Here is a 70261-nt window from a genome sequence, read left to right on the forward strand (position 1 = left end):
TATTCCTTTGAATTTTTAGAATTAGGATCAAATTGAGATTGTTCGTAAATTTTAAGGGTTAGTTTTTTTTAAAAAAATTATAACTAAATTGACATAATATGTAAAATTTGAGGGTTAAATTTATTATTATACCAAATTTTTAACTATCATGTCAACCCCTGGTTGTGATTTTAACAAGAGTGATCAAAATGACCGAACTATGAAATGTGGGTGCTTAAATTGTAAATTTTTTATTTTAGTGCTTAAAATAAAAAATTTTGATAGTTGGGTGACTATCTGCAGTTTACCCTAAAATTAAAACAAGAAATAAAAATTAACGCCTAGATCTGTTTTGTATTTGGCTCCATTGATTTAACGGTGAAAAAAAACCGGGACAAAAAAGAAGAAGAAGAGCGGCCATTGAAATTTTCTTCGTCAAGCTGCTTTTCTCCTCTGGTTAAAACCCCAGGTACAGGGAGAAGAGCGTGAAATTTACTTATTTTTCTTTTCATATTATTATTAAAAAAAATTCGCCAACACTTAAAAGTGAAAGAATTCGAGTTTTCCGAGGAGAAGGAATCGATGGATTTAGATCAATGGATATCAAAGGTTAAAGAAGGGCAGCATCTCTTGGAAGACGAGCTCCAGCTTCTTTGTGAATACGTATGTCTTCTTCTTATCCTTTCCTCTTTCTGTACTTTCCTTTTTTGGGGCCTTTCAGCTACTAGGGTTTTACAATTGAGTAAAGTATGGTTTCTATTGTTTCTTTGGTGATTGGGTAATTAAGAGATTCGAAAATCGGTGTTTGTTTTGTTAAACTGAAGTTGAGCATTTGCAATGGATGAAGAACTACAAAGAAAAAGAAAAAGGAAGTGAAGTTTGTGTCCGTACTTGAATATCATGGCATCTGTGTGTGTGTGTGTGTGTGTGTTTTTTTTTTAAATTATAGTATCTGTAAGTAATGTTTCTAATGAATATTCACTGCGCATTTCTTAATAAAAAGAAAGCTTCCCGAAACTGCGATTGCTTGTATTTCCTGGGTTTTTGTTTGATTGAAGAATCATACACATAATGTTTACAGTTATATTAACTACTTGTTTAGTTTCTTTGTTCTGCATTTTAGTAGAGTGCTTTGGTCGCTGTTATATATTATCAACTCGCAGTTTTATTCTCTATGAAGGTTTACTCTCTGTGTGATTTCATTATTATGTAAAACATTACAGGTAAAAGAAATCCTCATCGAGGAGTCAAATGTGCAACCTGTCAACAGTCCAGTTACTGTTTGCGGTGATATCCATGGTCAGTTTCATGATCTAATGAAACTTTTTCGGACTGGAGGTCATGTACCAGAGACAAATTACATTTTTATGGTATAGTTTATGTCTATTGCCTTTATTTTTTTTACTTTTTTTTTTTTGTGAAATTCCATGTGATGGTGTCAATGATAGATTAGTGATTTCAATTAATGAATGCCAAACTTTCCCATTCCCTTGGACAGGGAGATTTTGTTGATCGAGGTTATAATAGTCTTGAAGTTTTCACTATTCTTTTGCTTCTTAAGGCAAGGTATGCCCTCTTGGTACATACTTAAGCATCTCTATAACATTGCTTGGGGTTTATCTACTGATTTTCAACCTTGTACTTGGGTACATTATTTTTCTGCTTGTGACTTGTTCCTGGTCTACTGTATGATTCCTAGCTGAAATTGCAGACCTCCTATGTACAATGTGTCCCCAGGTTAAGGTGTATTGGTCATCCGCAATCATCATACACAGTTTCAAATTGTAGTTTTGTTTAGGAAGAAAAACCAACGCTAGTATATTATTTGTTTTAAAATTAGCCAAATTGCAACTTTTTCTTGCTTCAGGTAAAAATACCCTGTTGAAGCTATCATGTTGTTTTGGCAGCAAGATAGCAGGATATATTGTATTTGTTGTCATTCTTCCATTTTGAAGGTTTAATACTGATACCTTAAATTGGTTCTGATATTGCTTTTCCAAGTATTTGATACTGTATTTTTTTTTTGGCTGTTTATTGTTTGAAATAAGAGGTAACTTTGCTTCTCTTTATGTGCTCTGAATCACAGATACCCAGCGAATATCACTCTCTTGCGTGGGAATCATGAAAGCAGACAGCTTACTCAGGTGTGCTTTTAAATAACCAAACGGAATATGCTTGTAAAGGGCTTATAGAATTTTACGCTTTAGTGAAAATCTAAGGTTAAGCTTTACGAGTAGCACACTATCTGTGAGGATCCGAGTTACTGGAAGTTATATATGCAACCATACTAGTTTGATTTTTAGTGTTGTTGAATAGTGCTGCAAAGCTGGAATTTTTTAGAAAAGCATCTGAAATACTGAGGACTGCCATTTTTTCGGTGTGTATACATCTTTACCAGGTTTATGGTTTCTATGATGAATGCCAAAGGAAGTATGGAAATGCTAATGCATGGCGGTATTGTACAGATGTTTTTGACTATCTTACACTTTCAGCAATTATAGATGGGACTGTAAGCATTCTCTCTAAACTTCCAAAAACTAAGCACCTTATTAGCTCACATTTTTTATAGTTCTATGATTTTCTATTTTGTAGGTACTTTGTGTACATGGTGGCCTTTCTCCTGATGTAAGAACTATTGATCAGGTATGTTTCATATTTTGAAGTTTAGTGTAGTTTTTCTTGTAGCAAGCATGAATAATCATGTGATAATCTGGTCTGAGACAGCTTGAGTAATCTAATAAAAGACAGGCGTGTATGTTGTCCTTTTCCTATATTCGAGTGGGGGACAACATTATGGTCAATTGAAGATAAAATTGTTTTAAGAAATAATGGGGAAGGTTTTTGTTCCTTTTGTCTGTTAAAGAGGGTGCATTACGGTATTGAAAAAAAAGAAAAGAAAAAGAAAGAGGGTGCATTACAGCATTGGACTTTACCGACTTTGTAATCATCTAGTCTGAGTAGTATCTTTCAATTCAGTTTAGTTAATATTAATAACCATCCTCTCCAAATGTTATTAAATAAAGTGTATGTGCTTGGTCACTCAGTTGCTTTTTTTTTTTTTTGGTTTGTTCTGCTTAAGGGATAATTGACACTTTAGTCACTACTATCTGGTGGTGTTTTATTTCACGAGTACGGTACCTGTTTTTCTGAGTGCAGTGATTGTTAGTTTGCTTCGTTATTTCATTAGATGGTGTTGATGCACTTTTCTTTCCCCTCCTTTTATGCCAGATTAGGGTAATTGACCGGAACTGTGAAATCCCTCATGAAGGTCCATTCTGTGATCTCATGTGGAGTGATCCGGAAGATATTGAAACATGGGCGGTCAGTCCACGTGGAGCCGGTTGGCTATTTGGGTCCAGGGTCACATCCGAGGTAACCAATCTTATCTCAGTTTACAGTCATGTTGTGATGCTGCAATAATAATTTTAACTTTTTCCATCCATTGCAGTTCAACCACATAAACAATCTTGATCTTGTCTGTCGAGCTCACCAACTCGTGCAAGAAGGTCTTAAGTATATGTTTCAAGATAAAGGCCTAGTAACTGTGAGACACTCTACTTTCCATTATCATTGTTTTTGCTTAATGGTACCAAGAGTTTAATAGAATTTCTTGAATACTGGTTTCTTACAGGTGTGGTCCGCACCGAATTATTGTTACCGTTGTGGGAACGTAGCTTCTATATTGAGCTTCAACGAGAATATGGTGAGAATTCTTTAACCTTCTTATTTTTCCTCTTTGCTTTACAAGTGTGTTCAAATGACCTTGTCATACTGGTATTTATAATCTTCAGGAGAGAGAAGTGAAGTTCTTCACTGAAACAGAAGAAAATAACCAGATGAGAGGGCCGAGGTCTGGAGTCCCATATTTCTTGTAGAGCTACATACTGCAGTGCTTGTAAAATTATCCCTAACATCAGGTTGCCAAAGGGAGGTGTAACAAGAAAGCCTCAATACGATGTTTGCATGTCCAGGTAAATTTCTGTCTAATCCTTGTCTGTCATGGCTGCAACATGGCTTTGTCTTTAAATCTTTGTCTTTGTCCCCGTACAATCGATATTAATGTATGCTAATCGATGTTTAGTTAATAACTTAAGTGTCTGTTTTTGAATTCATGAGGTTTATTTGTTTCATTATGAATACTGCATTTGATCTAGTTCTAAAATATCATCATTTGTTTTCCTTGTGTTCTTTTTGACTAAAATGATATTGGATTTTACTCAAATCCTGATATTCCTTAGGTTGATAGCAATGGTTCCAATTGTAAAAGATTATAAAAGTATTTCACTATGATCCAATGTGTAATTAAATACATAAACTTTAATTTAGTGCAATTATACACAGATTAGATTGTGATTCAATTGTACACATTTAAATTTAAATAAAAACATCGATTTATTTTTATATTGGATAAATATAAAAATAATTATATATGCAATATGTACATCTAAAATAATAATATATTAATAATTATGAAAATTAAATCAAATTAAAATTTTATGTATAAAATTGTATAAAAATAAAATTTATGTATAACATTATATATTGGATCAATGTTCATATATAATTTTAAGATTTATCCTTATAAATACTGATAAAAGATATTTATTTATTTATCTCGTGAATGGATTCTCATAATCTCTTATGTTTTTGGTCTAATTATGAATTGTCCAATTATTAAGTAACACTATTAAAAATTGAGAAGATAGTCTTTTTGTTTTAATTTATTAAAGTTTGATCTTCGTTATTCATAAAAATTAAGAATTTAAATTAAGAATTTAGTCCAATTATTAGGTAACACTATTAAATCCTCAACGGTTTAATGTGGGGTGAATTAATAAAAAACGACAATTTAGTAATTTATATGAACAAATTACAATAACAAAAAATTTAAGTTCACGTGACCAATAATTGAACTAATTCATAACTTAAAAAAGAATACTAGATGAAATTTTAATAAATTAAAGTAAATTTCTCTTTAAGTAATTTTGGTAAAGTAAAAAAAGATGAAACCATAATTCATACCTATCAAAGTGTTCCATGTTTTCATTATTAATTGTTTGAAACAATCGATGATAGACCTAAAAGTATAAATGTTAACTTTTGCTCTACTCACCCATTTTTGTAATTAACTATTCCAATCAATGCATATTACTTTTTTAAAACTTAAATTATATTAATTTTTTAAATTTCTTTGTTGAGTTTTAAATTATAGATAAAACACACTAATATCATAAATTGAAAAAGGGAATGAGTGGAACCAAAATCCTTTTTTTTTTCTCTTTGTTTAAAAATCTTTTAAAATGTTGAACGAACTTAACAATGAACACGTAATTTTTTTCGAAATTCATATTTTATTCAAAAATTTCAAAATATTGAACTTTTGAGCCTATGGTCCAACAAGGAGCACCTCTTATAGTATTTTTATATTGTCCAAAAACATGGAAATTCGCTTCCTTTATTATTCTCAAAGCAAATATTTAAACTTTGAAGTTTAAATTTAAATTACTCAAATTCACTTAATGGCATATCATATAACACCTATTACTTGTGTTTTCTACCATTCAAGCTAGATACGTAGATCTCCATGTTTTTCCCCTTGGGCTTATCCGCTTAGCTCATTTAAGCAGTGTGAAGTGGTTAACAACGACCACCATGACAGCAACAAAGAAGCTTTCATTTCTTTTTCTTATGTTGTCACTCATTTGTTTCATCTCCATCTTTCTCCTCACTATTTCTAGAAAAGTCTCCATTTTTTTTTCCTGCAACTCATCCCAATTCCTCCGGTTTAGACCCAGCGACAGTTAGCACCAATGCCATCACTCGATCCCACCCACCTACAACTGACGATTCTTTGCATCGAGTTGTGAGTTTACGACCCAGATACGAGTTTCGCTAGCTACAAGGAAATGTTTGAATGATGGAATTACACTTCATAAACAAAATTTTAGAAATCCAATTAAATTAAATCTCTATCATTTCGAGCTCATTATCTTTATCCGAAAATTTTAAATATATAGTATTTAAAAAATTTATAAAAAAATCAAATCACATAAATGGTAATAACCATTTACCATTACGTTTGAAATTTAATTTAAATATTTAAGTAATAAAAAAGATTTTAAAACATAATCATTTGCAATTCAATAAAAAATTTAAAATAATAATAATTTATTTATTATTATTCTATTTAATTAATGAATAATTAAAAACTATAAAAATGGTTGCCTCACTTATAGTAATTATAATGTGTAAACCTTGTTATATTATATATATATTATGATAATAACAAAACCAAAATTAATAAAAATGTATAGTTCAAATTTTATTTTCTTTTTGAAAATTTTAAATTTAATCATTGTGTTTTTATTTATAGGAATTTAATTTTTCCATTTTTAAAATTTTAAAGTTTAGTTCAATTTGTCAACATTGTAAAAATTATTTTGTTAACTTCTGAATTTTGAAATCTGAAAATTAAAGAGACTAAATTATTAAAAATAAAAATATAAAGACTAAATTCCAAATTGATGAAAAGTAAAGAGACCTATGGCAATTTTAACCTTTTTCTTTTTTTTTGCTTCCAATTCTAAACGTGGACCCCTCCGACCTTTAGGGAATTAGAACATAAAACAAAAACCCTCGTCTAAAAAAAAGCCTAAACCCATAAAAAGCCCTGCCCTGCCTCTGCTTGCAACTCGCTGCTGCGACTCGCCCCTTCATTTCATTCCTCTCTTTCACACTAACCGTCGCGGCTGTTCGAATTTTTGCGTCCAAAAAGGTTTTTGTTTTCCTTCAACCAAAAATGGCGGGGCTTGTACCTCCAGTTACCACCACGATTCCAGCCGATGCATCCAAGACGAAGAAAGCCGACGAGAAAACCGATTACATGAATCTTCCTTGCCCCATTCCTTTCGAAGAGATCCACCGCGAAGCTCTCAGTTAGTTTTTTCATCAATCTTCTCACTTTCTAATTTTCAGATTTATTATGTCTCTTGATTGGTAGCTATGTCTTTTAGTTTAGAATGAGAGCTTTTATTTATTGATGTTTATTGGCTTATGTAGAGTGAAGGTGTTGCAGATTTAGTTTCTGATTTGGTTTAGCTCCTTTGTAGATCCTTTGTATGCTCTGATTAGTGGAGATTGGCCTTTATATAGCCTTAGTATGCAGATTTAGCTTCTAGTTGAGTGCTCCAAGCACATTCTTTAAGATTAATTTATGTAGTCATATCTTCGACCAATGTATTGAAAATGATGAATAAAATTACTAATTATTGCATTTTTTTACAACATTTGAACATTATTGAGTAATTTTTTATTTTTTATTGTGCGAAGTAGGTCGTAGCTTGGGTATAGGGATAGGGTTGCTGATGTTGGGATTTGAAGTTAGAGTTGGCATGCTTACGTGAAATAACTGAGCTAAGCCAGTATAAAGAGTATATTAACTAACCTTAAAGAGTGCCTGAGGGCACTCATTAACAAAACCTTATGATTCGTCATATAAGCAAATTTTATGAAAGCAGTTGCTTGTTAGAATTGGTGATAGCAGAATTTAAAACCTTTTGAGTTCTAGGGTATTATGATGCGCCTATAGTAGACGTAGTGTTATTATATAGAAAAAGGAATGGCCTAAAACAGTGGTTAGAATCTACTATTTTCAATGAAAAGATTAATGTTTATTCTTGAATATATCTGGCAGTGTCTCTGAAGCCAGAAACTTTTGAAGGATTGCGATTTGATTTTACCAAAGGACTAAATCAGAAATTCTCACTCAGTCACAGGTTGCTTTAGCTTCTTTGACTCTTTGAGGTTATTACTATTTTCTTATGTATTTTCTATATTAATTAATAATAATGGTGTCTGTTCCTTCTCTATAATTTCAGTGTATCTATGGGCCCAACTGAAATTCCTTCTCAATCTGCTGAAACCATTAAAATCCCTACCTCTCACTATGAATTTGGTGCCAATTATATTGATCCAAATGTAGGTGGTTCTGTCATTATGTTGCTCTTCCAATCTCACCCTTTTGTCCTCCTAAATTATTTTATCTTACCAAGTCAATCTAATAGCAAGATCAATTATGGGGTTTCCTCAGTTGATGCTTATTGGGAGGGTCTTGACTGATGGTAGACTCAATGCAAGAGTGAAATGGGATTTGACTGACAATTTTACTGTGAAGGCTAATGCTCAGGTAATTAGCATTTTCATTAATTCTTTAAGCTTTGGTTTTCTCATTTTCAGGCATAATATATGAATTTTCATTTGTAAGCTAGTGAATAACTTTATCTTTTTTTCTGTTGAAGCTCACAAATGAGCCTCATATGTCACATGGCATGTTCAACTTTGATTACAAGGTCAGTCACTCTTAAACTAGGTTATATCTTGACTAGTTAGCTCTTGGTTGTGCCTGCATTATTGTTTGTATCGTGCCGACTGTGATGAAATGTGAGCTTGCCTTGTCTTTTGACATTTCTCTTTTCCTTGTACAGGGTAAAGACTACAGGTCTCAGTTTCAGATTGGAAACGGTGCATTATTTGGAGCTAGTTATTTCCAGGTAACCTTTCATATCTATTGTTTGTTCAGATGCTCTACCTTATTACTATTGCTATGATATATCTTGTTTTAGATGATAAATGCAATATGATACATATATCGATAGTGATGAATGCAACCTAGACTTCCTAGGGCCTTCTGCATTTTTCATTTTCTTTGCTGTTTTAGAGAGGCATCGCACGACATTCACCATCAACCTTAGTATGTATCCACCATTTTATAATTATGATTTGTTGTTATTATTATTAATCTGCGGCATATTTGTGCAGAGTGTTTCACCACATTTATCCTTGGGTGGTGAAGTATTTTGGGCTGGTCAGCACCGAAAGTCAGGCATAGGTTATGCTGGCCGTTATGAAACAGATAAAATGGTACTTGCAGCCGGGTTTCATCCTTTATTATCAGCTTTTCAGTATTTATTTTTGCAATTGTTAGTGGGTGCTGTTTATGACTTCTAAATATGTTTCTGAGCCTGTTATAAAGGTATGAATGTCATTTAGATTCAGGATGTCCTTTCTTTTCTATGACTTAAACAACATTTCCAAAACATGGAGCTGGTGGACCAAGTCATCGGAATCAAGGACATTGTTTGATTCATGAAAAACTCATGCTTCAGCATTTAAACTTTCATCATGAAGTTTCTAGATTATCCAAAAGAGAAAAAAAAAGTTTGTCCTGTCCCTCGATGCTTGATGGCAATGCTTCTTCTAATCTTACTTTTCAAAAAAAAAAGCAAAAAAAAAAAGCATACTTTTAATCCATACCATAGTTAATTCATTTCTCCCTCACCACTTTTTGCAACTTTCCTCTATCAAGAGGAACTTGTCAATGGCATGGAGTCACTTGTTATTACTAGAAATATTCTCCGTTTGCTTTATAATTTTACAACCAGCCTAAGCATTTGCTGCCTCCAGGTTGCCACAGGCCAAGTTGCAAGCACTGGAATGGTTGCTTTGAGCTATGTTCAGAAGGTATCTGAGAAGGTAAGAACTTTATCCTCCTAATCATGATGCAATCTGTTAAGGTGTTATTCTTATGCAATATTTTTCTATCAAGGTTTCTCTGGCATCGGATTTCATGTATAACTACATGTCAAAAGATGTAACAGCAAGTGTCGGCTACGATTACATCCTTAGACAGGTAAGTTTTGGGTTGATATATTTTCAATATTATTTCATATTGATGTTTTTGCATGTCTATAGGTGGTGTAATATTAGGATTTATGTTGTTTGATGCATGCATATTAGGAAACATGCACTATTATGACACTAAATTCATATGACATCTATTTTTGAGGAAGTCTTTTGTTATGAATATTTTCAACATCCTATAGTTTATGTTCCTACATTCTTTTTTAAAGTAATAGAATGGATCTAATTATACCATCATTTCGATTAATAATTTTATCGTGTTTTCAGTGTCGGTTGAGGGGAAAGATTGATTCAAATGGGTGCACGACTGCTTTTCTGGAAGAGCGGTTAAATATGGGTCTAAATTTTATTCTCTCTGCTGAGGTAAGATAGCTTTCACAACAACAGATCTACAATTATACACATAGAGAAGTTTGTTTAGTTGTTTCTAAAACTTAATCATAAAATCCAGACAGGGTGACATTGGTTTGCTCTTCAGATTACAAGTTCAACTGGTTGAATCTGATTAGTCAATTAAATATTAAATGCAATTTTGATATTATTAAGTACTAAATAAGTAATTAGTTGATATATATTCGGCTTAATTTTATAGCTTTAAATATAGGACAAACCGGTAACCAGTTTTTTACTAGTTGAACTGGTTTTCTACCTATTCATCAAATCATTGATCCTTTGGTGTGTGACAGACTGGACAGGTCACCAAATCTTGGTTGAATTAGTCGACCGACCAATTGGGTTTTATTTTTCCACATGGTGATACCCAAAAGCTATGGAAATTGTGTTTCATAACATATTTCTTTTGTTGGATTCATATTTTGCAGATAGATCATAAAAAGAAAGACTACAAATTTGGATTTGGATTGACCGTAGGATGAGATTCGATTTTATATTTCCTCGTAAAAAAGCAATCGAAGATGTTTCTCGGTAAGAAATGAGTTTAAAACAATGTTGAATTTGGAGGTGAGCAATTTTATCAGTTGATATACTTCATGTTTTTCAGTTTAGAGTTGTAGCATTTTGTTACATCAAATGCAATATGAGATTTGCTTACAATTACTCCCTCTCTTTATACACATAATAATGAATTGGGTTCAACCAAACCAACCGGTTCATGGATCCTTCTTGACCTATGTTATTATCCGGATTTCACTTGCTTGTCCCCTGTTTTCTATTTGCAATTTGACACACACATACACGTAACTGTTTTCAGAGTTGGACTGGAACGGCCGGTCATATAGGTTGTACCGGGAATTGGATAGGGTACCAGTTTGGAATAAGGGGTTAGATTAATTGACCCCTTGAACCGGTTAACCGATGGACAGACTAGTTGAACTGTTTTTATCTATTTTTTTAATATGTTCTATTTAAATAATTTATTCAGTCGAATTGGGAACTGTTGGTTTGACTAGTTCGACCATTGACCCATTTTTGAAAATCTCAAATGTGTATGTTGTGGGTTACCTACAAATCAAAACAAAATTAATTTTGATGGAATTAAAAACCAGAGTAATTAATTGCAGGTGGGCTTGTGAGTTTTAATTCGGTTGGCTCAAACGCTCTTAATTGTACCATATTTTTTAACTCATATTTGGTATTCATATTTAACTCGTACCATCACATGATTAAATGATCTTCTAAAAATGCTTCAAACTTAAAAAAAAGAAAAAATAATAAAACTCAGAAAAATTGTCAATATCCATTTAATATTCGAACCTAAATTCAAGTAAGATACTTATGGTCATTATTCTCCCTCAAAGGCTTTTCCGACTTACAATGCACGGATAGAGCTCGGCTTCTACGATAGGCACGTGCTGTGTTTGCTGAAGTCGTTAGGGAACATAAGACATTGTCTTTAATGTTCTCTTCCACATTAACTCTCCTTCAAGGGCTTCTTCGACACATCTTGCGCAGATGTATCAGCTTAGCCGGATTCTCGTCTTCACATTTACTCTTAAGGTTCTTAGAATTAAATTAGTGGCTGAACTAATTAGTCTAATTAATTTGATTGAAAAACTATTAAAAATAAAGAAAAAGAATATGTTCAAACTCGATTTATGAGTCAATCAATCTAATCTTTTGTTTTAAATTAATATGTCAACTTTTGATTCAACCAATCTGTTTAATCAATCCAGTCTGATTCTAAAAATAATATTGACTCTCCTTCAAGAGGGTTATTTGTCATTCCATCATACTATAATAAAATATTTGACACAAATGTAGAACCCGAATAGTTAAAACAAAATACAGTGATAGAAGAAATGTCGGCTATTTTACTCATCTAATCCAAAGAAAATTAATATTTACAAAAATGACTTTAGTTCAAAAATATTTACCTAAATAATTTGAAATGAACAGTAAAATTGAGTTATGTGAACTGGATGACTGGCACTACTATTTCTAGTGTCCAAAACTCTAAAAATTATTTTTTAATAGAAAAAATAATGGTGCTGGCCATCTAGTTCTCATAAATTAATTTTGCTGTTCATTTCAGGTTATTTGGATGAACGTTTTAAAATTAGAGTTATTTTTATAAATATTATTTTTTTGTGGTCAAATGGGTAAAATAGCCAAAAATGTCTTTTCCCACAAAGTCTCAATACCAAATCCTCTTGCTTTGCTTAAGCAAAGCAAAAAGCAAGCCTTTTCGTCAATTCTTTTCCTTTGGTTTCATTTCCATTTTCGATGCGCTATTTTTGCTTTAGATTTTAAGTTCTCTGTTTTGAGAGACCATAAACTAAAGCGATCGTGGAATCCGGGTTTATGGAAACATAGGGAACCACTTAGTCGATTCGATCAAGAAAGTGGCAAAAACCAGATTCTAGGTAAAAATTCCGACATTCTCACTCTTTTCTCTTCTTTTTTATTCCACTTTTTTCGATTACTATAGGTTTTTTTTAATAGTTAGATTCTGTTATTAGTCCCTATACTTTGTAAAAATTGTGAATTTAATCTTACACTTTTCGAATTGATCAATTTTAATCTCTATATTTTTTAGTAGTTAAATTTCCATGGTTAGTATTGTACTATGCATGTAGTTGTATATTTAGTCGGTATTCTCTAAATGAATCATTCTAATATATTTCTCGAAGTGAAATTTTTGACACAATTTTCATGCAAGCAGACCAAAAGCTTCTTAATGATCCTTTAATCAGTGAAACTCCTTGTTGAGCAAACTGACTGTCAATATAATATGTTGTATACGACTAGTACCAGTTTGATCAATGTCAATATAATATGCATCCCATTCTGTTTATTTTGAATTTTCCAAAATTTGACTCCTTGATAGTTGACGCCTCTCCTATTTGCTTTTAGAATAATTGCTTTTATATTTATTTGATAATAATCATGAACCTCACAATTTTTATTAAATTTGTGGATGGATTAGGTTTGGACTGGACTATCATCTGGGATCCTTAAATATAATTTCATTCTATTTAAATTATTATTTAATTAATACCATTTTTATTTAAATTTAATTTAAAGATATGGGCTCGGGTTTAGCATCTATAATCCGAGTTGAGCTTGGGCCTAGAAAATGGGTCCAAAATTCGGTTGAGGCCTGGCTCGGCCCATGATTAGCTCTAATTGATGATGACTGAAATTGTATAATTCGAAAAAGTATAAGGATTAAATAAAATAAAATTAAAATCTAAAGATTAAATCTACAATTTTCATAAAGTATAGGAATTAATAGCAGAATTTAACTAAAAAGAAATTATACTCTTTGATGTGTAGAGTAGAGAAGCATGTTCTTTGAGACATTTCTTCAAACATCTGGAACATTGTTTAAAGTGTATTATGCCTTTTGATTGCAGGAGAAAATGTCTTGTTTTCTTGAGATTTTGAAGTGTATTCTGTGTTGTGAAGACGAGGATATTGGGATTATTGATAACCGAACTTCTTTGAGAGATCCTTTTAGTCGAACTTCGACTTATAACACTGATCATCGTAGTTCCTCCATAGATGAATCGTATCGTAGTTCCCAAACTTGGAGTTACCCAAGTTCATCCCTGAATTCATCACCAGGAAATGAGTGGCTATATAAGATTCATTCATCTACAACTTCAACCAAACCATCTCAGTCCTCGGTTAAGCCAGTTCTATATCCTCCTAGTCTGCTGCCATCATTTGAAACATCATTTACGGCCCAGAAACCATCTCCATCACCTAAAGGATTGACACCACCTAAACCAACCACACCGTCTCTGAAACCCTCTTCATCGTCTTTTAAGCCAAGTCCATCCCTTAAGCCAACTCTATCAGAACTAGGGAAAGGAAAGTACAAAACACTCAATCCAGAGGATACATTACCGATTAAGCCGATTCTATATCCTCCTAGTCCGCTTCCATCATTTAAAATGTCATTCACGGCCGAAAAACCATCTCCATCACCAAAAGGACTTACACCACCAAAATCAACCACACCGTCTCCGAAACGCTCTTCATCGTCTTCTAAGCCAAGTCCATCCCTTAAGCCAACTCTATCGGAACTAGGGAAAGGAAAGTACAAAACAGTCGATCCAAAGGATACGTTACCGATTTACATGATTCCAAAGGATATCGAGGATTTAATCAAGAGAGACATTGTGCCTGAAGTTTTGAAAAAACCATTGTCTGCCTCTACATATCAGGATTTCTTTGCAGCCCTTCTATATGCTGAGGATTCCTATATTGAGGTAATGAGATAGGTTTGCCTTTAATTAAGCAATGATGTATGAAGTACAAAGTGATAAAAACTTACAATGGGCTTGATCGGATTTGATTTAAATCATATTTTACCTTTTTTACTAAAAAAATGAGCAAATTATTTTGTGTATGTTGAATCAAAGAGCAAATTAGTTTTTTCAGTTAAAATTTGATGGAAGAATCAAACAGTTACACATAGCGTGCCATAAGTGCCTCATGTCGACGTACAATGATCAGTTTTTATGAGTAAAAATGGATTAAATTTTTTATAGAACCAATTTGCTCTTTGATTTAACCAGACTACTAATACAATGGCCTCCCTGATACTTTTATCAGAAATTCATCTCTATACCCCAATTTTCAAATATGGGTAGACCCGGGTGTTGGAACGGATAGTGCAAGAAAAACAAAAAGGGAGAATGCTTTTGGCAATGACTGTCATCTAATCTAAGAACATTGTTCACTGACGTGATGGACAAGTAAACTCGAGAAAAAATGGAAACTGGGAACAGCATAACTAGAAACTAATGAATGCTTTTTTTCCCCCTCTGAAACAGAAATGGAGCAGTTTTGAGTTGGAGAATGTATCCATGGAGTTGCATTCAGCAACAATCTATCAAAAGTCAGGAAAAAACAAGCATTCGAAAGCAAGTAAAAAGATGGATGATAAAACTTTTGCAGTATTTAAGGTGGATTCTCTTTCTATGACACGGCCATTTCTTCTGTCAAGGGACTTCGTCTTTGCAAAACGTGTAGGCAAAGAAACCGAACCATTTCAGGTTTCGACTCTTACTCTTTGCATGATCATGCATGTACCATAATATCTAACATGATACCTTATTATAGCATGGTGCATATGAGCTCAACTTTATTCCAAGATTCCATGTGTTTGGAGAATCTTTGGAGGATACTATAGGTCCGGATATGCTTTCCATATTGGTATCGAATATTGGTACTTCAAGAAAAATGTTGGAGTAACATAGGGTTCAACAAACAGTGCATTTAAGAGTTAATTTTGCAGCACCCTGGCTAGCTTGTCTATCAAGTGAATATTTGGGGGGTGAATGTATTTCAGAGATCTCTCTATTATAGGAACTTTATCAAATTAGTCCCTTTATTATTAAATGGATCAATTTAGTCCCTTTACTATTAAAAAGAATCAAATGAAACCAGAAATCAAATAGAGTTAACATTTACCATTTAACAGAGTTAATATTTTAAAAGTTTTGTAAATGAAATCTTTTATTTGAAATTAAACTGCAATTGAAAAAAAAATCTCCAGACATTTTTTAAACCGTAAATGTTAATTCTGATACAATTTGGACCTATTTGATTCTTTTTAATAGTATAAGGACTAAATTGATCCATTTAACACTAGAAGGATTAATTTGATCTGCTCCCTATAATACAATGACTAATTTAGGGCATCTTAGCATTTTGCATTTGTTGCATAGTCTAGATTAATAATAATATATTTATATGGATGATTTCATGGAACTATTAACTCTACCCTGCTGAACAACAAGAATATCATGTCATTCAACCAAATGTCTCATGCAAAGTTCTGGGAAATCCTCGTGATTTGACGTAAGTCTGCAAAATTTTTTGATGGTGATGTGCAAAGTTCAAAATTCTCGTACCTCAAGTGTGTGATGATATGGTTTTCATTGATTCCATCATGTAGTCGAAGTTCGAAGTGTGAAAGGTCTTAATCTTTTCTTTCTCCTTTGTTACATTCTTGTGTTGTTGTTGCAGGGTGTTTTGTATCGGGTTGTGAAGAGCACGACCATACTAGTCGAATTCGGAGAGGAGTTTCATTCTCAGCATCATTCAACCTGCAGATATAATATTAGTTTCTCGTTCAACAGAGTATGTTTGAAAAGGGCTCACCAAGCGATCGCAGCAGTGTCCGCTTCATTAATAGGAAAGTTTCTTTTCCCTAATTCTTTCTCCCAACATCCCATGCATAACTCGGAATATTATAACCTTTATGACCATAATCTCAATCTAGATGAAAAGTCTGCAGTTCATCGTATTTTGAACATCCGAGCCCCTCCACCATTTCTAGTAAAGGGTCCTCTCTGTGCAACTTTCAACGGTAATTCCGAATCCATTTCAAAGCAACTTTCAAGAACTGGACTAGTTGTTAAAGAAGCAGTGCTGCAAATTTATCAACGTCACCCGCAATCTAAAATCCTTGTCTGCGCACCTATAAATAGCACATGTGATGTGCTAACGAGAAGCTTGAAAATAGACATTCCAGCATCTGATATCTTCAGAGCCAATGCTGCATTCAGGGAGATAGAGGGGGTTCCTATCGATATTCTTCCGTCTTGCCTTTACAAAAGGGATACCGAATGTTTCAGTTGTCCTTCGCTCCATGAACTAAGGGAATTCCGAGTCATATTTTCAACTTTTACAAGTAGTTATCGGCTGTACAATGCCGGCATATCTACCGGACATTTTAGCCATATCTTTTTGGTGGATGCTTCTTCAAGTACCGAACCAGAGACACTGGTGGCTTTGGCTAACTTTGCTGATGACAGTACAACCGTGATAATTACCGGTGCACCCGGAAATTGTTCAAGCACTGTCCGTTCAGATATTGCTAGGGAGAAGGGATTGAGAATATCATACTTCGAAAGGCTTTGCAAGCTTAGTCCATTCAAGAATGATGACCCAATGTTCATTGCACAGCTTAAGGACCGATCACTTTAGGGCTGTAAATGAACAAAGCGTTCAATTAACAAGTCATGAACAAAGCTTGTTTAGTTATTCTCATTAACAAGCTCATTTATGTTCCTTTAAAGCTCAGTTAAAACTCTTTTATTGTATATTAACAAATTTGTTTTATTTTTTGAGTGTTTATATTATTTATTTATAATATGATTATTAATATTTATATTGATTATTTTATATCTAAAAATTAATGGATGTTTATTTATGATTTTTTAATTCATAAACATTATTCGTGAACGTATTCAGCTATAAGCTAACGAATATATTCGTTTAACTTAAACAAATGAACATGAATATCAATTTGAAACTATTAACAGACATGAACCAAACACATACAAACTTAAAAATAAACAAACGAACATAAACATAAATTTGTTCTTTCAAACTCAGTTCATATACAACAAATGAACAGGTTAGCCAAAAAAGAAAAATCCAAGACTACAAGAGGCTAAAAAATTAAAAAAGGTGTCGTGAAATTGTGTGATGTTTCATTTTTAAATACTTATCCTACTCTCTCACAACATATAAAGTTGCAGTCTAAAGACCTTCATCGATGAAAATTTCATCAATCATTCGGAATAAAATACGAATGACAGATTAGTAACCATAATATCTAAAAGAGTTCATAAACCTATTAATCAACTCAAAACATTAGCAAGACTAGACATATTTCCCTCTATATTTCGGTTTTGATTCTTTACTTACTTTTGAATCACCAGATTCGGCATCTGCTGGACTGAAAACCAAAGAGTGAAGATTACCATTTTCTAACCATTTGAGATGATTCTCCCTGAATTCCAAATGTTTTATCCTAGCTGCCAAAGCGAGTTCCTCCGTGTATAAAGATGTCTTTACCATAGTGAGTAAAACACGACTGTATCGTGAGCTGAGCATCTGTTCGGAAGTGGCAACTAACTTAAAACACAGATGTTCCGGGAAATGGGTTTCTACAGAACCATCTTCTCTCAACACAGGATAGAAGAATACGAGCCTGCCACCCATTACGAGCATCCTAGCAGCAAGGTCAAGCAAGTCGTGGACACACTCAACTAGGGTATAAGCTGCAGTTGATGGTATATGGTCTGCCCTTTTGTCATCAGGGACAGTGTAAGGGCCAACAATCCCCTTGAGCAATTTTCGACCACCAGACTTACGTCCACCGGCCCGAACACCGTACGGGGGATCACAGATTATCGCATCAAACACCTATGCAAAAGCAAGAAAGGATACTTATAATCAAAGACACATGGAAGAGGCGACTATAAACAAACCAAAATAATCTCTTATAAAAGTTCAAATGATCTTCTCTAAGCACCCGTTCATGTGTGTTAGTGTTTTTCGATCAAAACAATACCACGAAGACTTATTGAGCTCAAAAGAATTAAGAAAAATGTTGATCAAAGAAGACCTACGAATTCAAAACAATTAAAAATAGGGTTATATCATTTTTGGGGGCCTGATCTTGGCAACTTTTCTCATTTTAGAGCCTGAACCTTTTTTGTCCAATTTAGGCCTTGAACTTGGCAATTGTTCCCACATTTGGGCTAAATTTTTTTTTTGTCCAAGTTAGCCCTTGAAAACCATAAAGCTCAAGCTCCAATGTGGGAATAGCTGCCAAGTTCAAGCCTCGGATATGAGAACAATTGCCAAGTTCAGGGACTAACTTGGACAAGAAAAAAGTTCAAGTCCCAATGTGGTAAAAATTCCCTAATTCATGCCCGAATGTAGGAACAATTGCTAAGTTCAAAGCCTAACTTAGACCAAAAAAAAATTTAGATCCCAATGTGAAAATAGTTGCCAAGTTTAGGCCCCAAATAATGATTTAACCCTAAAAAATACACTAGCATATTTAACAGCAAGCAATCATACAAGAAATTACCTCCTTTAATCCAGGGCGCCAAGGAGGAAGGTTGTTATCTGCCCTCAACAAACCAATTGGCATCGGTAATCCATACTACAATGCAGCAAATAAATATATATTCAAGCACATCTATTGCAGGTAGATAAAAACCAAAAACAAAAAGATGAATTGCTTATTATGTGGCACATTCACCTGTTTGAAGTTACTCCAGACATTACAATCAGGGCCACGTCCATCACGAACTACTCTGATGTCGATATCTGCACCCTGAACAAATCCAAGAAGTTGTCAATAGACCAAAGTTACTGCACAAATGTTCGTCATATGATTTCCAAAAGAAAGTCATTGATTGATTGATTCAATGAATGAATGAATGAATATGTTGGACTAAATTGAGAAAATGCAATACCATTGTCATTGCTCCAAAGTGAGCAGCAGAAACAAGAATACTCCCAGTGCCAACGAAAGGGTCATAAACAAGTTTCCCAGGTGCAGCCTGAGCTTGATTAGCCATTAAGAAAGCCATTTCCGCGTCCATTGCTGTTGGTCCAAGATAATTTCGGGTTTTCAATTGATACAATGGTATAAGTTTCCTGTCAGCTCCACCAATTTCCCTACCAAAGAATATTCTCCTTTTAACAACTGGTGGAAGTCCATTATTAGTCTCATTTTCATCAGTTTCCATTAGCCAAAAATTGTGATCTGGGTTCTTTAAATTAACTCGACCCTGCAAAAACATGTCGATTTAGTGTTAGAACTTAGAAACCCATTATAAAAAATTTACAGATACAAGCTATTCCAATTCTTCTTCTCATTTCCAAAATATAACAATTTTTTCCTTCTCTTACATGCTTGGATGCAAGCCACACTAGTACCAACAAGCAGGGGTGTAATTGAGAAACTGATGCTCGCAAGCTACTCAAGTTCTACTCGAAAAAAACTCGAACTTGATTTGGTAATTCTCGAGCCGAGCTCAAGTTATCAATTGAACTGAATTTGAGTTCAATAATAATGGCTCACGAGCCTTATTGAGCTTTTCATTTTTAATATATATTTTTAATATTTTATATTATTAGATTATGTTATTATCCTTAATATACATTATCAACCCTAAGCTCAATATTCAGCCGAGCTCGAGCTTGAATATGTACGAGCTTAATTGAGCTTGAGTACAAAGCTCGATTATATCTCAAGCCAAGCTCGAGCTTAAAATTAGATGTCTGATCAAGCTTGAGCCAAGTATTTAGATCCGAATTTTGAATGGAGCTCGAGCTTGTCAGTATTCAAGCTCAGCTCAATTACACTCCTACTAGCAAGATATTAGGGTCAGGGTAAAAATAATTCAAATCCAACCTGATCATCTTCCAATCGAGTTCTAGCTATCAAGCAGATTGAACTCAAGTATCTAACAGTGAACTCAAATAATTCGCAAATCCAAGCACAAACGATTGAACTATGAGAATTACAGTTAATTTTTACTAGCTCCTATTAAGCAAAGCTCGAGCATCTTTATCTCGAATCAAGCTTCACGACATTGATTTCAAGTTAAGCTCAAGCTCATCACTATTATGCATTAACATTTTATAAATAAACTGATTAATCAAACCTTGAAAGGAATATAGGAAAGCCCTTGAATCCGTTCATTCTGTTCCTGAAGACTCAATACTTTCCCAAAACTATCAACAGTAACCTTAAACGTACTTTCAGACTCCAAATATGGTAACTTCCGTTCATCTGGATAACTTTTCACGGCCTCTTCAAGCTCCTCAAAGTCATTTCCTTCACCCCAAATTTCATAAATTCCTTTCACAAGTATACCTAAAAAAAAAAAACAAATCTCAGATTTCAAAAATCAAAATCCAATTTCAATAAATAAAAGGGAATAATATTATTTTACTTCGGTTCGCAATGTTCCTAGCGACGTCTTCGGAAGGTAAATGAACGAAATGGAAGGGGGAATCGGGGTGGTGATGTTTAGGAAGCCGCCATTGTAAAACCTTGTCTTGGGTATTGAAATCGGAGCTCCGTTTGTCACCGAAAGCTCCGAAAAGATCGGCCAAAGACTCGAATTCGGGTTTTCTATAATCAAGAAGCCTGTGGTAAAATACGCATAGGTACCACATCGGTTGTGTTTGGAGAAGAAAGCTCAAGGAAGACGAAGGTGAGATTAAAGCAAAATAAAGGGAAGGGCTAAAATGGCTGTAAGCTTAAACCCAAAACCCTCTTTTTCATGTCAACCTTTAACTTACCAAAACGGTGCCGTTTCAATCACGTAAAAAACCCATGAAGAGGCATTGTACCATTTTGGCTCAATTTTGAATTTTACCCCTCTACTTCATGAAAATTAAGAATTTAGTCATCCTGTTTTAATTTAGCAGAATATGATCCTAATCCAATTGGGCGATACTGTTAAACCGTAATATTAAATTGCCATCTTGAAAATCAACAACTCAACCATTTATACGTAAAATATTAGAAAAAATAAAGAGCTCAACAATTTGTGTAGTAAACATAGAATATGATGACTAAATTTTGACAAATTAAAATAGAAAAACTAATTTCTCAATTTAGACTTAATATTTTTGGTGTTATAATTTGGATATGATCAATAAAACATCAAATTAATGTAATAAATATAAAACATATATGATTAACAAATATAAAAATATTACAATAAGTACGATATAATTTATTTAATATGATTTGAATTAATTTTAACATATTTATTCATCAATTTGCTATTTTTTATAATAAAAAAATCAACAAAACAAATCGTATACTTAATTAAAAAAACAAACAAATTATATCATTCCATTTATGGATAAATTAATTTCTAAAATTTTAAGTTTTTAACATTATACAACCCACCCAACATTAGTTAAAAAATCCAAATAATTAAAAATAAATAAAATAAAATATATCATTTCCACTTTTGGATAAATTAGTTTTAGAATTTTAAAATTACACAACCCACCCAATATTAATAAAAAAAATTCAAAGATAGCTGATAGCTAATAATTTGAGGCGAGCAGCAAAATTCGGCTCAAAATATCGGCCTCATCGCTTGAAAATAATACGGATACGAACACAAAATACGGATACAACAATATAGAGACTCGGCAGCACCGGAAATATTAAAAGGTTCAATATCAAAATACTCGCTGCTGATTCCACTTTTCTTTTCCGGGAGGGAGGGGGATGAGCTCGTTGATCATGTATTGATCACGTTTGATTTTACTTTTACCTTTTGACATGTCCAACACATATTTTACTGTGTCAAAGACCATATCCGTGTCCATCGCTCAGACACGTCCCTAACAAAAGTGTCAGATACAAATACTAGAAATCTAAAAGATCAATCAGATACAAATAAATCAAACAACAGACCGTATGCCTCGGTTTAGGTCTAAACCTTACAAAATCATCTATCAATGTGAGTCAGACACGGAGCGGAAAAGTGGGAAAGGCCTACCATGTTTGTGTTGTAATCCGATGGTATCAGAAGAAAAAGAGAGAGAATTGGCTGCCGCAACTTCCCCTATGATCCTTTCTCATTTTCTAGGAAAACAGTCAGCTACCACAACATAGCTTGAATAGAGCATTTATAAATTTGTTGGAAGTATAATGCAACTCTAAACAACAACATTAATCTCTTTAAATTACCAACCGGAAAGATCATTGTCCCTACCCTTCATCAAAAACGAAAGCTTTAAGAAGATAAAGTTTGACATCAAGTGCAATAAAGTTCTAAGCAACCCTTAAGAACTTAATGATAATGAGATGATTATGAGGTCACGCAATTCCTAACTCGAAGGAGATGACTGCTTCAATTTTGCTTGTAAAATAAGTCCAGCTTCATCGGCTAATGTTTTCTTCTTAGATGCAACCTACATTATAAATTACAAGTTTCGTTACCAAAACAGAAAGGGATCCTTAACAATCAACAAACATTCAAAGAACAAAGGAAATTTAATCTTGTTTGTCAAAAGTTGGCACCAATATTGAAGGAAATCCATCTCAACCTAATGAACTATTTTTTCCCTTTTTTTTTAGTTTTCGATACATTTATTCCTTTACCCCAAGAGAACCTTAATCAGTATCATTCCGCAATCAGAAATTACAAAGATGTATCCACGTGGGCATGTATGGCACAAGATTAATCAGAAGGAAGAGTGATCCTTCCTAATTTCAGAAGCTTTAAAGCAATCAAATCTAGTGAACAACTAACAAACAAGTATCAATGAATCTGGACTTGGTCCAATTAGTTCATGCTTCCACCTATACGAGGTGATATCTAGCAAGTCTAGGATTCGAATGTGAAAGACCCTTAATTAGCAATCAAATCTAGGTAACAAGTAACAAACAAGTACCAATGAGCCCAGACTTAGACCAGTTAGTTCATACATCCACCTTTAAAAGGTGATAACTAACACGTCTAAAAGATTCAAATGCCAGAGAAACTTAATTAGTACCATCCTGCAATGAGAAATTACAAAGACATATCCATGTGCACGTGAACGAAACAGAACAAATCAGAAGAGAAAGCCACAATCAAATAAGCTTTAAAACAATAAAATCTAGGTAAACAACTAACAAACAAAAACTCATTAACCCAAACTTAATCCAGTTAACTCATGCATTCACTATCTAGCAGGTCACAATTCGAATCTCAATATCTGCAAAACCCTTTATCTATCTATCTTTTTACCAAAAACAGGAACTAACAAGTACCTATCAACTCTTTATAGGGTTATATGCTTCTTTCCAACAAAAAATGATGCGTTAAAGGTAGAAGAAGGTAAAGGTACCTCGATAAGTTGATCGAAATTGGATTTCAGTAAGTTGATCTTACGCTCGCAATAATCTTTGCCTTCAGCCATTGTTTTCTGAAGAAAAAAAATCAAAATACAAAACAATTAGGGCAAATTAGATCATACTCCAGCAGAAACTGCAAGCGTTGAAGAAAACAATAAATAGGGGAAAGAATTATATAGGGACCTCAACGAAGTATCCAGTGCCAATATCAACGAGAACCTTATCGGCATCGTCGAGTGTACCGGGAACATAGAGGGAAGCAGTGAGAGGAACCAACATTTTCTTCCCTAAAACCCAAAAAAAAAAAATCAATATATATGTGTACATATGACAATTAAGATATTTTATTACTAACAGAAGGAAATGAAGGAGATGATTGATAAGAGACGGGATGGTGGACGGACCTTGAGGGCGGAGGGAAAGGTCGTGGAGAGCGGCGGAGGCGTTCTCGAGGCGGCCAGTGGCGGTGCGGATGTTATTAAGACTGTCTTGTAAGAGATTGACTTCAATATCTGCTTGTTCTTTGACTGCTTTGAGCTGATCTAAGCTCATCTTCTCCATATCCCCCGATCTGATCACTTGTTGGCTTCCTCCTCCTCTTGACGACGCCATTGTTTTTGCTTTTTTTCTTTGTTTAAGCTAATCGTCCCCCTTTCTCTCTATGTAGTAAAACCTAGAGATAGAGAATGCAAAAATGGAATCGAAAAAAATCAATAAATCTAAATCCTAATCTCCCCAAACCGGCAAACCCTATTTCATATTTTCATTTTTTTTTAAATTATCATGAACTTATTATAGCATCATATATTAATTTAATATAAAAATAATAAATTACCTAAGAGAATTAAACTATTAGTAAGTTACATTTTGCTCATTAAACTTAAAACAGTAATAATTTGATCACTGAACTATTTAAAAGTTTCATTTAATTCACTGAATTACTTAATTTTTTTTATTTAAGTCATTGTGCTAGTAAATTTTTTATTTTGAAAAAGTCCATCTAGCAAATTCTAAACAATGATTTTGCGATCAATATAATTGACAAATACTCATCAACAAGTAGAATAACATAATTTAGAACTTAATCAATATGACAATCAATGTTGGGATCAAAGAATAAAATTATTTAAATTTTAGTTCGTAGATTCGTGACACTCAAAATTATTTCGTGAAAATACTAAACAATAGAAGAGAAGGGAAGCAAAACTTTCGATTCGTATAAACAATGCAAACAAATAAAGTCATATAGCAGAGATTTTAATATTTCAATGACTTAAATAAATTTTTTAAATAATTTAATGATAATTTTATAATTTTTTAAAGTTAAATAGTCAAAACATAAATTTACTAATAATTTAATAACTATAAATATAGTTTACTCTTAAAATTAATACTTTTATGATAGATATTTTATTTATTTATATTTATAATATATAAAAAGTCATTACAAAATTTTTACCACGTTCACAATGATTATCATCTGGAAAAGACAGAAAAATGTTCAAATATTGTAAATATAAAAATACATAATTTTTAAAATAAATTCTAAAAATATGTTAGAATTTTTAAAATGTTGTAAAAAATATAAATATATATTAGAAATTTTAAAATATTGAAAAAAATATAAAAATATTAGAAATTTTAAAATATTATTTTTTAAAATAGTAAAAAATTATTGTATCTTAAAATAAAGTATATATTGGTGAATCACATTCAAAATATTAACAATTTGATATAAAAGTTTCATATAGTTCAAAATACAACCAAATTTTATAAAAATTGCATTTTAGAAATATTTTTAAATTTTGAATAATTTTTTATACTATTTTTAGTATTCAAAGGTAACAATGTTAAATTTTTAGAGTGTAATTAGGTTTTAGTGTTGATTTAATTAAATTTAATTATTAATATTATTATGTTTGAATTTTTCATGATTTTATCAATAGAATAAATGTGGTGTTGATTGTAAATTTTTTAATTTGTCAAATACAATCAGATGGACTGTGAATTAATTTGCGTTTTAAGGTTGATTTTTAATAGAAGTTAATTGCTAATATATCAATCAATTATGAATTTACATCAAATCAACTCTAAAATCCAAGTTAAATATTAAAAAGTTGTCAATTGAGTTTTAGTTTGGTTGGCCTCGGCATTGTTGCCAATGTGGGTTTAAGCATGTTTTATCCACGAATTTAAGAGTTGAGGAAATGTTATACGTAGTTTTAATTATTGTATAAAAAATTTAAAAAATTAACATTGTTATCTTCATGTACCAATATGTATGACTTTTGTCAAATATAAGTACCATATTAAAAAAATAAACATAAGTACCACATTAAAAAAATATCAAACTTAGATGGCAAATTATGCATTAAGATTATTTAAAATAAGTTATACTATTTTAACTTTTTTATTTAAAAAAATCAATAAATTTATCACTCAATCAAAATTTAATTTTAATGTATTATATATATATATATATGATAATGCACACTATATTACCTCTCCTGTTTTCAAACACACCCATATATTATAAGTAAATTGTTGAAGTAATTAATCACATAAAAAATTTGTTAATATATTTTTATATAATTTATTTTCATCCATATCGTACTATAATATATTTTTATCATCTAATTACTTGGTTTCAATATGTCAAATATTTAATTATAAAATATTCTTATAAAATTACATTTAAAATATTTTAAAATAAATTCTATTAAGTTTTAGTTCGACTAGCATCATCATTGTTGCCAATATAAAAGGTAGTGGGTTCGAACATGTTGAAGCGCATTTATTTTCTATTTAAATGTTAGGTAATTCTAGTTTTTGTATAAAAAAATAAATAAAAAATAAACTATTTGAAATTGGTTACTTCAAATCCTTCTATTATGAGGTCCCGTTGGTCGCCACTGGAGAGAGGATGGATGAAACTTAACACAGATGCGGTTGTGTCGAAGAATGATATGTCTGCGTCGATAGGAGGAGTGATTAGAGATGCTGATGCTACTTGGGTATATGGTTTTTTTATGGCGGCGGATAAGGAGGCGCCTTTTAAATTTGAAGTTAGAGCTGTTTTAGAGCGCCTTCGCTTAGCATGGGAACAAGGATCAACACAAGTTGAGTTGGAATGCAACAATGCTCTTCTAATGGAATCTCTGTTGGCAAATGGAGCTGTTAACAGTTCGATGGCTGAGCTACGTTTATTACACTGTCTCTTAGGCAGAAATTAGAAGATACATGTTCGTCATGTTCCAATAGCACATAATGAAGTTGCAAATCATATGGTTAAGTGTGCGAATTCTGACTTTATAAATTTATATGTGTTTGATGAACCTCCATTATCTATTCAGGGATTATTGTTAATTGATTGTAATATCCTTCGACAATAAGTGTTGTTTTGATGTAATCACAGTTTAGTGTTATTTTCAACCAAAAAAAGAGTATGAGCTTTAAAATTTAACTATAGTTTTCATTTGTCTCCATTAAACCCTAATTATCATTTTTATTTGGTTTAATTGATAAATTACACCTTAAATTATATATTCTTTTCAATTTAATACTTAATTTTTTTTATAGTACTTAATCACCCCAGTTACCCAAAATCTTAACCCTGTTTAATAAAAAACCATTACCAATCATATCGTATCACATTGGCATCTTTTCTAATTTTATATTAATATTAATTAAAAACTATTATATTAATGAATAAATAAATAATTCCCTCCCCCATCCTCGTCCCTCTCGGCTCTCTCCCCCACCACAGCTCTCTCCTCCCTATCCCTCTCCCCCACCGTCCCTTCTTTTCTTCCAGTTTTCTCAAAGCTGCACCTGCACATATTATATTTTCAGTTAAACTACTATCAGAGGAAATGATAATTAAGTAGCAGGATATTTACAAATCTATGAATAATTTAATGGAGGGTAATAAATTTGAATGCAGATATCCGTCAACTGTATTAGAGAAGGGAAAGCATTCTTTCAAACTAATTTAGTGATGATAAGCCTTCTTCATTCTATCAACACAAATATATCATTGCTGGTTTTAACCGAAGGGTACTGGTGGTGAGAAGATTGAGGAAATTAAGGAAAACAGGGCGGGGCAAGTGGAGGAAGATCTCTGGAGGAAACACCCACATAGGCTGTTGCTGTTGTTTGTTTTGGTTTGGTTTTGATTCCAATCATCATTGAACACAAATAGATTCCTTGCTTCTAACAGTAGAACAAAGTTTAATATCAGATATATATGCCTATCAAAGAAAATTGCAGTTACTTGGCATCCCTGCAATAAGAAACAAGGAGAGGGAGGGGAGAGCGGTGGTGGGTGGGAGGGAGCCTAGAGGGACGGTGGGACGGGGAATATTATTTATAAAATCAGAAAATATAGTGACGTGGCATGATATGAAGGGTTAATAAATTTTTTAAACGGTGGTAAGATTTGGGATAATTTGGGTAACGGATAAAAAATTTTGAAGTACTAAATTGAGAAAAGATGTATACCTGAGGGTGCAATTTGTAAATTGAGCCTTTTTGTTATTATAACGTTATTAAGTGTTTATTTTTCCTTTAAAATAAAAACAAAGGAGAAAAAAAAAAAAGAACCAAACAAACAACGAGAGAAACACTCCACCCAACGACAGCTCTCTCCAATAATTCCTTTTCTTTTTCCCTTCCATTTTAAATTTAGATTCTTGAATTATCCTCCGGTTCGATCTAGTGAACCGCGGGTTTCTCTCCGATCAAAGAAAATAGTCTCCAACGAAGAATATCAAACCGGAAATCGGCGGCGGAGGGAAGCCTAAAGAATGTCGGCCGAACAAAAGGAACAAGTCCCAAACCCTAATGTTAACGACAACGATAATTTGAACAGTGAAAGTAAACAAGAAGAACGTCAGTCATCGACGAGAACTCCTTTTACTAATCTCAGCCAGGTCGATGCTGACCTCGCTCTTGCTCGAACCCTCCAAGAACAGGTATTTTTTTTATTTTTCATTTTTGGATTTATGTGGAATTTATCCTCTTTTTTTTTAAAAAAAAATTTATTGTATATTTGTCGTAGGAAAGGGCATATATGATGCTTAGCATGAATAATGATGGAAGTGATTATGGGAGTTGGGAGGGTGGAAGCTATTTAAACGATGATGATTTCAATGATCTCCATGATCATGACGATACCGATGACGATGATGATGAAGGGGAATATGATGGCACTGATGCTGGTGATGTGGATGCCTTTGATTTTCATGGTCATTCTGAGGATGGGGAGGATGATAATGACGTGAGTGTTGAACTCGATCCGGCTGATTTTTCGAGTGACGAGGCTTATGCTAGAGCACTTCAGGATGCTGAAGAAAGAGAAGTGGCTGCTAGATTGTTGGCCTTAGCTGGGATTAATGATAGTGAGTGTTAATTGCTATGGGATTCTTGTTAATTGTTCGAATATATAAAAATGAGTGTTTACGTAAGTTTAACTAATTTGCAGGAGGAACTGTTACCTTAGAGGATCATGGACACGGTGGTAACTCTCAGGTACAAATTATTGTGTATGATTCTTGACTCAAGTTCCGTGCTTACATATGAATCTTTAGGTTGGTTTGTGGAAAAAAATTCAATCAAATAAACAGTTTGCAATCATAGGCTATTTATTGATATCTTAAATCATTGTCCTCAATTTCACCTTCTTTGCTAGATGACTCTGTTGGCAACTTTCTTTTATCGGAATGGTGATATGAAGTTATCATAAGTGTGATATTGCATTTGGAACTGATATAAAGTGGTTGGTTTAAGGTTATCTAGACTTTAGTCTCCATGTAGTTGTACTTGTATCTACTATTTAAGTTACTCGGGATTGGGTGTGAGTGTTGGATACCAATCTATGTCTGAGACAAGTATTTTAATTTTTTCTAAGTTTCTCGATGTACTTACTACTTAGAGGGTCATATTCTCATATCCATGTCCGGATATGCGTCAGACATGTGTTGGACACAAGCGCTTTAAGAAAAATGAAGAGTCCGAGCAGCGTAAGTGTATTGTGGTTGGATTTTTTGTTTGTTGGTCGTATTTGCTATGGAGAGCAAGTTAACCAGGAATTATGGTTGTCCTACCTTTATGAAAGGTGCTTTTGTTTTACTTGGTGCATATTGTCAATTTTCATACGAGGAATGAGCAAGTAGTTTGCGTCTTTGAATTTGTTTATCTGTTTGTCTAATTGTATTTTGTCCCTTTGCTATTAAATGAAATGATTAACTGTTGGCCAGAGAAAGAAAAATGAAATAAAGGAACTGATTTATGTGTTTTATATCATCTGGACATGCTTGCATATGTGTTTGTTAATACTTAGATGGCTGCATATTTTCCTACGTGCCTACAAGGATGTGAAATGCAATAGTATATGGAGAAGCATAATAAACTTAGATGGTTGCATACTTTCCTACATTTGTACAAGGATGAAAATTGCACTAATACATGTGGAAACATAATATTACTTGATGGTTTTCTATTCTTATTTGGTGTTTCTTATTGGGATCTGGTGATATGTTGGAACAAAGAACCTGTATCAAGTATTTTTAACAGTCGAGGTTTTTCATATTAATGGTGCTGAGAATTATAAATCTGCGCTGCTTGAAAGGTGAGGAACATGTTGTGATCGGTTCAGCATTGTAGTGTTCATATGTTAAAGTTCTCAACATTTCTCTTCTTGGAGACCCGTTGTTAGATTATATTTTTACTTAATGCCCTTATTCATTCTTTGCTATCAAGTCCTTTGGAGAATTGAAGCAAGTCTTTACACTGCTCTTAATGAGATTTGACAGTTAATTTTCATGAAATAGTGAATCCAAATTCTCAAATTACCTTGACATTTCCGGATAGAACATGAATTTTCTTCCCTCTTTCTCTTTTCCTTTATTACTGGGGTTTATTATTTCGATTTATTTCAAGTTTTCAGTCTTTTAGTGACGTGTGTTTGCAGGATACTTGGGAGGAAGTTGATCCCGATGAGCTTTCATACGAGGTAAGTTGTCTTGAAACTTAGACTTATTTTAACATTTTGCTCAAGCTTTGTTGCTAAGCTCAATTCCATCATTCAGGAACTTCTTGCACTCGCTGAGGTAGTTGGAACCGAGAGCAGGGGTCTTTCAGCTGATTCAATTGCCTCCTTGCCTTCACTGATATACAAGGCAGGAAATAGTCAAACTGGAACCAATGATTTGTAAGTTCGATTGCCATACTCTTTTCTTATGCCTGAACCTTTTTCACTGGATCTTTAAATCTGTTCCCTTGTTTTCAGGTGTGTCATTTGCCGTGTAGACTACGAGGATGGTGACTCCTTAACAGCTCTTTCTTGCAAACATTCATATCATCCCGAGTGCATAAACAATTGGTTGAAAATAAACAAGGTATGGTTATTTATATCCCGTTTTAACCGCCTTCCGTTTTATTCATGTCGTATACATGTTAGAACACTGTTTTGTATGAACCTATCATATGTAATAATTTGTATTTTGCCGTGTTTGTTGCAGGTCTGCCCTGTTTGTAGTGCCGAGGTCTCGACCTAATGGCGACGTGACTGCTTGTTTTTAATATGCAGAATGTGTCTTCTCTTTTGTATGGGAAAGAAAATAATTTGGTATCAGTTCTCTTTCGTAACTTTTGTGTTGAAACCACCTTTGGAATTAGGTTACTGTCTTTTATGGCGCCATTGGCTGTGTATTTTTAGAGAAAAATATTTTTTTGATAATGAAATTGGAAACATGGAATATAAATTGGACTGGACCAGTTGGTCAAACCGGTTCAGTCCACCGACTATATAAGAAACATCACCTGTAAAAAAGCCCTCAAAATTGCAATCCTATGGGCATGAGTAGACTTATTCATGAGTTAGGTTACTTGTCCAAGCTCGAAGAATTGCTCGAAATATGAAAGGATGTGGACAACTCGGATTGCTCAAAATATGAAAGGATGTGGACAAGGTAGGAGGCTCAAAGGGTTTAGACAAAAAGATCAAAGGGTTTAGACAAAAAAAAAAGTTTGTTTAAAATATGAGTTAAGCTTGAATTTTAAGATTCAAGGCTTCAGTTTGGTTTGTTCCATTTTATACTTTTGTAATATATTTTTATATTATGTTTTATATCATATAAAATTAAATATGTCATAATACAATATTATGTAAATATTTGAAATAATAAATAATATTAATGGGTTTAAAACAGGTTTAAGTTAGTTATTTATAAATATGAACGAGTTTAGATAAAATTTTAGGCTGGTTCGAACTTAGATAAACATAGTTTAGGTCTAAATTTGGCTCGACTCATGAATACCTTTATAAAGAAAGTTAAGGTTGATTAATTTTTATTTTTATAAAAATTCTAATCTACTCGTAATTTTTTCAAATCTTTAAATTAGAGAATGCTAAATTTCATCGAACTCATTAGATTAATTACAATAATTAAGGTTTTCAGAATTGGACCGTTAGTTATATTAGTTAAGTCATCAGTTTGTTTGGTTTTATTAAATAAATTATTAAAAATTATAAAAAAAATTAATTTAATCATTTTTTACTTTAGTTTAACTGGTCCATATCGTTTTTAATTTAATGGTTTTTTTACTAATACTTGGATTGATTCCTTACCTAATCAATCAATTTAATCCAACTCAAATAACTATAATAGTAAATTTAACCGATGTTTAGTGGGTCAAGGAGGGTTAATTTGGCACTTTCAGGACTCCTCCAAAGTCCCCACTCCCCGATGATATTGGAGATACTCACGCAATTTCCAACATTGACATTTAAGAACCCACAGAAAAATATCTTAAAATTCACAAATATCTTCCTTCTTTCATCCATACAAACATAATCTCCCTCTCTTTATCCCCTTTCATTTCAATCAAAAACGAACACCCAAATCCCCCAACAAGTAAAATGCCTGCAATATGTTTACCTTTGTACCCACCTTCAACTTCAATCATAAACAATACCTTAACTTCGAAACCAAATTCTAAGAATTTGCCTTATCATCATCATCATCGTCGTCGATCTTTAACATGTAAGGCTTCGGCCGATTCTCCTTCTTCGATACTCAATTTCGATCTCTACGATCTTTTGGGAATAGAAAGCTCGTCGGATCAATCACAGATCAAAACGGCTTACCGTGCCTTGCAAAAGCGGTGCCATCCTGATATTGCTGGACCAACGGGTCATGATATGGCTATTATACTCAATGAAGCTTATTCCGTTTTGTCTGATCCTGGTTCTCGTTTGGCTTATGACAAGGTTAGTTGCTTATTTCTTCTTCACATGTTGCAAATTGATTTACTTGGATTCGGTTGTAAGTTGTGAGTAAAGATATAAGATTAAATTCTATATATAATGGAATTAAGATTAAGCTTAACTCGAAATTTAAGGTTTGATATTCGACTTGAGTTTTATCAAACATCAATTTTTAAGCTTGAGCTTAGTTAAGTTCATTTATCACTTTTCATATTCGAATTCGACTCAAGCTCGATTAAACATCAATCAATTTCTAAGTTTAAATTTAGTTTGAGACTTAATTAAGCTTGATTAAGCTCATTTATCACTTTTACTACTCAATTTGAATTTGAGCTTGACTAAGCTCAAACTTTTTCATATTTAAACTCTTTATTTCTATACATTAATGGTAAAAATATAATTTCATATCTAAAAATGTAGAAATATTCATTAGCTGAGACCTTCTAGGTGTGAGCTGACCTGGCTATTTTACTGTTCAAAAGGAAAAGAAAAATTATTATTATTTATTTAGATTTAATTATAAAATTATATAAATATAAATATAAATATAAAATATTTTTTTATTTTTTATTTTTGAATAATAAAATCAGCCGTCTCAAGTTAAAAAATACAAACTCAAGTTCACTTCAAAGCAGATAGCCGAAGTCATGAACATCTCTATAAAAATATATTAAAATAAAAATCTCAATCAAGCTCACAAGCAGTTTGAATCAAAGATTATGGTGCTCGAATTCGGCTCGATTAAGATAATTATTTAATTAAATTTAAATTTTTTTCAAATCGAACTCGAATATGTTGCGAGAACCAATGTACATCAGACAAGGGGACCGGCAACATAGTTCGTAAAATCCTAAGGTTGGGATTCAATGAAAAAGTGCAGGAACAAGCAAAGATGGCAGAGCTTAGGGGCTATACAGGGAAGCCATTATATTCAGTGTGGCTCGGTTCTGAAAGTGAACAACGAGCAGTGTTTGTTGATGAAATCAAGTGTGTTGGTTGCTTAAAATGTGCTTTGTTTGCCGAAAAAACGTTCGCTATCGAATCCGTGTACGGAAGAGCTCGAGTCATCGGTCAATGGGCTGAGCCCGAACACAAAATCCTAGAAGCCATTGAAGCTTGTCCTGTTGATTGCATTTCGTAAGTATCTTGATCCCGATCTTGCTTTTCCGCGTTCCATATGTTTAGTATCGAGCACGGACACTATCATGTTCAGATACTCTCTTGTCTTTGAACTTTTTAAACATGACAGAATGGTGGAGAGATCAGATCTTGCGGCATTGGAGTTTTTAATGTCGAAGCAACCTCGAGGAAATGTTCGAGTTGGTGTCGGGAATACGCTGGGCGCTCGTGTCTCGAACATATTTGTCGAAGTAAAGAAGTTTCAAACCAGATATTTTGATGCCATGGACAAAGGTTCTAACAAAGAATCCAGGGTATATAGATCAATCTTTATATTAAGAATCGAATTGCATTTTATCTCCTCTATTAAATAATAGATAAATTAATTTATGTACATTAGATTTAAGAGTAAACTAGCCTTTCTATTATTTTCTATTTTTAAAATTTAGTCCCTGTATGTCAGAATAAGATACGCATGGTACTTCATATGTAACTGTTTGATTATTCTGTCAACCATACCGATTTTTAACAATGAAATTGAATAAAATTTTTAATAGAAATAGTCTGTTTGCTATTTGATCTGAAGTACTTGGATTAAATTGTCTATTTTTTTAGTAAAAAAATAAAATATAATCTGACTACTAATATAAGGGTCTTTATGATACTTTTACATAATAGATATCAATGACTGCTACAACTAACTCAGCAACGTTTATTTTAGGAGGCTGACCGTCGTCGAGAAGCAAGGATGTCGGCAATTCATGCGATAAAATCGATTTCAAGATGGTGGTATTGGCAATCACCTAATGCCGGTACACCATCGGCCAAGTCTGATCTAAGCTTGACACACATTTCCCGAAAATCATCCGAACCAAACATTAACAAGATCCGTGATGCCGCTGCTGCTAGAAAACAAGTAAGGGAGAGTTCAAAAACGACCAGATCTCGAGCCTCGTCGAGTTATTTGTACGATGACGAGTATTGGATCCCATCAAGACATGCTCTTCCAGCTTCGGTCGAAAACAACTCAAGCTCTAGAGTTGCACCAAAGCCTCCAAAAACTAACCCGAGGAACGAAACGGACAACCGACATTACGGAAAAGATAGAAGGACAAGGAACTCGATAGAACGGGGAATCCCAACGGTGGCTGCAATGGTGGCTGCTGTTATAGTTCGACTACAAGTCGGGGACAGAGTGGCCGGTGAAATAACCGAACACGCTGGTGGCTCGTTGGCACTAACAATGGTTAATAGCTCATGGTCACAAGTTATTTTAGCAGGGATTACATGGTACTTGATTGCGTCAACCATAGTGGAGCTAATAGAAACAATAAGAAATAGATGAGGGATTCACATAGGAAAAACAGAATATTTTCACACAAATATAAATTGATTAATTTCTATCAGTTCCTGTATTTTGTGAAAGTTACAAATTTAATCTCTATACTTCTATTTGATAAAAAAGTTTTAATCCTATACTTTTTTAATTTTGAAAGTTTAATCCTTAAATTTATTTGTTTAAATTCAATTATTGGCCTTGTACAATAAGTACAATTATAGATTTTAATCCATTTATCCACTCGAATCATTCTAAGCTTATGTACTATTTAAATTTTAAAATTTTAATCTTAATGTAAATAATAATTATTAACCTATTAACTGAATTCGTAGTGAGTAATAAGTGAAAAAAAAATCGATATGATATTACATATATGATTATATATTTGTCACATTTTATTTTAAAAATAATAAAACTTAATTAAATGAATTTAATAATTATCATTTAACGATAATTGAAATTTTAAAATTTAATAAGTATAACGACTAAAAATGATTAAATAAAAATATAAAAATTAAATGCATAACATTTACAAATATAGGGACTAATAGTAAAATTTAATCTTTTAAATGTCTATACCGATCAACTAATTATTTTAACTCTTCATCTTTCTTAAAATACTCGTAAAAGCTACGCAGTTTCACATTCATACAAGCATAGCAATCTAGCATTATTCACATTTAAAGTGTTTCAAAATTGAGATATAATCAGTACCGGTACTTAGTCGAGTAATCTTTCGGAGCAATTACGAGACCGCGATCCTTTCTTGCTCCGCGGTATACGGTTTCGACGATGTCGATGAACTCTTGCTTGTCCTTGAGTGCCCAATTGATTTTGTGCCGAGATCAATCATGATGTGCTTGTTTCGAAAGAAGAACATTACCGTCGACGGATCGTAAAGCTCGTACATGGTGTTGAAATCGGGCACTTCGGTTATGTCAACGACGTAAATTACGGCAAAGTTCTTTACTTTTTCGGCAACTGAAGCAAGGACTTCATCCATCTGAAAAATGTAAATTAACTTCACCATCATAACTCTTAACGTAACAAAACCAATGTTAAAAAAACCAAACCAATTCTTTATTAATGGTTTCTTTTTTATGTTTTTTATATTTAAATAAATGTTAAATAGATATTAAGTTGACTATATATAAACTTTTAATAAATAAAAAATATAAATTTATTAAATATTAAATTAAAAATAATATAAATATTTTTTAAAAAATTTAAAAACAACATAAGCTAGCTTAAAATGAGCTTGAATTAGAATAAGTTTAGTCAAAAATTTTATACACATATTTTAAGTAAGACCAAACTTAATAAATATAAAATGTATTAATATCATGCTTAAATTTAATCTAAACTCAAACCTAACTTGTCTCACAAACACTTCTACACCGATACCCAAATAGGTATGTAATTTTGGCCCAAACAAGACATCACTTCTTAATTCAACCAATTTTATTACTCCGTTTCGAAATATAAATTTCAAATTTCAAATTTCAAATTTATTTATTATATAAATGATAAAAATAGAATATATGAATTATGAGTAAATTAGATAAGATTCAATATAATATAAAAAAATAAAAACATGAATTTGTTTGTTAAATAGGCTTTAAAAATTATAATGAATATTATATTTTTAAATAATTTATTACTTAATTTACACTATTTTTTAAATTCAAATCTAAATTTTAAAATCCTAATTTTCAAAAGATACCTAGAAATAATTAATGCAAGTCATGCATATATCACCTGCAGACTGCAGCCATTACATTCTCCATGCATAACCCATTTTATAAAGCAGGACTTTCCTTTTCTTGAAGTGCCTTCCTATCTCTTCACATACATACATACACATCCAGATATTAGCAAAACAAAAAGGGATAATATATATATTTTTTGTTCACTGTTCTACTTAAATTTAGTAATTAGAATCATTTTAGTCTTTTAACTTCAATTCTGTCAAAATTTTATGATCTTATCAGTATTAAAAACTAATTGATAAAGCTATTCAAACAAAAAAATTTAATGCCTAACTCGAAAAATGCTTAAACATGGTAAAAATAAAAATCAGGACAAAAATCAATAGTTGAACAGATTAAACATGTCTATTTTTTAAATCTTTATGAATTTTTAATCATTTATTTAATTATTGTTAATGCAACAATTGAATAGATTTGACCTGTTCAATCACCAATTCGATTATTAAAAAATTGAATATCTCAATACCACATCATAAATTTTTTAAAATTTTGACTTAATTATATTATTCCATCGCTGAGATTCAACCTGCCGAAGTAACTAAGAACTCCGAATGGAAGCGAGAAGATTTTTGAACCGTCGAACTATTTCGACATATTTTTCTTTAGGTCCTATCCGCTAAATTTTTTTGAATCCGCACATACTTTGTTCTTCCCTTTTTTTTTTCCAACCCTTTCTTTGCTTTTAATTCTTTGTTTTTGTCTTTATTTTATCTCTTTAGACGAAATTTCAACTTCATAAACTAAAGTGGATAAAAGAAATTCAGGTAAAAAAAATCAAGGAGCAAAAATTATATTATCCCAAACAAAAATTCTATATAAGAATAATCCAAAAATCCGCTCATCGCCATTGCAGACAGACTCCAAACAGAATTATCATATAACTAAGGTTAAAGGTATAACAAAGCTCAGTGTTTTAAGGTATCGATCAATATGCATAAGTTTATATATATATTACTAGGATTCAAACTTCAAAGAGTGAGTGAGTTTGATCGTAATTTTATTTTTTTGAGTTTTCCATGTATTTGAATGTTCAAAATAATGAAGTTCATATCAATGTGACGAAAACATAATTTATTGAAATCGAAAACATTTTCTGAAACATATATACAACTCTAAATAAATTTTGAAATTTGTGAATTATTTGTCGTGAATCAAATCAATTTTTAAAAAAAGCTGGAGAAACAACAATTTCTGTTAACAGAGATTTATATCATGGATTCATACATAGTTCATAAGGTAATGGCGTATCGTAGGTACCTGCATGCAAGTTTCGTCCCAATCATGGCCGAAACGGATGATGACAACGCGTTCTTCTTCGGCGAGGATGGCCTGATCGACGGCCCACCCCGAATGCAAGTGCGGCAACAGGTACGACATCGTTTTTCTCCCTTTCTTATCAGTCTTTTTTGCTTTAATATTCCCCCTTCCCTTTGGCTTGGCCTCTGAAAGCCATGGAAATCTGAATATTTTTTATTTATATAGAAAATGGTGCTATGGGCATGGCGATGAAGGAACGCTCTGGAAAGGTCCTCAGCCTTCTACACACTGCGTGTATAATTGGTTTGTGATCTCCCGCCCGCTAAAATCATGCCACGTGATTAGTTTGTCGATCACCTGTCTTAAGTCTAAGATTCGTCTTGTCCGTTGACCTTTTTTAAATTTATAAAGGGTTAATATATTATTTGATCCCTATTTATTCCGATTTTCACAATGGCAGTATGAAATTTTGTTAAAGCTTGGTTTTAGTGCTAATTGATGATGCTTTTTTAGATGATATTCTGTTGTTTAAATAAAGACATTGGTTGTTCTCACCGTGAGCAATTGATTGGTACCAGATTATTGGAAAATTCCTATATTATAGAAAATGCATCAAATTAGTTTGTCTATTATTAAATAGATTAATCTAGTCCTTATACCTCAAATTGTAACCGAATTAACATGTATTGCATTATAGGGATTGTATCAAATTAATCCCTCTATTTTTTTTTCACTTTAAAAATATTAACTCTGTTAGGAATTAAATGATATTTTTTATCTAGTAAATGGTAACTTTATTCCAATTTCACATTATTTGCTTCATTTAATAATAGAAGGATTAATTTGATCAAGTCTCTATAATAGAGGGATCTCTTAGCTACATTCACCATTAATATATACTTATCCGCAATTAGGAGGCTCAATTGTAGTAAAAGAATTTGAGATGTAGCTGGGGAATATGGTGAAGTTGATAGGGAGCTAATCGAGAGCGGCTTTGTTTTTACGAGCGGACATTGGCATCGACAATCCGTAAAAAAACGATGTTGTAATGGCGGCGGTTGAAAGTGGTTGTAAATCCGGATTCCGGCTCCATTTAGGCGCTGTCAGGGGGGATGATAAACTAGTATTACCATCTTGATCTTGCAAATTCGACGTACTATATGATTTCCTTACTGCAGAAAATTTATCAACCACGAACCCGTCTCCGATAGCTATTGAAGCGGGATTGAACCCTACCTCGGCATCGATTAATAAATTAGTACGGCTTGCTGCTTTGGATCTTAGTGCCAAGCCTTTCGATGTTATCGTGGAAAATCCTCCGGTGCTGGTGTTATCTTCCAATAGCTTTTCAGGGGTACAGTCGGCCTCCGATTTTGGCCGCCTTTTGAACAGTTTCTCATTCGACTTATCTTCACTTTCTTTAGCAGCTTCTACAACAGACATGACATTGGTTCCGACTTCACCATTTTCATCAAAAAATGCATTAGCTTTGTTTTTACAATTCCGATGAAGCTTCAAAGATGGGTAGGAAGCAGAGGAGGGTTTCAAGAACGGACTATCGTCCGGAAAATGAGTTTCCCCTTTCCTGTATACCGCCATCTCGAAACCTTCGGGTATCGTATTTCTTTCTGTCGATTTAAGGGCATAGAAACCTTGCAATGAAGTCATTGCAGGAGAGATCCTTCGATGAGTCGTTTTCAACGACAGGAACGAATCGAGCAAATCGGGAGGCAAATGTTGGGCTGGCATTCGGCTCACATTGTTTTGTCTGCAAAAAGAGTTATCAGACACAGTGAGATGAGTCCAGGATGCATAACTTCGAAAAATCTTCAGTCGTAGAAAACGAGACTGAAACATTGAGTATGGAGTTCTCATGAAGAGGTTCATTAATACATATTAGCACCAGAGAATAAAGCTTTCACAATCAGCAACTAATGAATAGGCCAAGCATGTATTTTCCGAATTGGTCAATTTTACATAGAATTTTTTCGATGCTTTCTAATTCAAAAGGCAGATTCTAAATATAAAAACTTTCTAACATAAGTTTCTTCATAACCAAAAGGAAACATTTGCAATAGGATAATCTAATTTCAGCTTCTTACTACATTAGTGTATATATAAAGAAAAGAACAAAAAGTGCATCAAAGGGTTTGAGAAATGCATACCCACAAATTAACCATTCAATTCAAAATCATAGGAAAGCATCACAACAGATCATGAAGATTAACATGCAAAGGTGCAAAAATGAAAATTACAACTAATTCTAACAACCATCAAAATGAATAACGGTAAAAGTATCGTGGAGGTCCTTATATTAGAAGTTAAATTATATTTTACTCTCTCTAAAAAGTTAGTAAATTAGCCTCTGTACAATAGATTAAAGAGTAAACTAATCCGTCTATTAAAAATTTCACCTATTTCTGTTGTTAAAATTTAGTCTCCATATGTCAAGATAAGGTACACATGACATGTCGTATATTATTATCTGGTTATTCCATTAGCTACATCAGTTTCTAACAATACAAATGGATTCAATTTTTAACAAAAATATCAATTTACTTTGATCTATTGTAAAGAGATTAATTTACCTATTTTTTAAATAGAAAAAGTAAAATATAATTCAACTCCTTATACAAAATACTTTTATCAAAGCTAAACAGTCCATAGAACAAGTAGTATTGAAATTATAAGAGAAATAAGGTGCAATACACTATTGTTTCGCAACCATTGGACGAGCAAGGCGACGGTGGATGCCGCCCTGGTAGAGGAATCTGAATTGACTTAAGAGCAAACATTTGAAAATCTGTAACCAGACCGTTCATCTTTTTTATATCAGCTACCTGATTATTTCACACACATAACAGCAGCAATTTATCAATACCTAGACAAACTATAATTTATAAAAAGGGTATCATTTTAGGTTAAAAGGCAAATTAATCCCACTATAAAATTAAGAAATTTAATCCTTCTATATTTAATTTTGAAGCAAAGAAATGAAATTTTAAATGGAGGTAAACATCAACATTATAATATATTGACTTAGTTTGATTTTGGTTAAAAGTGGGGTAAAACTATTATTGAAGAGTTAGTTGCATTTTGTCTTTTTTATTTAAAAATTAGTAAATTAATTTAGATTAAATAGCAAATTAATTTTATTAAAAATTTTATCAATTTTTATTGTTAACAATTAGTTTTATTAATTATTATACACTAATTCAAAGAGCAAATTAGTTCTATTAAAAATTCCATCAATTTGCTAGGTTATCTAATGTACTGGAATTAATTTGCTCATTTTTCTTATACAGGAAGCTCATGGTACTTTTACCTTAGATGTGCAATATGATAAATAAATTTTAATTTTGTATAATTATATATATATGAATTTTTTATATAATTCATTTTTCACAAACTATTAATATTGTTATTGATATATCACCATTTTTCTTTATATATTCCATGCACATATAATCATATGCAGAATTACGCCAAATTCAATATTATGTTATACATTTTAATCAAAATTCATATATAAATTTAATATTTATAAAGAAAAAAATTTTAAATTCAACATTTTAAAAACATAATAAGAACTAAATTACTCAATTTTTTAGTCAATTTTAAACACTAAAGATTAATATTGTCTTTTATATTTTACCAATATTTGAACTAAATTGCTATAAAGATTGATTTGCACTAAACAAGTTATAATGTATAAAAATAATAAAAGAACTACCATAAACAATTAGAGTTTAAAAAATCCTAAATCATTAAACTAAAGTATGAAAATCAGTTACCTCTACGCCGTACTTGATGGCGACGCCGGCCATAGTATCGAACCGCGAAACGGGATGTTCAATGTAACCATTACCCCGTAACGACAGATCCGGCGAACTTTGATCCCTTTCTTTCTCTAAAACACTGTAATCGTTGCAAATTTTACTGTATATTCCATTTGCGCTGTAACTGTAATCTCCATTTGCAATGCTATTACACCTTTCTCTTTCCATCTGCAATTTCCAAATTTCCTTCAAAAAAAACACAAATTCCTATTTCATTACCCTAATTTCATCACTCCCCCTTATTCGATCTTCCATACTCCATTTTTTTAGTTATTGAATCGAAATTTAAAGAATCTAGAACATTGAGAACAGATAATCTAATTGTTCTTTTTTAAATTTCTATCGAATTGATTGAAAACTCAAAATTAGACCCTTAAATTAATTAAAAAAAATCTTAGATCTGTATAAAAAATGAGAAAGAAAACAAAATAAATAGAAAAAGCATTCAATTTAGGAAACTGAATTAACAAAAAAATAAATGAGGATAATAGAAAATAAAAAAAATGGAAACCTTTAATCATATACGAGACTTTCTCTTAATAAAATATTGTCTTCTTTCTTTCTTTCTCTTAAAAGTATGATTATCAGCATTAAACTCAAAATTCCTCAATTAAATTAGGCAAGTTTTGACCATGAAAATATATAAAATTCCTATTTTAACTTCCGACAATTGTCAATGAAAGTTCTAAAAAGAAATAAATTTCGGTGTTAATCTCTAAATAGAATTAAATTTCGGTGATCGATTAGAAATATGGGCGAATTGACCTTAGGCTTATCTCTTCAAAATTGTTCCTACAGTTAATATAAATTATATAATTATTTTAATTAAACAAATTTTATAAAAATATATTTAAAATTTAGACAAATATTTATAATAAAAATCAAAATATAAACGAATTTAATGAAACATACGAAGTAATTATAAAAAAAATTACCAATTTTCCGTTTAACTCATAAATTACGCTATAAACAACCAATGGGAAGCCTTCTAGAAAAAGTTGAGTTCCAATAGCATCTATTTCAAAACTATTTAATTATAAAATATAAATAACTAAATTTTTAAATTTGTAAATAATAAAATTACGAAAACATAAACTAAAGAAATTAACTATCATAAAGAAATATAACTAAAATTCTAAATCCAAAAAAAATACACTTAAAATAAAATATTTGACTTTAAAAAATAATTTCAATAAAAAAATTAATATTAACAAAAACAATAAATTTTAATTTGAAAATTAAAAGTATTTACATCATCTACTATGATACCGATCAAAGAGACTTTAATATTAACAAAAAATAATTATAATAGTTAACAATAAATAAGCCAATAAAACCAAATTGAATATTATAAATATTGCAAAATATATAAATGGTTCGAAAATCGTGTATACCAGAAAGACACTAGACAAATGGGAAAATTTACTAGACTTGCAAAATATATAAAATTGTTGGGAAAATTCTAGTACAAGGCATATAATAATAAAACTGTGAGATTCAACATGCTAATTAATTAAGATATAATAACAAAACAAAGCTTAATCTAAACCAAAACCATTTCTTTTTGGTACATGACCAAAAACAATTAAACATAGCTAATTGGAACCTCCAACTTCATTAATCCTCATCATTAAAAGTAGTCTTCCTTCCTGCATTTCAAGTAAATTATAATTTGATTTAGCAATAATAGAAAATTCCGGTTTTTAATTGGTCTAAACCCTTTTTTCTCATTTTCCCGGTTTAAACCAAGTTCGGCTCATTAATCTCCTATTCATAAAGATGTAGGATTCCCCCAGTTCAACCAATCCCAATATTGTCTGAACCGAACCAGTTTGGACCAGGAACCAACCAAAGTACCAGTCCAAAAAATTATTTTGAACCAGTTAAAACCCAAAACTGGTACAAACAGGTTGAACCAGTTAAACCGGGTTTTTTATTTTTAATGACTTTTTAAGCAAACTAAATGGTCCAACCAGTTCGGACCACCAATCGAATTCTAATGACTGATCATGATTTTTAAACACTAAGAAAAGCAAAACATGCTGGAGTAACATAATAATACCTGTGCCAGCAGCAGCAAGGTTTGGCTTATTATAAGGTGTTCCACGTCCACCTCTGCCACCACCAAACCGACCACCACCGCCACGCCTACCACCGCGGCCACCACCATCCCTTCCTCCCCGACCACCGCGACCTCCACGGCCACTGCCATCCCTTCCTCCACTCCATCCACCACTCCTACCACCACCTCTTCCACTGCCAAAATCGCCTTTAGGTTTTGCCTCATCCACGGACAAGGATTGATTATTAAGTTTTGATCCATCAAGTTCTAGAGCTTTGTTCAAACTACCCTCATCTTTGAAATCCAAGTAAGCAAAACTGCAAATTGGTTTGCATGTGATCAGATATGGAGTTCCACTAGAAATAAAATGCATACTTCAAAGACATTAACATTCCAAGATTTACTCGGGTGCGACTATGGAATATAGTATGTGTTTAAGACGGGCATTATGGGAAGGATATGACCATTCTTGAATACGGTACAAGATTTTAATGTATAGGAGGATCCTTGGATGGTCATATCCTTGTATACTCGTAACCCAAGAGAGGGATATGGCATCATTTGAGGATACTCAGATGAAATAACAGCAGAGCATATATATTTACATAACACTAACCCTTTCACAGCACCGGAATCCCGATCTGTTGGTATAGCCACCCTAGAAATCTCTCCACAAGAACCAAAGTGTTCTTGCAAGGAATTCCTGATCTGCAAATGTTTCAGGCACAACAGAAATAAATACAAACAAATTCAGAAAAACAGATGGAGGAAGAACAGAGCAACGGAAACTAATATTTAAAGCAAAAACAGCTAACCGTATCCTCTTCGAGTGATGCATCAAGTCCTTTGACGAATATTGTTCGAGATTGACCTTTTCCACCTTTCTGGAATGAATTGTTCCCATTGCTGCACAAGAAAGGTGCAGGAAATCGGTTGAAAAAATTAATTGAATTAAATAGCTACTTCTAGATCAAGGGTCTACAAGATATATATATACACAGACACCAATTCACGAATTGAAGTAGGGAAAACTTACCCACTGTATGGTGTATATGCACCCCTTTCACGAGCCAAATCAAGTCTAACAGCACGGTTCATCAAATATTCCCCATTCAACTCCAGGGCCTGAAAAGGGTATGATGTTAGTTAATAACTTTACAACGGCTATATATCCCATGCATATAGGATCGATTTTTATGAAATTATGGCATTCACAAGCATGCAAGTCATATACTTGCAAAATATGCTATTACATATGCAAGAACTCGACACAAAAACATTAACCGATTACTTGCAGAATACACAAACAAAAAGTTAGCTTATGCATCAGATATCTATGTTATAAATACAAGAAACCTACTTTCTGTGCAGCCTCTGCAGTGGCAAATTCAACATGTCCATAGCCCTTAAAGTTCCCCTCAGCATCAGAGGAAAAACGAACTTCGACGACTTCACCAGCATCTTTAAAGAAATTCCTTCTGCAGTGTATAACATAGAAAAGATGAAATTTATATTCCAAAAAAGATAACTTTAGAGGGACCAGAGAACCTAAACATACACATCAGCTTCTTCAATTTGAAAGGATAAGTTTCCAACAAACAGTGTCTTCGATCCTGTGGATTGGGTTTGAGGAGTTACAGGTGTTTGGGGCTGCAGAAAAACGATGATCAGATTCTGACCAACTTGACAAAATGATCAATAACAAGCTGAGGTGGACATTTAAAGGAAACTTAACAGGAAACTAGTACTTACAGCTTTCTTTGCAGACTTCAAGTCCTGCTTGGCAGGTGTTGTAGCATCGACCATTTCCACATCTGTGTCCTGATTCCAATATAAAAGTACAATAATGCATTAGACAATCATTACAACCTACAAAAAGTATCATACAGAACATAGGTTCCTAAAAAAATTGTACTTTTTTCTTTGGACCTTCTTCTTCGTCACTTTCCTCGTCATCATCTGATTCCTCAGATTCTTCCTCTTCACTACTGCTTGCTTTTTTAGCAACTTTAGCCTCTTTCTTAGGAGCCTACAGTGTGAAATGAACAGATTGCCAAATTAGTACAAGTTAAATAGAAAGTTAACAGTAACCAGATACACCCCATTCTTCGAACAATAAAGCACACCTCTTCATCCTCAGACTCACTGTCATCAGAGGAGTCACTGCTGGAATCATCAACCTTCTTGGGGGGAGGAGCAGAAGCTTTCTTCACAGCAGGTGCTTTCTTTACATCCTAGATTAGTGCAACGGCATCAATATCATATATGAAATAAATAAATAAATTGAACCGAGAACCTTATGAATGAGATATCACACCTCTACATCAGAATCCTCCTCAGAGCTGCTGTCGCTAGATTCAGTTTTAGCCTTTGCAGTCGCTGAAGGTACGTTCTTTGGAGGAGGTTTCTACACAAGTATATATATTCAGTTAGTGGAATTATAAAGATTGATAATAACTAAATACCAGCAGAAAATATGGGTCTTATAAGGACCCCTAGTCTATTATAGGCATCCCAACACTCACAACATCTTCATCCGAAGAGCTGTCACTTTCTGAACTATCACTAGACTCCTTTTTATTAACAGCAGTTGGTGCTTTCTTAGGAGCAGGCTTTGATTTTTCCTGCATATAAAAAACATTACATTTATAAGCTAAAGTTTTTAAAACATACTCCCAATCAAATTGAAAAGCAACCATCATTCAACAATCCAGCACTTACATCATCTTCATCCGAGCTGCTATCTGCATCTGAAGAATCTGAAGACTCTGCTTTCTTAACAGGTGCTGCACCATTTTTAGCAGCTGCTACTTCTTTTTTTGCAGCAGGTTCCTATAAATCAAAACCCAACAATAAAGATAAATTCAAGTTATTCTATAGTAATTCTTACATGCTATCTATACTATTTGTCTCAATACTAACATCATCCTCATCAGAATCATCGTCAGAAGAAGAATCCGAACTGCTATCGGCTTTCACTGTCTTAGCCGCTGGAACAGCAGCCTTTTTAGCAACTACAGGCTTTGTATTCTTGGCAGGAGCTTCCTGTAAAACCAAAAAATTGAATGTCAACAATCAAAAAAAGGAACATCCTACAACCATACAAATATTAGTGTTACGCGGTCTCTATTTTCCCCTTTTAAGTACTGCATCCGACACATGGACTCAAACCCTTAGTCCAAATTACATAGGAGCATAATACTCACTTCATCCTCGCTACTCGAGTCAGAAGAATCAGAACTGCTAGCTTGTTTTGCTTTCTTTGCAGGTACAGATCCATTCTTCACGACAGCAGCCTGTTTCTTCACTGGTGCAGGTTCCTGAACAAAACAAAACAACAATAAAATAGCAAAAACAGATACAAATGTACCTTCATATGCTTCATTTTACTATTCTATGAATGCATAGCATAGGTACTTAAAAGAGAAATGGGAGCTAAAAGCTCATGAAAAGTGAACTATCAGCATAAATCAATATCATGAACAAATACATAATCATAGTTGGTTTTCGCATACATCTTCGGATTCTGAAGAGTCATCGGAAGAACTACTAGTTTCCTCCTTCTTCTTCTGAGTCTTAGCTTCAACCTCTTTCTTCACAATAGCCTGTGCCACTCCATCGTTTTTCTTCTGCTTCTTTGCAGCCACTTGTTTTTCAGGAGTTTCTTCAGCATCTCTCTTACCTATACAATCAAATAAATACATGAAAAACAAAAACAAACCAACAAATGAATAGTTTCCCAAACACAAAGAACAATAAAAACCATAAAACAACCAGTTCTCATACAATGAAAATCATTCTAAAAATCTTGAAACTTTATCACACATTACGGATTATACAACAAACACATATTTAAAACTCAAAACCCAACAACAAAAACATATTTAAAACTCAAAACCCAACAACAATAATTATATAAAAATAAATACCTTTCTTTCCAGATTTAGGAGCAGCTACAGCAGGAGCTGCTTCAACCTATGAAAAAAGAACACAAATTTAAGCCATTAAAAACTACTTATAAGAAAAACACATTAAACCAACTGGAGAATCTTTTAATAAAATAAAAGAAAAGAAAAAATAGTACTTTGGGGTTTGATTTCTTGCTTGATTTTCCCATAGTTTAAGAAGACTTAAGGAGATTTTCAAAACTGACTTATGATTTTTATGGGATTAAAAGAGAGATATAAGAAACAGCGGCTGAATATCAGCAAAAGAAGTTACAAAAACCCTACTTCAAAGAGGATATTTTTGGAGTTTGGAGGTTTAGGGTTTTGTGAGGGGAAGAGTCGATAGAAAGTGAGGATTATATAGTGGTGGGTGTCAATGTGTATTAAACATTGCCAAAGTAGGTGTTAGGGTTTTTGCATGTCCGCGTCAAATTGAAGCGGTTGAATTGCACGTGCAAATGACAGTGCTCAACCGGGCCGCCCTGCCTGACCCGGGTGGCCTGATTTATTTTGGGATAGGCTTCTGTTTAATATTTTTAATTTTCGGTCAGTCCGGCCCGTTTTATTATGATGTTTAATAAATAATATATTAATAATTTTATATTGATGTTTGTATAGAGAGGTAATCATGGACCCGGGCTTGGCCCAGCTTAAAAATATAAGTTTAAAATTTTGTTCAAGCCCAGCTCACCCGTATTATTTTTTATATAAAAATAAATTTAAAAAATATAATACATCAAATAAATTAAAAATATTAAAATAAATATTTTCCAACAAATTTAAACTAAATTAAAAAAATCGTACTTAAATAACACTAAGATAAGTGTAACTTAACGAGCAAAAGTCTCTAAAATAGTAGCAAAATTAACCATAAAATAAGAGTTATACAATATCTAAATAGTAAGAACAAAATAGTAGCAGTATAATAGTGAAATAACTGCAAAATAATGGAAAAATAATAGCAAAACAACAACAGTTTTTTCTTTACAAAGTCAAGTAGAGCCAAGCTCGGGCTAAAAAAAGCTTACTTGAGACCCGACTCATTTTCTAAACGGAATTTTTTTTTGTCCAAACTTATTTTTCGAGCCTATATTTTTACTCAAACCCTCTCACTTTTTGGACAGACTCCCAACTCAACTCACGATCAAATTTATTTATGTATTTTTTAATTAAATTTAAATATACAGCGTAATGGATCATTGGACAGCTCAAACTCAGGCTTAGAAAAATTTTGGAATCAAGCCTAGGTTCAACACAACACATGAAAACTTCTTACAGTCTCCATAGTTACTAACGGTGGGTATTCTTTTTGAATATATTCAGGCAATTAAATGAAAATGCAATATTATAAGTGAAAATATGTATAAAGTCTCTCTATTATAAGGATTATATTAAATTAGTTAATTTATTAATAAATAAAATAATTTAATTATAATTTTGTTATAAATAATCACATAAAGTTAAATTAAAATAGAGTTAATATTCATTGTTTGAAGAAATTATATAAAAAATTATTATTTTTTAGTTTAACTTAAAAAGCATTCAATTAATGCTCCTTTTACATTTTTTAAACTTCCTGTTAAATAATTTAATATACTTTAATTATTTAATACCATAAACTAGTGCATCACACAGTAATAAAACTAGTACAACATAACTTAATTTCATTGATAGTTAATTTTTAATCTCCCTTCATCAATATAGTTATCATTAAATTTAAATACATATCTCGATATTAATTTTAATATTACTAATATAATATTCAATCGCACTCCTATATTAATTAATCACATCCACTATATTATTTTTACCATGTTGAAGTCAATCTCACTATCCTTCCAAATACAACTTAATGAGCATATCACATGGCACGGAATGTGGCTTTCACACTCCACCAATCCTGCAATGAAAGACCATAATGTTGTTGGACAGACAAAATGGACATCCTGCATATCTGCCTAGCCAAAGGAATTAACCAATCATTCTGCATAATCGACATTAAATTTTAGAATGTTTAATTTAAAATTTTAAAGATTTAATTAATATTTTAAAATTTTTAAAGGGTTTGATGAGAATTTATAATAATTAAGATTTATTTTAAAAGAAGAGTTAAAATTATCAAAAAAAAAATTAAGAGACTTAACTAGATTTATAAAATTTTAGGAAACTAATTAAAATTTTCATAAATTTTGAAGTAATAATAAATTTCCGTAATATATAAATATTAAGCGTAAATTATGTAAATGGTGACCCAATTATGCTTATATTTTTGTTTTGGTCATCTAACTTTAAATTTTTTTTTTATTTAGGCACTGACATTTGAATTTGTCTTTGTTCTGGTCATCTGCTGTTAAATTAATAATGAATAGCCTTTATTTCTAATAGGTATAATAACATATTTAGTCCTTAATACTTATATATTCTATCAATTCGATCTTAATTCTAAACAATTCAATAAAATCAATCATTCACATTTACAAATTCTATCATTTTGATCCTCAAACTTTCTGATGGCTATTGTAACAGCCTAATTTTCAGTGGTGTCAGAACAGTGATTTGAGATCACTAAATCCGACAAATGAGTAGGAAATATTATTAATTTAGTGAGTATAAGTTAAATGTGAAGTTAGGAAAAAAATTTAAATAGTGAATAGCGTACTAAAAATAAATATTAAAATAATTAGAATCCAAAAACGAGGTATTAAGACCTCGAGAATTTTAAATCGAGCCATAAATATTTTTATAAATATTTATGGAGCGTTAATAAGTTAGTATTAAAGTTTCGTCAAGAAATTTTAAAGTTCTGATAGTTAATTGAACAAAAAGGACTAAATTGTATCAAATGCAAAATTGTGAGAAATGATAAATAGCTTAAATGATAAAAGAAAGAGGGTTTAAAAGGCAAATAGACCCAAGGTCTCTTTGGGCTGGACGGCAAGGCATGAAATCAGCAAGAAAATAAGGAGAATTAAGGGCAAAATTGCAAAATTGCAAAATTTACTTAATAAAGCTAGGACTAAAGTGGAATTATCTAGATTTCTCTTTATTTTTCTGCATTCTCATCAGCAAAAACACCATGGAAGAGTTCCTTCAAGCTGTTTTTTCATATTTTTACTTCAATTAAGTTCAATTCTTGATTATTTCTTGAAATTTTTGTGTTTTGTGACTTTTACAACTAGGTCCACTTGTTGAATTCATTAGTTTTTAATTCTATGAAAGAAATTGAAAGTTGCTATGAATATGTGCTGGAACTATATGATGATTTGGCATGGAATTAGAGCTTTAAATTGTTTATATGCTGATTTTATTGAAAGAATTGAATAGAAAGTGAATGTTTAGGACCTAATTGTAAAAGAGTTTGAAGTTAAAGTTTCATGTGGAAATTCTGAATTCCAATAGTTATGAAATAACTTCTAATGTCTAGGAAAAGTATTAATTGAGAAAATTATCTTAATTGAGGGGTTAATTGAGTAAGGACTGAATTGTATGAATTGTGAAATTTGGGGAAAAATGGAAATCAACACTTTGCACTAAAACTGTTTTGGACAGTAGCAGTAGTCTAACTTTTAAAAATCACCAAAAATTTTAGAAATGGAATTAGAGGATGAATAAAATATGAAATTAAAGCTTATTGAGTCTAGTTTCTTATAGAAGAAATTATGTAAGCAATGGAATTGTAAATCATGACATATGATAAATTTTGTGAGACAAGGTCAGAATGATTTTGAGTTCCCCTGTTCTGAATTTGAAAAATCATAAATTGGATAAAAACAATTAGGGGCTTAAATTTATATGTTTAGAATCCTGAATGAGTCTATTTTCAAGATAAACAAACGAGGACATCATTCGAATTCTGTACGAGAAGATAATTAATTTTTAGTGAAGAAGGGTCGGAACTGTCAGACAGCAGAACAAGGGAGACTTCAATGAATAAACTGTATTAATTGGCCCAACCAAAAATTATGAAATTTTTATGGCAAGAAAACATATGAGTCTAGTTTCTGGGAAAATTTATGGATCTTAATTTCGAGTTCTGTAGCTCAAGATAAAAATGATTTAGTGACTATGACACGGATGGACAGCTTGAATATTCACATAAGTAAATAGTGAAAATTATGGATGATGTTACTTACAAGTGTGTTATTTATACTAAGGATGTGGATGGAGAGGAGGAGGGGGAAAAGTAAATATATATATGAATGACTTGATCACATGCCCGATTATAATCGATAAATGTTGAATTAGAAATGATATAATGTTTTATTTGGAATATTTATTATGAAATTATGAATATCGTTATAATACAAAAATCATACTTGTGAGTTTGTATAACTAAATTTTAGTGACCATTTGTTAATTTTATGAATTTCATGATGTGTTATTTTATATGTATTGATGATAAAATCGCGAATAATGTAAAAATATGAAAATTGAATAAATGATCAAATTGAGCATTACAATTCAGTGACAAGATAAATTCAAGGAAAAGACCATGGTTGGACCATGGCAACAAGTGATAAGTGATAGCTTCGGCTACACTTATCTGATCAATGACAAGTGAAAGTGATAAGTGATAGCTTCGGCTACACTTATCTAATCAAGGACAAATGAAAGTGATAAGTGATAGCTTCGGCTACACTTATCTGATCAATGACAAATGAAAGTGATAAGTGATAGCTTCGGCTACACTTATTTGATCAAGGATAAGTGAAAGTGATAAGTGATAGCTTCGGCTACACTTATCTGATCAAGGACAAATGAAAGTGATAAGTGATAGCTTCAGCTACACTTATCTGATCAATGACAAATGGCAAGTAAAAAGTGGTAGCTTCGGCTACCTGATCAATGAAAAGTGGTAGCTTCGGCTACCTGATCATCGACTACTTGATTAGTGAAAAATGGTAGCTCCGGCTACCTGATCAGTGAATAGTGATAGCTTCGGCTACAAGTGACAAGTGATTTCTGTGTAAGACCATATCTGGGATAAGACATCGGTGTGATATGTGTAGAAAATGTAAGACCATAGCTGAGCTATGGCATTCTAGTGAAAAGACCATAGCTATGCTATGGCATCAGTGATTGTCAGTGAAATTCAGTGCATACCGGTGCAGACCAATTCCGTAAGATGTTCACTAATTTGAAAAAGTTTGGTAAGTATTACATGGAATTATGTGACATAAGGAAATACGAGTTGATGAGACATGAGCATAAAACCCGATTGATGAATGAGTTCATTTGTGATTATATATTTCTACGCCTTAAGTGTATTATCCGTATGAATTGGTATTCCAAATGAATTAATGAGAAAACTTCTAGTATGAAATAATCTGAGTTCGAAATGAAATATCATGAAAACTTACCTGAAATACATTGGTATGTCTTGTATATGCTATTTGAATTCATGAATGTGGAAAGTAAATGTATGTGGAAATAAGAGATGATGATATCTGTACATGGAATTTATTGATGAATACGTACATCCAAATTTATATGATAGATTTTAGTGTACATTGAAATTGGGCTCAATAAGTGATTTGGCAATTTAAATCGTGATTGGCAGGAAGAGTTAGTGAATTGCATATTTATGAATTGTTACACGTATTTGTCTGAAATACGAGGAAGTGATGATAATTGATACATGTAAATTTGAGACTATATATATAAAAACATGGAATATGTTTGATAAATGTGTTCATTTATAACTACGGAATTATGTACCTCATGTGTGTTATTTGCATAAAGATGATATTTCAAAGACTTTAGTGAATAAAGCTTAAATACGAAATAGTATGAAATCGAGACAAGTTGTTATGAAAATGTATTTAAATTATCTATAAGTGTTTCGTGCTTCTCGGTAATGCCTCGTACTCTATTCCAGCGACAAATACGGGTAGGGGTTGTTACAGCTGTCGATTCCACCAATATAAACCTACACCTAGTTTGCAAATTAAAGTAGTATAGGGAGTAGGGTCGATCCCACGGAGACTGGAATTACCTAAAATTGTTTGTTTCTTGACCAGATTAGTGTCTGGGCTGTTGTCGTGCCCGCGACGTTTAAGGGGGAAATAAAATACGAAACCTGAAATAAACACAATAAAACGTAAAAAGTAAAAAGTAAAAAGTAAAAGATGAAATAAAAATAAAAAGATGAAATAAAAATAAATAACAAAATAATTTAAAGGAAAATCAATAAAACTTAGCTCAGCCTTAAGCACGGGTTTTCCTCGTCTTTGACCCGTTCCTCGAAATTAAGTGAACTCCTTTTTTTCGATAAGCTAGTTATAGCTACCAAAGACGCCTCGGACACCAACTTTTCCTTGTGTAAATTAGTTATGGAACGTCCTATAACTAACCCTTACCGATCGAACAACCTACGAAACGTTCGTGATTTAGAACTCCGGCAGCATTGCGTTCTATAAGAGCCTAGCTCGAACCAATGCCCTCAAACGTTGAGACATTTAAATCCGGTTACTACTTCCCTTGACGGAACCAAACAGCAATCTCCACTTGGCACGCCAATGTGTTCACAGAAGACCAATTAGACAATCGATCCATTCGGAATTCCAACTGTACGTCTAGCCACACTAACTCAAACGACGTCTTTTTTGACTTAGTGTTGTCTTGACTTTGTGAGTTGATGAAGTCATACTCTTAATCCGGAGAAATAATAAATATCGAAAGTTGGGAGTTAAACAGCTCGGGTTCGTAACTTGCGGGTATTTTGACGGGGTTAACACCGGCTTAAAGCTGAAAGGGGTTTAGTGTGGCATGAATTTAATCATGCTTGAAGGTTATGGAAATGATAGAAATTATATGAAAAAAGGTAGTGGAAATGGGTAGGAAAAATTGCAAAGAGAATTAGACAAATTTTGTAAAAAGAAGACAAAATAATCTAATGCTCAATTGAATTAAGAAAAAGAAAACAAAGTGGATAATGGAATTCCAAAATGAAATAGGAATGTAAAGACAATTGATTAATGGATAATTTCCTAAGAACTTGTAACACCCCTTACCCGAGACCGTCTCCGGAATCGAGTACGAGATGTCATCCAATTTAACTTACCGATTCGGAGCATAAAAATTTGCTTTTAAAATTAAATTCACTGTTCATAACAACACTGTCCACCTGCGCAACTGTCACTAATTTAAATATAACTTGAGTTACGAAACTCAAAATTTAAATCCGTAAATTTTCCGTGAAACTAGACTCATATTCCTACTTACCATAAAAGTTTCAGAATTTTTAACTTAGCACATTAGTACAGTTTATTCATTAAAGTATCCCCTGTTTCACAGCTCGACAGATCTGACCTCTTGGCGCTAAAAATCAAATATCTAATTGTACAGAATTCATATAAGGTTACCATTAATTTATTTTGAAAATAGACTCACTAAGGAATCTAAACATATAAATTATGACCTATAATTATTTCTGTACAATTTATAATGATTTTCTAAAGATAGAACAGGGGACTTCAAAAACCATTCTGACCTTGTCTCACTAAAATTTAAATATCTCAAAATATAAAATTCCTTTGCCTACACCGTTTCTTTCATGTAAAAATAGACTTGATAAGCTTTAATTCTATATATCATTCACCCTCTAATTCCATTTCTACTATTTATGGTGATTTTTCACATTCACGTGACTGCTGCTGTCAAAGAAACTGCTTCTTTGAATTAGTTACCATTTAAACATACATAACTCCAAAACATATTCTTTAATAACTACTTCAATAGCTAACATTAGCCATATCATTTGGACATGCTCAAAATGATTAAGACTCTATACATGCCATAGTTTAAACATTTTGAAAAGCACATAATACCGAGATGGTTATGATAGTGTGATACGAGCTCCGACGGTCCACTATTCGATCAAGTTCAAATCACTATAAAACAAAGGAAAGAAAGAGATGTGTAAGCTATAAATAGCTTAGTAAGTTACATGTAAACAATAATTACTCAATTAATAATTAACACTTTTAACATATAACTAATCAAAATATTTCTTAGCAAATTTCAATCACTTACACATACACAATCTTACCAATTCACTTGCATATACATTTTCACACTTAACATTTCATATTCACTTTAATTCATTATTAATCCCGTTGAACACTTGGAATATACACGGATACGTAGAGATTTAGCACATAAGTGCCACACTGATATGTAGCCGAAGCTACCACTGATATGTAGCCGAAGCTACCACTGGATGTAGCCGAAGCTACCACTGAAATGTAGCCGAAGCTACCACTGATCAATAACACTGGAAATGTCCACGGGTCTGCTCACACAAGCTGTCAGGTGTCTGCAACACATGCTAGATCACCCAGCACCCGGGACTCACTGTAACACTGTAACACTGGTCTCTAGTGACATGTCACTTGTATCCAATTCTATTCCTAAGTTCAACCGGGAATTTACACTTAACACTTTATTTTCAACACTTTATCACTTGAATAATTCATGAACAACTTTCCTTCCACATTCAATATTAATCCACATATCAAATATAATTCACAATTTATACAAATATAACTATTATTTACATATAACTTACCTCGGATGCAAAACGACTATTTTTGTAATTTAGTCGATAACTTTCTCTTTTCCCCGATCACTTGCACTATTTCTTCTTTCTTGATCTATATTAACACAATTTAATACATTTTATCAATATTCCATTCAAATACAATTCATACACAACATTTTGACACATTTACATTTTTCCCCATAACTTTTCAAAAATTCCACTTTTGTCCCTAAGCTCGTAAAAATAAAATTCTCTAAATTCTTAAATTTCAAACTTCACTAAATCATATTTCATGCTCATAACGGGCCTCAATTTCACAAAATCACAACTTTATGCACACTTTACCATCTTTCACAATTTAGCCCTTTTTCAACATTTTTCATTGAAATTCATCTAGTAAAACTTGTAATTAACACTTCAAACATTCATTATCTAACATCACTAATCAATTTACAATTATATCATGAATGGGTCTATTTTTAAACTTTAATTTCATTTAAATTAAATGGTAGAAACATGAAATTCAAGCTTCAATAAGCATAAAAATACGAAAATAATTAAAAACGGGGCAAGAAATCACTTACAATTGAGCTTAGGAAAATCAAAACCCTTAACTATGGTAACCTGAAACTTTCGGCAGCAAGCTTCTGATTTTTTTTGAAGAAGATGGACACTTATTTTCTCTTTATTTTGTCTTTTACCCAATTTGGACAAAAATGCCCTTGACCCATTACTTAGATATTTTTCTAGAAATACCCTTTTGTGTCCATAACACTAATTTATGGTCTAATTGCCACATAAACACTTCCAATTTCATGCAATAATTCAATTAAGTCATTTAATCACTAATTAGACACACTTTGCATTTTTCTCAATTTAGTCCTAAAAATTCAATTAAGCACTAAAGTATTAAAATTTCCTATCCATATTTTCACACAATATTTCAATCAATCAGTAACTAATAAAAATTTATAAAATTAAACTATTTCACTTCGGATTTGTGGTTACGAAACCACTATTCCGATTAGGCCCTATTTCGGGCTATCACAATTCTCCCCCCTTAGGGATTTTCGTCCCCGAAAATCTTACCAGTGAATAAGTTGGGATACTGTTTCCTCATAGCCTCCTCGGTTTCCCATGTTGCCTCTTCCACCCCATGTCGTTGCCATAACACTTTCACTAAAGCAATTTCTTTGTTTCTCAACTGTTTCACTTCTCGTGCCAAGATTCAAATCGGTTCTTCTTCGTATGTCATATCCGATCGAATTTCCACTTCAGTCGGTGAAATCACATGTGATGGGTCCGATCGATATCGCCTCAACATAGAAACATGAAACACATTATGAATTCTTTCCAATTCCGGTGGTAAAGACAATCGATAAACCACTGGACCAATTCTTTCTATCACTTCATACGGACCAATAAATCTTGGACTTAATTTGCCTTTACGGCCAAATCTCAAAATTTTCTTCCATGGATACACTTTCAAAAATACTTTATCTCCCACTTGAAACTCAATCTCTTTTCTTTTCAAGTCCGCATACGACTTCTGTCGATCCGATGCAGCTTTCAAACAATCACGGATTATCTTCACTTTGTCTTCGGTTTCTTTTACCAAATCGACTCCATGTAACTGATTTTCATTAAGTTCAATCCAATATAATGGAGCCCGACACTTTCGTCCATACAACGCTTCATAAGGTGCCATTTTTATGCTTGACTGATAACTATTATTATAAGCAAATTCCACCAAAGGTAAATATCTTTCCCAATTACCTTCAAATTCCAAAACACAACATCTCAACATGTCTTCGAGTATTTGAATTACTCTTTCAGACTGTCCATCGGTTTGGGGATGGAATGCTGTACTAAAATTCAATTTAGTACCCAATGCCTCTTGTAATTTCTTCCAAAACCTTGAAGTAAATCGTGGATCTCTATCAGATATAATAGACATAGGTACACCATGTAATCGGACTATCTCAGCAATATACAATTCAGCTAACTTATCAAGTGAAAAACTCATTCGCACAGGAATGAAATGAGCCGACTTAGTCAATCGATCAACTATAACCCAAATTGAGTCTTTCTTTTTCGGTGACAATGGCAATCCAGAAACAAAATCCATAGTAATTCTATCCCATTTCCACTCGGGCACCATAATAGGTTGAAGTAATCCTAAAGGTACTTGGTGTTCAGCTTTTACTTGTTGGCACACTAAACACTTTGTCACATACTCGGAGATATCCCGTTTCATACCCGACCACCAATAAAATTTCTTCAAATCATTGTACATTTTTACACTACCGGGGTGAACTGCCAAATGACTATCATGTGCTTCTTGCAAAATTTTCTGAATTAAATCAACATTTTTCGGAACACATATTCTATCACGAAACATTAAACATCCATCTGAATCAATCTGAAAATCAGAATTATTGTCCACTGCACACTGAGTCTTTCTTCTTTGCAATTCATTATCCACTTTCTGAGCCTCACAAATTTCTTGAAGAAACAATGGTCTAGCTTTTAACTCTGCAAACAATGATCCATCTTCAGTCAATGTTAATCTCGTATTCAAAGCTCTCAAAGCAAAGAGAGACTTTCTGCTCAAAGCATCAGCAACTATATTAGCTTTTCCCGGATGATAATCTATCACAAGTTCATAATCTTTCAACAATTCCAACCATCTTCTTTGCCGCAAATTCAGATCTTTTTGTGTCATAACATATTTCAAACTTTTATGATCTGTAAAAACACGACATTTCTCACCATATAAATAATGACGCCAAATCTTCAAAGCAAAGACAATAGCAGCCAACTCTAAATCATGGGTAGGATAATTTCGTTCATGCGGTTTCAATTGTCGAGAAGCATACGCTATCACCTTTCCTTCTTGCATCAATACACATCCAAGCCCATTTAGTGACGCGTCACTATAAACAACAAATTCCTTTCCTGACTCAGGTTGCACTAACACTGGTGCCTCAGTTAAACACTTCTTTAATTTCTCAAAACTTTGTTGACACTCCTCGGTCCATTCGAACTTAACATCTTTTTGCAACAATTTTGTCATCGGTGAAGCTATCATCGAAAAACCTTCTACAAATCGACGATAATATCCGGCTAAGCCCAGAAAACTCCTAACTTCAGATACATTTCTTGGAGGCTTCCACTCAATTATTGCCGATATCTTATTCGGATCCACTCGAATGCCATCTCCCGAGACAATATGCCCCAAAAATCCAACTTCACTAAGCCAAAATTCACTTTTGCTAAATTTAGCAAACAATTTCTTTTCTCGCAGCGTTTGTAGCACAATTCTTAAATGTTCAGCATGCTCGGCTTCACTTCGGGAATAAATAAGAATATCATCTATAAACACCACAACAAATTTATCCAAATAGGGCCGGAAAATTCGATTCATCAAATCCATAAAAATAGCTGGAGCATTAGTGATACGGGGTTGCGCGCGGACCAAGATCGAGTTGCCAAGTCACGAGAAACTCCTACGAAAACCCTAAACAATTAGATCTGAAACGAAACAGAAAAATTAAAAGATTAGAACTTTGAATTTCCAGATCTGAAATAAAATCCCCAAAACAGTAAAGAATCAAATAGAGAATAGAAATAAGTGTTAATAAGGAATCTTGAAACCCTAGAAGAGGTTGCGATTCTGCCCAATTGAACACCCAGATAGTTTTCCCCAAATTTCGGCAATCTAATTTCTCCCAAAAAGAGTATGGATGAATCGACAAGAACCCTAGAAATTGGGGATTTTTGGGCTAATTCCTTAAGATAGAAAAAGGCTGAAAACACAATAAGAACAGAAAATAAATTAGATAAAGATTCGGCACAAGCAGAAATAAAGAAGGAATTGATAGTAAGAAATTAAAAGATAAGTCCTAAGAAGCCTTGAAATCTCGAAAGATCTCACAACTCCCTTCAAACGGCTCTAATCTCCCCTCCAAAGAATATCAATGGCAAGAAGAAGGTTGAAGATGGCTCCCACAATCAAAAAGATTGTTAAAACAACTTCTAAAGAAAACTCAAGAGAAAAATCTTGGAGAAAACTCAAAGAAAATTCTGCTCTCAACAAATCTGAAATTTTAATAATAATGATAAGTGTTTAACAAGGTGGACAGCCATGCCTTTAAATAGGCCTTATAACTAGTCCTAATCTAATTAGAAAACTAAAATAAAAAAAACTCCTAATTATTTTAATATGGAAATTCGGTCAAAGGTCATTTTATCTGGGACTCTTGGACTGAATATTGACATAAAAATTTAAACTAAGTAAATAAATAAATAAATAAATAAAAATAAAAATAAAACTTTACAACTTGGGCCACTTTGATAATTTGGCCTGATTTTCAACTAAGTATGGATGGATTTCTTGATTGGGCTGAGAATTTGCTTATTGGGCCTCGCCTTCAAGAATTTGGGCTTTTGTGACTCGTATCATTCCCCCCTTCCTCAAAAAGATTCGTCCTCGAATCTGAAAAATCAAATGAACTCGACTTTCCTCTATCGAACGGGACTAATGGCAATTGAGTCCACTGAAAAGAATAGCCATGAGATAGTAAATAGCAACGGAAACAAGCTTGTAGTCCAATCATAAGCATAACAGAACAGGTATAACGTATGTGAATGGACAGATTCAGATTACCATGCAAACAATCTAATTTACTCACCACTGCCTCGTCAAATATTTGAAACAAAGATGGACATGTTTTAAGGCATTCAGTCGTCTCACATTGTTCCCACAAACCATGAATAAATTGTGAGTAATAAATCAAATGGTAAACATAATCGTCACAAGTAGGTATTTGAAAAGATTCACATGGTTCACAGAGTTGCATAATCATACCATGCATTAATCGACGGTCTATAGATTCACTCACACATGCATTATCAAAAACAAGAATCTTTTTATCAACCATCAAAACAGATAGATCATCAATAAATAAAATAGGACAGTCAAGCACGTTTCGATCTAAGTGTTCATCAACACGATCTTTATCACTATCCGAGGAGTACAAAAGTGTTTCAAAGGTTTCAAGCATCTTACCTCGATAAGCAAAAGAATAAGGGTCGATTTTACCTTTTTCATTTAAAACAAACCTTCGTTCATCGGGGGCATAGTGTAGTCGAATCTCCGTTGTTGAGTTAACCTTTGTCAAATGGAACTCAAACTTCATGTACAACCACATAAACTGTTTAAGGCAAGAATATAAATTGAAAACAAATTTGGCAAATTTCGTTACCTTATTCTCCAAAACAGATTTGGACAAATTCGAGGATTTTACACAAGGTAAATCAAGAGAATAACAAATCACGCTTCTTTTCGTAATGACTTTATCAACCACAATCGAAGAGTAACAATTAATTGGATCAAAATGAGGGGATCTTTTAAGAACTAAGTCACCAAAAGTTTTATCAATAATTTTCAAATCTGCACTGGACTCGGTTTCTAAAATTTCCTTACCTCGCTTACCTTCGGGATCATGTAGTGTGATTTCATCTTTGCCTAAGTTGATCGTATGAAAGCGTCTTTCATTTGAGAGGTATTGAAGTTGAAAGTTATCTTTCGATCTTTCAGGAACCTGAAAAGTAGCAACACAAGAAAAATTCATATCTTGGTTAGTGGAAACATTCCTCACTAGCCTTTCCTCGTCTTTTTCTTTTGTTTCTTTTTCTAACTCATTTTCTCTTCTTTCTTCAACTTCTTTTTCAAATTTCTTTTCTGTTTCACATTCCTTTTCACTCTCAATCTCTTTTTGCTCTTTTTCATTCTCTTTTTCTTTTTCCTCACTTGTTTTAACAGAATTTCTCAGTTTGATCTGGTCCTCATGGACTTGTTCCGGAGTGAGCGGCACTAAGGTAAGTTTCTTTCCTTGATGCTTGAAAGAATACCTATTGGTACGACCATCGTGAGTGACTTTTCGATCCAGTTGCCATGGTTCTCCTAGCAACAAATGGCAGGCTTGAATAGGCATTACGTCGCACACAACTTCGTCTTGATACTTACCGATAGAAAAGGCAATGCGCACTTGTTGAGTGACCCTAAATTGGCCTTCGTTGCTAAGCCCTTGTAGTTGATAAGGTTGTGGATGCTTGGTAGTGGTTAAGCAAAGCTTTTCCACCATCGTCGTGCTGGCTATGTTCGAGCAACTTTCACCATCAATAATAACTCTACAAAGCTTACCTTGTACATGGCAGCGAGTATGAAAGAGATGTTCTCGTTGCTGCTCGCTCCTTGGTTTTGCCAAAGATGATTGTCCACGATCATGAAAATCATCATCCATTCTAGTGACACGTCGAGGGCCGCGCCTTTGGGGTTGGTTATCCCTATCTTCCTTAATTGGATCTCGATATTGATGTTTTTGATTCACTCGTACCTCATTCAAAGTAGTATTCAATGCTTGAAGTGTAGCATTTATTTGTGTGATTGCAGCAGTATGTCCATCTAACTGTTGTTGGACTTTCATAAGTGCATCATTATTATCACCTTTAGACATCTTCAAAACCTGTAAAAATAAACACTCAACACTCAAAAATAAAAGTTAGCAAACCTCACCATTAATCACTCAAAAAGAAAATTCAAATTCTCAATGAGGTCGAATTCAATCTTGTGAGTTCTTTATCAGAGTTTATATCAACCAATTAGAGAGTGTGAACCAAACTACCAAAGAATCCTAATTTGCACTAGGATGCCAAAAACTGACGAGACACCAATTGATTCGTGTTGCACCGAGGAAGAAGTTGTGCACACGTTTAAATCCTACTAACACAAGAAACAAGAAGGTGTTAGATAACGTAAAGGAAGAATAAAGGTAAACAAATGAAAACCTACAGCTAAGAATCAATAAAAATTGCTGAAAACAGAAAACCCGAAAAACTGCGGAGTAACTTGACAACTTCGTTCGAGGTGTTCCCGATCTCCAAAAATCACGAAATTAAATCTGGAGTGTCCTTATATATTTAATTTTTGATCTGGAAAATTTGGGCACCAAATTCAACCCGCTGAATATTTTTTTAATTTTTTATTGGATTTCGTCTTTTTTCAATTTTTTGACTTTTTCGACTTATTTTTTTGCGGGAAATATTTTTGTATATTCAATAACAGTGCCAAAAATATGTATGTAAAATTTCAGATCAATCAGAAAACGTTTACCCACTCAAATGAATTTTTTTCGAAAATTTTTCTGGGTAAAACTGCTGTTTGTAATTTAAAAAATAGAGATCAGTTTAGAAATCAACCAAGAACACCCAAAACGCCCAAAATCTGATACCAAATGATACGGGGTTGCGCGCGGACCAAGATCGAGTTGCCAAGTCACGAGAAACTCCTACGAAAACCCTAAACAATTAGATCTGAAACGAAACAGAAAAATTAAAAGATTAGAACTTTGAATTTCCAGATCTGAAATAAAATCCCCAAAACAGTAAAGAATCAAATAGAGAATAGAAATAAGTGTTAATAAGGAATCTTGAAACCCTAGAAGAGGTTGCGATTCTGCCCAATTGAACACCCAGATAGTTTTCCCCAAATTTCGGCAATCTAATTTCTCCCAAAAAGAGTATGGATGAATCGACAAGAACCCTAGAAATTGGGGATTTTTGGGCTAATTCCTTAAGATAGAAAAAGGCTGAAAACACAATAAGAACAGAAAATAAATTAGATAAAGATTCGGCACAAGCAGAAATAAAGAAGGAATTGATAGTAAGAAATTAAAAGATAAGTCCTAAGAAGCCTTGAAATCTCGAAAGATCTCACAACTCCCTTCAAACGGCTCTAATCTCCCCTCCAAAGAATATCAATGGCAAGAAGAAGGTTGAAGATGGCTCCCACAATCAAAAAGATTGTTAAAACAACTTCTAAAGAAAACTCAAGAGAAAAATCTTGGAGAAAACTCAAAGAAAATTCTGCTCTCAACAAATCTGAAATTTTAATAATAATGATAAGTGTTTAACAAGGTGGACAGCCATGCCTTTAAATAGGCCTTATAACTAGTCCTAATCTAATTAGAAAACTAAAATAAAAAAAACTCCTAATTATTTTAATATGGAAATTCGGTCAAAGGTCATTTTATCTGGGACTCTTGGACTGAATATTGACATAAAAATTTAAACTAAGTAAATAAATAAATAAATAAATAAAAATAAAACTTTACAACTTGGGCCACTTTGATAATTTGGCCTGATTTTCAACTAAGTATGGATGGATTTCTTGATTGGGCTGAGAATTTGCTTATTGGGCCTCGCCTTCAAGAATTTGGGCTTTTGTGACTCGTATCAATTAGTCAGACCAAAAGGCATTACAAGAAATTCATAGTGGCCATATCGGGTTCTGAAAGCAGTCTTTGGCACATCTGACTCTTTAACCCTCAATTGATAATATCCGGATCTCAAATCAATTTTGGAAAACACTGTGGCATCCTTTAACTGATCAAACAAGTCATCTATTCGGGGTAATGGATACTTATTCTTCACTGTCACTTTGTTAAGTTGACGATAATCAATACACAATCTCAATGCCCCATCCTTTTTCTTCACAAATAGCACGGGAGCACCCCACGGAGAGTAACTTGGTCTAACAAATCCTTTATCTGTCAGCTCTTGTAATTGCACTTTTAATTCTTTTAATTCAGTTGGTGCCATTCTGTAGGGAGCAATCGATATTGGAGCAGTACCTGGCATTACTTCAATACCAAACTCTACTTCTCTAATCGGAGGTAAACCTGGCAACTCTTCTGGGAACACATCTACATATTCACATACCACTGGCACTGATTCGATCTTTATTTCAGACACTTTTGTGTTCAACACATAAGCAAGATATGCTTCACAACCATTTTTCAAACATTTCTGAGCAGACATGGCAGAAATCACAATTGGCATCACATTTGACTTATCTGTTTCAACCCGAAGAACTGTACCACTACCACACTTCAACTCAAGAATTTTCTGACTGCAATCTATCTTGGCCTTATGTAATGTCAACCAATCCATTCCCAAAATAACATCAAATTCATCAAATGGCAACAACATTAAGTTGGCAGGGAAACACTGACCTTGTATAATCAAAGGACAATTTTTGCATATTTTATCAACTATCATATGCTTGCCTAAAGGATTCGACACTTTAACCACATACTCAGTCAATTCAACACACAAATTCTTATCAGACACTAAATTCATGCATACATACGAGTGAGTAGAACCAGGATCAATCAATGCAAGAACATTAGTGTCGTAAAGAGAAAATATACCAGTGATCACATCAGGAGAAGATGCTTCCTCTCTAGCTCGGATGGCATAAGCTCTTGCTGGAGCTCCCACTTCAGATCTTACAGTCGTGTCTTTTGTTACGCCTCTACCACTAGTTCCAATCCCCACATTTCTCTGTGGTCTTCCTCTAGTAGTCACACTGCTCGATCTCACATTCTGAAACTTTTCTATCTCTTCTCTTTCCGGACAATCTTTCACAAAATGATCTTGAGATCCACATTTAAAACAAGCTCGGCTGATTAAATAACATTCCCCCAAATGTCGTTTTCCACAATGTTGACATTCCGGTCTAGTAGGTTTAACACTACCTGTACTTGCCATAGAAGTTGCCTGAGCTTTAAAACCTGAATATTGTCTTCCTCGATCTCTTTGAAAATTCACACTAGAAACATTCGATCGAGTATTCATTTCTTTAAACTTCTTCGCTTGAGACTGAAATGGCTTGCCCATTGATCTTTTTCTTTCATCTCTTGCTTCACTTTCCACCTTTCTTTTCTCTTTGCTCAATTCTTCAGCCTTGATAGCTCTTTCAACTAGTACCACTAACTCTTTAATTTCAAGAATTCCCACTAGCAATCGGATATCCTCGTTTAATCCATCTTCAAACCTTTTACACAATGTAGCTTCATTAGATACACACTCTTGGGCATACTTGCTTAATTTGACAAATTCTCGCTCATATTCGGCTACCGTCATGCGCCCTTGTTTCAATTCAAGAAACTCTTTTCTCTTTTGATCAATGAAACGCTGACTCACATACTTCTTCCGGAATTCTTCTTGAAAGAAGTCCCATGTAACTTTCTCTTTAGGCACCACTGACACTAAAGTTTTCCACCAATTATAAGCCGAATCCCTCAGCAATGAGATAGCACATTTGAGACTTTCTTCTGGAGTACAAGATAATTCATCCAACACTCTGATAGTATTATCAAGCCAGAACTCTGCTCTTTCAGGATCATCATTTACATTAGCTCGGAACTCTTCGGCTCCATACTTTCGAATTTTGTCCACTGGAGGCTTTGACAATTTTAACACTTCAGTTTGTTGAGGAGCTATGGGAACAGCTTGAGGAATAGGAGGGGGCGGAGGAGGTTGAGCATTAGGATTAGTTCTAACAAACTCAGTGTACCAATTGTTCATCATTTGGAGAAAAGCTTCTCGAGCCTCATCTCCTTGACCCTGAGTCTCGAATCGACTTTCAACAGGCACATTACTTTGAGCATCATCAGCTGTATCTCGGTTAGAATCCATTACTATAAAAAAAACATTTTAAGATGTCAGGAGTCGTCACACTATCATTATTCAATTATGGCATGTATAGATAGTCTATTACACTCGCTACGTTAGTCCGAGAATCGACTAAACCGTAGCTCTGATACCACTAAATGTAACACCCCTTACCCGAGACCGTCTCCGGAATCGAGTACGAGATGTCATCCAATTTAACTTACAGATTCGGAGCATAAAAATTTGCTTTTAAAATTAAATTCACTGTTCATAACAACACTGTCCACCTGCGCAACTGTCACTAATTTAAATATAACTTGAGTTACGAAACTCAAAATTTAAATCCGTAAATTTTCCGTGAAACTAGACTCATATTCCTACTTACCATAAAAGTTTCAGAATTTTTAACTTAGCACATTAGTACAGTTTATTCATTAAAGTATCCCCTGTTTCACAGCTCGACAGATCTGACCTCTTGGCGCTAAAAATCAAATATCTAATTGTACAGAATTCATATAAGGTTACCATTAATTTATTTTGAAAATAGACTCACTAAGGAATCTAAAAATATAAATTATGACCTATAATTATTTCTGTACAATTTATAATGATTTTCTAAAGATAGAACAGGGGACTTCAAAAACCATTCTGACCTTGTCTCACTAAAATTTAAATATCTCAAAATATAAAATTCCTTTGCCTACACCGTTTCTTTCATGTAAAAATAGACTTGATAAGCTTTAATTCTATATATCATTCATCCTCTAATTCCATTTCTACTATTTATGGTGATTTTTCACATTCACGTGACTGCTGCTGTCAAAGAAACTGCTTCTTTGAATTAGTTACCATTTAAACATACATAACTCCAAAACATATTCTTTAATAACTACTTCAATAGCTAACATTAGCCATATCATTTGGACATGCTCAAAATGATTAAGACTCTATACATGCCATAGTTTAAACATTTTGAAAAGCACATAATACCGAGATGGTTATGATAGTGTGATACGAGCTCCGACGGTCCACTATTCGATCAAGTTCAAATCACTATAAAACAAAGGAAAGAAAGAGATGTGTAAGCTATAAATAGCTTAGTAAGTTACATGTAAACAATAATTACTCAATTAATAATTAACACTTTTAACATATAACTAATCAAAATATTTCTTAGCAAATTTCAATCACTTACACATACACAATCTTACCAATTCACTTGCATATACATTTTCACACTTAACATTTCATATTCACTTTAATTCATTATTAATCCCGTTGAACACTTGGAATATACACGGATACGTAGAGATTTAGCACATAAGTGCCACACTGATATGTAGCCGAAGCTACCACTGATATGTAGCCGAAGCTACCACTGGATGTAGCCGAAGCTACCACTGAAATGTAGCCGAAGCTACCACTGATCAATAACACTGGAAATGTCCACGGGTCTGCTCACACAAGCTGTCAGGTGTCTGCAACACATGCTAGATCACCCAGCACCCGGGACTCACTGTAACACTGTAACACTGGTCTCTAGTGACATGTCACTTGTATCCAATTCTATTCCTAAGTTCAACCGGGAATTTACACTTAACACTTTATTTTCAACACTTTATCACTTGAATAATTCATGAACAACTTTCCTTCCACATTCAATATTAATCCACATATCAAATATAATTCACAATTTATACAAATATAACTATTATTTACATATAACTTACCTCGGATGCAAAACGACTATTTTTGTAATTTAGTCGATAACTTTCTCTTTTCCCCGATCACTTGCACTATTTCTTCTTTCTTGATCTATATTAACACAATTTAATACATTTTATCAATATTCCATTCAAATACAATTCATACACAACATTTTGACACATTTACATTTTTCCCCATAACTTTTCAAAAATTCCACTTTTGTCCCTAAGCTCGTAAAATAAAATTCTCTAAATTCTTAAATTTCAAACTTCACTAAATCATATTTCATGCTCATAACGGGCCTCAATTTCACAAAATCACAACTTTATGCACACTTTACCATCTTTCACAATTTAGCCCTTTTTCAACATTTTTCATTGAAATTCATCTAGTAAAACTTGTAATTAACACTTCAAACATTCATTATCTAACATCACTAATCAATTTACAATTATATCATGAATGGGTCTATTTTTAAACTTTAATTTCATTTAAATTAAATGGTAGAAACATGAAATTCAAGCTTCAATAAGCATAAAAATACGAAAATAATTAAAAACGGGGCAAGAAATCACTTACAATTGAGCTTAGGAAAATCAAAACCCTTAACTATGGTAACCTGAAACTTTCGGCAGCAAGCTTCTGATTTTTTTGAAGAAGATGGACACTTATTTTCTCTTTATTTTGTCTTTTACCCAATTTGGACAAAAATGCCCTTGACCCATTACTTAGATATTTTTCTAGAAATACCCTTTTGTGTCCATAACACTAATTTATGGTCTAATTGCCACATAAACACTTCCAATTTCATGCAATAATTCAATTAAGTCATTTAATCACTAATTAGACACACTTTGCATTTTTCTCAATTTAGTCCTAAAAATTCAATTAAGCACTAAAGTATTAAAATTTCCTATCCATATTTTCACACAATATTTCAATCAATCAGTAACTAATAAAAATTTATAAAATTAAACTATTTCACTTCGGATTTGTGGTTACGAAACCACTATTCCGATTAGGCCCTATTTCGGGCTATCACAGAACTAAACCCCCTATTTATATAGGGTTTACTAAAAATAGCTTAAGAAAATTAATATAAAATCTAAAAT

At 32.9% G+C, this 70261-nt stretch overlaps 9 protein-coding genes and 1 pseudogene across 9 annotated transcripts; 5 read left to right on the forward strand and 5 right to left on the reverse strand.

Annotated features, from left to right (window-relative positions):
- Positions 1–278: 278 nt before the first annotated feature.
- On the forward strand, positions 279–4158 carry LOC107900971 (phytochrome-associated serine/threonine-protein phosphatase). Its single transcript, XM_016826775.2, has 10 exons — positions 279–642; positions 1203–1349; positions 1478–1545; positions 2066–2123; positions 2378–2488; positions 2572–2622; positions 3208–3351; positions 3428–3523; positions 3611–3682; positions 3771–4158. The coding sequence occupies exons 1-10, from the start codon at positions 562–564 to the stop codon at positions 3852–3854; spliced, it is 912 nt and encodes a 303-aa protein (XP_016682264.1). The 5' UTR covers positions 279–561; the 3' UTR covers positions 3855–4158.
- A 2442-nt stretch (positions 4159–6600) lies between these two features.
- Positions 6601–10813, forward strand: LOC107900970 (mitochondrial import receptor subunit TOM40-1). The gene is made up of 11 exons (XM_016826773.2): positions 6601–6914; positions 7673–7754; positions 7857–7956; positions 8069–8164; positions 8277–8327; positions 8463–8528; positions 8797–8898; positions 9442–9510; positions 9584–9667; positions 9946–10041; positions 10500–10813. Exons 1-11 carry the CDS (start codon positions 6779–6781, stop codon positions 10551–10553), a joined length of 936 nt encoding a protein of 311 aa, XP_016682262.2. The 5' UTR covers positions 6601–6778; the 3' UTR covers positions 10554–10813.
- Positions 10814–12238: 1425 nt separating this feature from the next.
- LOC107900969 (probable RNA helicase SDE3) lies at positions 12239–17237 on the forward strand. Its single transcript, XM_016826772.2, has 4 exons — positions 12239–12500; positions 13494–14354; positions 14922–15143; positions 16120–17237. Exons 2-4 carry the CDS (start codon positions 13500–13502, stop codon positions 17080–17082), a joined length of 2040 nt encoding a protein of 679 aa, XP_016682261.1. The 5' UTR covers positions 12239–12500; positions 13494–13499; the 3' UTR covers positions 17083–17237.
- Positions 17238–17450: 213 nt separating this feature from the next.
- On the reverse strand, positions 17451–21431 carry LOC107900967 (tRNA (guanine(10)-N2)-methyltransferase homolog). Its single transcript, XM_016826770.2, has 6 exons — positions 20862–21431; positions 20571–20782; positions 19374–19691; positions 19157–19231; positions 18983–19057; positions 17451–18309 (listed from the first exon to the last, which is right to left on the reverse strand). Exons 1-6 carry the CDS (start codon positions 21085–21087, stop codon positions 17764–17766), a joined length of 1452 nt encoding a protein of 483 aa, XP_016682259.1. The 5' UTR covers positions 21088–21431; the 3' UTR covers positions 17451–17763.
- A 1108-nt stretch (positions 21432–22539) lies between these two features.
- LOC107900968 (probable prefoldin subunit 5) lies at positions 22540–24661 on the reverse strand. The gene is made up of 4 exons (XM_016826771.2): positions 24184–24661; positions 23963–24066; positions 23773–23850; positions 22540–22851 (listed from the first exon to the last, which is right to left on the reverse strand). The coding sequence occupies exons 1-4, from the start codon at positions 24389–24391 to the stop codon at positions 22768–22770; spliced, it is 474 nt and encodes a 157-aa protein (XP_016682260.1). The 5' UTR covers positions 24392–24661; the 3' UTR covers positions 22540–22767.
- Positions 24662–28359: 3698 nt separating this feature from the next.
- Positions 28360–31478, forward strand: LOC107900966 (E3 ubiquitin ligase BIG BROTHER-related). Its single transcript, XM_016826769.2, has 7 exons — positions 28360–28752; positions 28839–29178; positions 29262–29308; positions 30750–30791; positions 30868–30989; positions 31068–31176; positions 31300–31478. Exons 1-7 carry the CDS (start codon positions 28585–28587, stop codon positions 31333–31335), a joined length of 864 nt encoding a protein of 287 aa, XP_016682258.1. The 5' UTR covers positions 28360–28584; the 3' UTR covers positions 31336–31478.
- A 1055-nt stretch (positions 31479–32533) lies between these two features.
- LOC107900965 (chaperone protein dnaJ C76, chloroplastic) lies at positions 32534–35635 on the forward strand. The gene is made up of 4 exons (XM_016826768.2): positions 32534–33050; positions 33928–34184; positions 34297–34480; positions 34888–35635. The coding sequence occupies exons 1-4, from the start codon at positions 32700–32702 to the stop codon at positions 35509–35511; spliced, it is 1416 nt and encodes a 471-aa protein (XP_016682257.1). The 5' UTR covers positions 32534–32699; the 3' UTR covers positions 35512–35635.
- A 391-nt stretch (positions 35636–36026) lies between these two features.
- LOC107900273 (thioredoxin-like protein YLS8) lies at positions 36027–38970 on the reverse strand (annotated as a pseudogene).
- A 343-nt stretch (positions 38971–39313) lies between these two features.
- On the reverse strand, positions 39314–43258 carry LOC107900964 (uncharacterized). Its single transcript, XM_041117395.1, has 3 exons — positions 42326–43258; positions 41241–41371; positions 39314–40299 (listed from the first exon to the last, which is right to left on the reverse strand). The coding sequence occupies exons 1-3, from the start codon at positions 42536–42538 to the stop codon at positions 39510–39512; spliced, it is 1134 nt and encodes a 377-aa protein (XP_040973329.1). The 5' UTR covers positions 42539–43258; the 3' UTR covers positions 39314–39509.
- A 525-nt stretch (positions 43259–43783) lies between these two features.
- On the reverse strand, positions 43784–48762 carry LOC107900963 (nucleolin 1). The gene is made up of 18 exons (XM_016826765.2): positions 48517–48762; positions 48362–48407; positions 47948–48114; positions 47639–47752; positions 47355–47477; positions 47154–47264; positions 46958–47056; positions 46750–46839; positions 46559–46666; positions 46348–46461; positions 46185–46253; positions 45991–46082; positions 45793–45910; positions 45469–45557; positions 45248–45338; positions 45049–45140; positions 44433–44749; positions 43784–44019 (listed from the first exon to the last, which is right to left on the reverse strand). Exons 1-18 carry the CDS (start codon positions 48547–48549, stop codon positions 43988–43990), a joined length of 1905 nt encoding a protein of 634 aa, XP_016682254.1. The 5' UTR covers positions 48550–48762; the 3' UTR covers positions 43784–43987.
- Between the last annotated feature and the right edge of the window lie 21499 nt (positions 48763–70261).

This window comes from Gossypium hirsutum, chromosome A01 (genome assembly GCF_007990345.1).
Source record: "Gossypium hirsutum isolate 1008001.06 chromosome A01, Gossypium_hirsutum_v2.1, whole genome shotgun sequence".
In the NCBI taxonomy this organism is placed as follows: Eukaryota; Viridiplantae; Streptophyta; class Magnoliopsida; order Malvales; family Malvaceae; genus Gossypium; species Gossypium hirsutum.

Coding starts and splice junctions, on each gene's coding strand:
- LOC107900971 (XM_016826775.2), top strand. CDS start 562: ATGGATTTAGATCAATGGATATCAAAGGTTAAAGAAGGGCAGCATCTC. Junction 2,623..3,207: donor ATGTAAGAACTATTGATCAG/GTATGTTTCATA, acceptor CTTTTATGCCAG/ATTAGGGTAATTGACCGGAA. Junction 3,352..3,427: donor GGTCCAGGGTCACATCCGAG/GTAACCAATCTT, acceptor CATCCATTGCAG/TTCAACCACATAAACAATCT.
- LOC107900970 (XM_016826773.2), top strand. CDS start 6,779: ATGGCGGGGCTTGTACCTCCAGTTACCACCACGATTCCAGCCGATGCA. Junction 6,915..7,672: donor GATCCACCGCGAAGCTCTCA/GTTAGTTTTTTC, acceptor TATATCTGGCAG/TGTCTCTGAAGCCAGAAACT. Junction 9,511..9,583: donor TTCAGAAGGTATCTGAGAAG/GTAAGAACTTTA, acceptor TTTTCTATCAAG/GTTTCTCTGGCATCGGATTT.
- LOC107900969 (XM_016826772.2), top strand. CDS start 13,500: ATGTCTTGTTTTCTTGAGATTTTGAAGTGTATTCTGTGTTGTGAAGAC. Junction 14,355..14,921: donor CTGAGGATTCCTATATTGAG/GTAATGAGATAG, acceptor CCTCTGAAACAG/AAATGGAGCAGTTTTGAGTT. Junction 15,144..16,119: donor AAGAAACCGAACCATTTCAG/GTTTCGACTCTT, acceptor TTGTTGTTGCAG/GGTGTTTTGTATCGGGTTGT.
- LOC107900967 (XM_016826770.2), bottom strand. CDS start 21,087: ATGTGGTACCTATGCGTATTTTACCACAGGCTTCTTGATTATAGAAAA. Junction 19,058..19,156: donor TCTGGAGTAACTTCAAACAG/GTGAATGTGCCA, acceptor GCTGCATTGTAG/TATGGATTACCGATGCCAAT. Junction 18,310..18,982: donor GGCGCCCTGGATTAAAGGAG/GTAATTTCTTGT, acceptor GCTTTTGCATAG/GTGTTTGATGCGATAATCTG.
- LOC107900968 (XM_016826771.2), bottom strand. CDS start 24,391: ATGGCGTCGTCAAGAGGAGGAGGAAGCCAACAAGTGATCAGATCGGGG. Junction 23,851..23,962: donor GCACTGGATACTTCGTTGAG/GTCCCTATATAA, acceptor TTTTTTCTTCAG/AAAACAATGGCTGAAGGCAA. Junction 22,852..23,772: donor ATTTCGATCAACTTATCGAG/GTACCTTTACCT, acceptor TTTATAATGTAG/GTTGCATCTAAGAAGAAAAC.
- LOC107900966 (XM_016826769.2), top strand. CDS start 28,585: ATGTCGGCCGAACAAAAGGAACAAGTCCCAAACCCTAATGTTAACGAC. Junction 29,179..29,261: donor CTTAGCTGGGATTAATGATA/GTGAGTGTTAAT, acceptor ACTAATTTGCAG/GAGGAACTGTTACCTTAGAG. Junction 30,990..31,067: donor CAAACTGGAACCAATGATTT/GTAAGTTCGATT, acceptor CCTTGTTTTCAG/GTGTGTCATTTGCCGTGTAG.
- LOC107900965 (XM_016826768.2), top strand. CDS start 32,700: ATGCCTGCAATATGTTTACCTTTGTACCCACCTTCAACTTCAATCATA. Junction 33,051..33,927: donor CTCGTTTGGCTTATGACAAG/GTTAGTTGCTTA, acceptor GAAAAAGTGCAG/GAACAAGCAAAGATGGCAGA. Junction 34,481..34,887: donor GTTCTAACAAAGAATCCAGG/GTATATAGATCA, acceptor CGTTTATTTTAG/GAGGCTGACCGTCGTCGAGA.
- LOC107900964 (XM_041117395.1), bottom strand. CDS start 42,538: ATGGAAAGAGAAAGGTGTAATAGCATTGCAAATGGAGATTACAGTTAC. Junction 41,372..42,325: donor CCATCAAGTACGGCGTAGAG/GTAACTGATTTT, acceptor TGAAATAATCAG/GTAGCTGATATAAAAAAGAT. Junction 40,300..41,240: donor AATGGTTGCGAAACAATAGT/GTATTGCACCTT, acceptor CTCTTTTTGCAG/ACAAAACAATGTGAGCCGAA.
- LOC107900963 (XM_016826765.2), bottom strand. CDS start 48,549: ATGGGAAAATCAAGCAAGAAATCAAACCCCAAA. Junction 47,057..47,153: donor GCAGCTCGGATGAAGATGAT/GTAAGTGCTGGA, acceptor TTTTATATGCAG/GAAAAATCAAAGCCTGCTCC. Junction 46,254..46,347: donor AAGAAGGTCCAAAGAAAAAA/GTACAATTTTTT, acceptor TATTGGAATCAG/GACACAGATGTGGAAATGGT.